Raw genomic sequence first — 72,089 nt, 5'->3', positions numbered from 1 at the left:
GAGTGAGAATGTCAATTACAGATCGCAGAGCGGAAGGTCGGTGGTTCGATCCCTGGTCCTGCAGTCCTATGTCGAAGTGACCTTGGGCAAGACACTGAACCCCGAATTGCTCCATCGGTGTGTAAACGTGTGTGAATGTTTAACTGATGAGCAGGTGGCACCTTGCATGGCAGCCACGGCCGCAGTGTATGAATGTGTGTGAATGGTGAATGGTTCCCATGTTAAAGCGCTTTGAGTTGTCGTTAAAGCTTTAGTGCGTAACTTTTTTTATATTAAAGGTGCAGTAGGTAAGCCTTATAAAACTAAATTTCTGTCATATTTGCTGAAACTGACCCTATGTTTGAGTAGAACTACATGAAGCAGGTCATTAAAAAAAAAATATCCGGCTCCTCTGGCACCACCTACACCCACCGCTCCCTGTTCAGATGCACCAATCAGGGCCAGTGGGGGGTGTCTAACTGCGTGTCAATCACTGCTCATGCACACACGCATTCATTCTCCCCTGTGGGGGGAGGGGCTTAGGAGACCGTTTTGGGCTTCAGTGGAAAGGGGGGGGAGTGGGGGAGGGAGGGAGGGAGGAGACTTAGCCAAATTAATGAACGTCCGTTACATTCACGCCATTGCCAAATGAGTTGCTACAAAGCTAATGAAGACTTTCAGCTCCACAAAACTCTCTCTGTATTTTTCAGATCACGCGCAGAAACTCAAGTGAAGATAATAACCTCTTCTGTAGAGTCCACCATGTTTTTTTAATCCTCCGTGTCCTCCTTGGCTACTAGCAACTGCGTGGAGGAGGGGTGCGTGGTCACGGAAGACTTATATCATGTGGACGAAGACAGTTTTGTTGTCATTACTTAGAATTCCTCATGGGAATAACAGAAACTATGCATATAGCAGCTATAGCTTTGAGACTAGAAAAGCGCTATATAAAAACAGTCCATTTACTTACAAACAGGAGAATGATGGCTGAGTGTTCTCTTGGCTATCACAGAGCATTAAGTCATGTCTAGCTTCACTCCGACATAACGTACACAAAAGTAGGATTGAACCTACGTAAAAATGGTGTCCACATGATTTACCCATCAGTAGTGATAAAACATTTTTATTTGGGCTGAAATGTGAATTGGCTCTGTCACGTTAAGACTTGATAAATCATGAAGTCCGCCAATTGTCGATAAAGCCTCAGAGCCCACCCTCTCAATCCCCCACTCATACAGAGTCACATTGCATATGTCTCAACACCTTTTCCTTCCTTTTCTTGTCCACAATCCCCTAATGGCTACACTCTGTTATTTCCCCTGAGGGCCAGTGAGCCGAGCGCCGCTGCGGGAACACATTAAATTCAAGAGTTGTTGACGCACGCTTAACGGAAAGCAATAACCTGTGCAGGGTCATCCCCCCCCCCCTTTCCTTTCATTTTCTGAGGTCAGACAGAATTGCCTTTCAGTGCTAGTGTGATTATGTTCCGTTTAACATGGGAATTATGAGAATTACACGTATAGGTGTAGTGCAGCATGCCTCGACAAGATTGGAAACAGCTGCACTGGGAGGGAGAAAGACACAAAGATGAGATGAGAGGGAAGGAATGAAACACCCAGAGTAACAAGATAGACATGCAGCTTTACAGTTTTAATAATATCTAGCCTTAAACGTTTTAAAGGATGTTATATATTTTTCAGGATTGCAATCATCAATCCTGTGTGGGTTACATTTCCTGACTGCAGCCATGAATTCAAGACAGTGACCACTAGCTATTTGAAATAGCGTACAAAGCCCTTAAAGCTAAAAGCCATACATGTTCAGATTTATTCTCAGAATATTTTGCCTCAAGTCTGTTGTTGGGAACCTATATTTTATACTAACAAGATGGTAACCTGCTGCCACCACCTGCTAAACACTCCTGGCATGTCAGACACTGTATTAAGGGAAATAAGCTGGATTGTTTGTGTGTTACACGCTAAAAGGCCCACCCAGGAATTTAACAATTTGCAGCCCCAATCTGTGACTTGCACTTTGTACTGAATCATCAATTACACATGGGAATGACCCGCTTGTTACCCTATTGTGAGACCCTGCCTGGAGGAAATCACTCAGTGAAAGACTGGAAGGCCAAACAGGCATCAGTGAGAGGGGGGATCCCTGGTGACATCACCCGGAAAGGCATAAGCCATGTCCCTTCTGGGCCTCAACAGGAAGCAGCTAAATTAAATGGCGGGTGAAAATGGCTGTAAAAAAAACCTCACTCCTCTCAGTCTGATTTGGACTAACTTAATTATCAGAATCAGAACAGGAGCCTCTGGCACAAGACAGTTCATTAAAGACAAGCCACCCGTTCGTTACCCCAGCAACTCCCGGGGATCGATGTGTAATGCGCTTTTTGTTTATGGAGATGGAAGGAAAAGGGGGGGAGGGCGGACGACGAACTAATTGAGCACTTCCAATTATTATCCAATCGCCTGGTGGCCTGTTTGATGGTGAGCTGGCACAGCAGCGAGATCCTATACCTGTAAGCAATTATAGGTGTATTTCTGGCTCAAAACTGTCACACGGATGTGATTGTATGTAATATTTAATAAATAGAATCTCTTCTCTTTATCTCCTCTCCTCTATAGACAGCCAATAGACTCTGATGGAAGGTATAATTGAATTTCACCATCTTCACACACACGCGCACACACACACACACACACGCTCACAAATAGCCCTCTCGGCTGTTAGCGTCCGAGTCAAAATAAACAGCACTAATATGGTGTCTCACACACACTAATTACAAGCCAATCTGTTGTGTTACTCCTGTTTTCCCTTTTAATTGCTCCTCTCTCTCTTTCTATCAATCCCTTCCTCTTCTTCCTCCTCCTCTGCCCTCCCTCCATCCCGGTCTGTCGCCCCTCACCATACTGCATTTGAAAGAATTAGCTGCGCTAAGGCAGGCCCTAATTGGCTGTCAATGTGTGCCCGAAAATGTGAATCCGCTCCCTCGATATAATCATGTTTACACACGAGCGCCGGGTGCCAGGCTGCTGGCCTTGTCTCTATCTAGCTTGTTTAGGGAGTAATTTACTGTAAAATTGGCTATGATAGTCAGTCACAGAGAGAGAGCGAGAGATGGCGAGAGAGAGAGAGAGCGAAAGAGAGAGAGAGAGAGAGAGAGAGAACTAGCTCAGCGTAAAATGGGTGTTGTTTAGACAGACTGACTTCCTCAGTGTGCAGGTTATCATAATTGTTTCTTGCTGTTGATTTGGAGGAGGGGGTCATCATCTAGTGCCAACCCAGGTGAGCCTCATTATCGCCAAATTATCTTAATCAGTTGAATAAAGCAAAACAGGTTTAACAGTGTTACGACAACTAAGAAATCACATTAAGATGGATTACAGGCCGCGCGGTTCTCGAAACAGGCCAACGGAATCATTTTGCCGGCACATTTGTTTACACACGTTTTCTTTCTGCCGCTTCAATTTATCACACTAATTGGAGGAGATAAAGCACAGTCATTTCAGAAAATAACACATCAAGATGCAACTTGAAAAAGACAAAAAAGAAGAAGAAAAAAACAGGCCCATAATTCATCTGTCGCCGCAACAGCCACACCTTATACTTCACTTCCAACAAGTGTCAAGAAGAGTATTTCAGATTAAAAGCATCTTCATTTAGAAGCGCGGTGACCGGAGGGCAACTCTCCCAGGAACACAGTCCTTATTTACCGGCCCTGTTAATTCCCATTCCCAGCACAGCGAGGACTGGGGTGGGGGGGGAGGGGGGCACTTGAGAAGTCTGCACACTGTGAAGTAGACCTGACATTTTTCTCCTCTAATTGTGTTTTCTTCTCCCTTTGCTGAATTGCAGTGTGTGTGTGAAGGTGTGTGTTTTGATTTGTTTCACTTTTAGTGTGTGTGTGTGTGTGTGTGTGTGTGTGTGTGTGTGTGTGTGTGTGTGTGTGTGTGTGTGTGTGTGTGTGTGTGTGTGTGTGTGCAGGCATACTTATTCATCTGTGTGTGTAGAGCAACAATGTGTATGTTTTTTTTGCCAATTAGGCACTCAATGACAGGACATGTGGTGAAGCAGCTAGCTGGGCTATTCATGGATCAGCAGTTATGGAAGGAAAGTACCAACTGGAAAACACACACACACACACACACACACACACACACACACACACACACACACACACTCACACACACAGAGCCACAGAGCTCCAGTAATTTGGAATGCTCCGTGTATGAAGCTGATCTTAATGGCTCAGACAGCAGGATGCTGTCTGTCAATGCATCATGTGTTGACACAGTTGTCCTCCTTCTGTGTCAAGTTCGCTTGTTCCTTGGGATTCGCACATTTCTAAAGTTTTGACAAGTGGTGTCAAACAGAGTTCTTATTTTTCATACACTGAGTGACATTTCAGGTTACAGTAAAAAAGGAATACTCCAACATTTTAGGGAATGAAATACATTTGTTTGGCATCCTACCCATAGTAGAGAGAATTGATGATCTTTTTTATCTTGGTGCGTCTGGAATGTCTTTAGCTTAGTTTAGCACCTAGCTCTGTCAAAAGGGTAAAGTTCACCCGGCCCAAAAACTCCAACAAACATAAAACTGATAATAAATTTAATAACAAACAACAATATTTACTGCCATACTTTACTGACCCTTGAGTGTCACCAACATGACCTTCAATACTAAAGCCCCATTCGCACGGGATAAGTATTATCTAGGGACCTCGTGTGAATTATAAATTACCCACCCACGTCTGATTTTCATCTGGCGCATTCGAACGGGATAAGCGAAGCCTGTGATTTTACTCGAATTTACTGACATTAAGCAACAGTAGAAACATGGGTGTGGGTAGCTCTGCTACGTGTGTTTGTGTGTGGTCAGATCTCGAAGACACACACGCTCACAATCTCAACCGGGTAGTCAGTCATCGTCCGAGCTGCGACCTCTCCTTTTTCTCTCACTTTTTTCTCCGGGTGGTGTCAAGCAGGGTCCGGTAGTGGTAAAACAAACATGATAAGCAGATACATTCCAGCAAAGGTTGCAGTCCTATGCCCTAATTTGCAATGTTAACATAAAGTAAAAATTATTTGTGTATCCCCCCCACCGTGATTCGGATTGGCTCGTTGTTGGGACCGAGGAAAGTAAGAATCAAACTGATCTTGGGCCTGTGACAAAGACAAAGAGATGGGCCTTCAGTCAACCGAAAAGCCCACAAAAGTCACACTACTACGTAAAAAAAAGTCTGAGCCACGAGGGAAAGAACATCACAATGACCGGCAAGTCTAAGAACTACAGGCTTGTAGTTGTAACACCTCCAAGAACACCTTGAATTCGTCCGCAGACTTTGAACGCCACATCCGGTGCTCTGCGGAATAAATACACAGAGCTCTGACTCCTCCCCGTCTTATCCCGGTGACTTCGGTCGCTACAGATGAAGCGCAGACGTTTGCTAAATTGCTTCATTTTCGGGACCAAAGTGGAGTTGGTGCTTTGGAAGCATTTTGGATCCTGTAAAACACACACCTCGTGTTTTCAAAACTGCAGAAGAGAAAATGTTTCTCTACCAGAAAATCAGATAACAGTGGACACCACTTTTCTTTTTCTCTCATCGAGTCAACTAGCTTCTATCCTGCTGCTTTTGGGAGGGAAAGCTTTCCTCCATGTTCCACTGACGAGCAGAACCGGACCCGGACCCGTTTTCCTGTGGAAATCTATGGACAAAAACTGAACGGACAACATACAGTAGCTTAGTGTTCTGGGCAGAGATTTAGAAAATAGTATGTTTTATTAATGAGTGAAGGCTAATGTTGCCATCCCATTGTTTTGCCATTGATGTGATTTGATTAATAATGTGCTACTGATGGGCGTTTGATTATTGATCTGATGATCTATTTCTGTGAGTCCTAGATCACAGGACATGATGATGTTGTGTTGAATACTGTAGATTATTGAACTGTGAGGCTACAATTGCTTCTCCCGCTGCAGAGAACTTAGTTACTGTTCAGCGAGAGAATAAGCTCCGTTGGTCGGTCTGGCTACAGCCTGCGAGGTGACGAGAACGCCACCCCGCGGTCCTGTGTAGACCGACGGAGCTGTGGTTATTTCCGCGAAGAATCAGCTGTTTTAGCTCACCAGAGGGTGTATAATGAACATCCCCTTGTTCAGACAAAAATCTGCCCTAACTTCGCATTAGTCCAGACCTGGGTGAACGAGATGACTGGTCATTATCGATAATCAAGACCCAAAGTGTCTTTTCTTTCTCTAAATGTGCTTCTCTCATCTTTTACACACTTTACGCACACACACACACACACACACACACACATACACACACACCTGCGCGCCATTTAGTACGGCTGGTCTTGCCAGCCGACATAGTAATGTGAGAGTGTAACACAACTTCACAACTGCGCTATATAGTGTGTTCTTTTGTCTGCAACACGTTTCAAACTAGCTAAACAGCTAGCCCCTAGCCACACGTGGTGCTGCTACAAAGCTTCATACACGTTAGCTTTAGCAGCTAGCCTTGCTAGTTTCCACAGTCACTCACAGATAAGCTAACCGGCTAGCACATAGCTTAGCTTGATTGAGCTAACAGCTAATCTTGGGCGTAGCCTAGGGTGACCAGACGTCCCGGTTTGACCAGAACAGTCACGATTTTAAGTTGCTTGTCCCGAGTCCCGACAAAAGCCTGTCGGGACGCTAAAATTTCCCGGTTTAAACCAACCACAATGAAATTGTCCCGGTTTACACCAACCACAATGAAATTGTCCCGGTTAAACAGTTAAAATGCTGACAGCTAAACGGTGTAAAAGTGTGACTGTATTGTAGAGGATTCCAACAGCGGGACGTACAACAGTCTGCCGCTAAAGTTATGAGCTAAAAGACACAAACTAGCTAGCACTTGGTCACTGCTGTTGTCGGAAAAACAACACAGACGTGAATAAAGGTTGCGTTTACTTAAAACTGGTAAAACCCGTGGTGCATTCACAGTTATTGTAAAATATCCTTTTTTCATCTGTTTTTGTCGTTTAACAGCAATTTACTGGTGAAAGAAGTTATTGTTAAAATTGATTGTTATTACACTTTTAATAAATTATTTAAATTCCCCCCCTTTTTTTGTGCTGATCCGAAAATGTATCCGATTTGTGACTCATAACCGTGATCCGATCCAACTGTGAGTTTTGTGATCTGTTGCACCCCTATACAAAACCATTCCAAATAATCAAAGTGATGTAAGGCAAAATATGTTATTGAACTGATGTCAATTCCTGATGATTCATAAGATATAAAGGAATGAAGTAATGCACAAATCATGAATTAATTCATGCATTAATTCATAATTCTTGTACCCATCCCGTAAAGTGTTACCATAACTTTAGTTCAAGCCTGTGGCAGCAGTTCCAAATCATTTGTTTAGTGCCATGCAATGAAAAATACCTTTTCACAAGTTCAGTGGGTGCATATTCCAAAAGAATACTTTAATTCTGAAAAATAAAGTTGGTCCCCCACGAAACTCTTTTAATATTATTTCTTAGATACGTAGGCTACATACCAAGAAAATTCATGAATATTAACTGAGATACCCCATTATGTTGTGAGCAGTAGGCCTACATGTGCTGTCGGCAAAATTGTGTCTAATCTGTCTGTGTCTATGTCTGACCTGGGCGTGTCCCGGTTTTTGTCCCGGTTTTAGTTCCGGGAAATCTGGTCACCCTAGCATAGCCTAGCAACCACCCGGTTTCGTCATACCCCCCCTCCTCCTCACACACACACACACACACACACACACACAGTCACATGCCTGCTACGTGTCTGTTGTTTGTTGCATTTGGTTGTAGTTTGTAAAAGGTATATGGGTTTTGATGATTGAAGAATTGTTGATTGGCCATTGATAATCTTGAAGTTAAATAAATCCTACTAGACTTTAAATAGGAGTTTTTATGATTATTTGTGTATCTATTGTAATAACAAGCTGGTTAAACAGGTCTGTGCTTGGATTCACCCTTCTTTTGTTCCTTCAGTGATACCAGATAAATGAATCAAATTAATTCAGATTTGTATTTTATTTATATTTTTATTTGGATTTCATTAGTGTTCAGAATCTCACATACACCTATTTAAATTTTTCAGATTCTATGACAAACCATAAACCAAATTCTTTTACTTATTCAAGTATACAGATTAAAAGATGAGATAAACAAAAAAGCATACACATGAAACAACAAGAATAACACCATAATAACAAAACTATAAATAAAACAGGGAGAAATCATTTTCAATAACGTAAAGAAATACAGTCAGGCCATTTATCTGAGACATAGTTGTACCACTTCTGCCAGTGTTCAAGAAATGTTTCCATTCTTCGGTTAACATGAGCTGTAATCTACTAAATTCTGTAGATTTCTGTTACAAAATCGCTCCATAAAGTAATTGTCTTTTTACTGGCCACCCAGATTTGTATTTTAAAGGGAACACCACCAATGAGACTATTTCACAGCTCAATTATTTGGCCCCTGGTTCCAGGGTGGTGCCCTATTTTACCCTATTTTGATTGTTTGTCAATTTGGTAAAGTTATGAATACACATATTCATAACTTTATTAATATTGATAAAACATCTTTGATAATTTGCCAATAATTGAATCTGTACCATGCCTATTCCCAACACTCGTAAATGTTAATGTAATGGGTTCTTCCTTGGGCCATGCTACACCCTTCCAACAAGTTTCATGAAAATCGGCCAGTAGTTTTTTTGTAGTCCTGCTGACAGACAAATAAACACAGACCCAGGTAACTAGAGTGTGTGAACTCCAATGAATGAAATACAACAATACAAGTGAAAACTGGTGTTTAGACCAAAGGAACACGATATAGGTGTAATTGCAGCCTCTGGGCATTTTACTTTTCTCAATGTCTGGGCTGGATCCAGGCACCATGAATCAGTGGCATTTTGTAACAGGGCCTACCTTCTCGGCGGGACAAACTGACAGGATAGGAGTCTGACATACTGGTCGGATGGTCACAATCACACCCGGGTGCACACCAAAAGCGACCCACACAACAAGCGTACCGAGACCTCTTTGAAGAGGTGGTGTCGGTATGCTTGTAATCGAGCTCGAACCGCCCCAACTTCTGTATGTGTACACCGCAAGTCTGAGCTAATGTCTCCTGTAGTCGGGTGTGCTTTGCAGTCTGCACTGCAGCAGAGCATCAAACTGTAGCAGCTTGCAACGTTTCTCTAACAGACATAGACTTTTTTGTGGTCAAACCAGCCGTTGCCAAAGTTGGAGAAAGACCCCGGAAGAGCAGAAGGAAGTCTCTGTGAGCAGATCAGACGTAGTAACGTTGCTCGCAAAACAATGCCTGAAAAATGATTTCAATGAAATGAGCTGGTTTGACCATGGAGATGCAAGAAATATGCACTAGTCCACAACACAGGACCTTCTTCCTGTATTTACTTTCTTGCTCCCGCCCCAGACACATCGGACCAATAAGCGATGGTCGTGACTAACGCATTTCCCTGTGTGTGTGTGTGTGTGTGTGTGTGTGTGTGTGTGTGTGTCTGTGTGTGTGTTTGATACTCACTTCTACAAGTATTTTTTTAAAAGGTAAAGACAGGTTGACCTTTGCTGATAAAATCTCCACACAATCATCAGTTATCATTTTGTAGTAAGAAGGCTGTCTTCCTTCTCTGTGTGTGTCTAAACATACAACACAAAGTGAGGAAAGGTTGCAACTCTTCCATAAATGGTAAACTGATCAAAGAGCTTAGTGGCCGTGGGATTGGTGCATCCCTTTAAATGTAGAAGAGAGAAAATGTTGGGCAAGGACATGAGAGAGGAGATGAGTAATTTATTAAAAATATATGATGAGAGGGAAACAGAGCAGATGGATAAGACATGAGTCACATGAGAGGTACGATACGAGAAAACGATGGAGTGGGTTGAATTGAATAATGATCACTACTCTTCATAGTTTGCATCTCTGGATTAAACAGAAGCACAATGTGTTGTGTACTCAGTATCTTTTCTGGTATTTATTTTGAATATGGAACAATCCATCCCATCCTGAGTGGACACTGTGTTGTAATGATCACTCTGTGAGCCCAATGCGCACAAAGGCACCTCTTCCTCCATCAATCATCTCGGTCCTCGTCTCCTGAAGCGATGCCATATGGCGTCTCTACCTCTCTTCTCTCATTCTTTCGGTTACCCCCTTTCCCCCCCCCCCCTTATTTCCTCGCTTGCTGGAACACACACATGAACACACACACACTGCCCAGCCTGCCCTCCTGCCACCGATCTTTCAGGGCCAGATCTGTGCATGAGCGAGTGCGTTGCCAGTGGGCACGACATCTCTCCTTTTTCCCTCCCTCCCTCCTATTCCCACTCCCATGTCTGCCTCTACTTCTTATTTCTCTTTCTCACCTGTCTCAGCTCTGATCTATCTGCCTTATCAGGTCTTAGATCAATACAGCAGCAACAAACAGAAGACTAAAAACAAGAAAACTACCAGTAATAATGATTTGTTTGTGCATTGTGTGTCTGTGTGGACTGCAGCCAGGGTACAAAATGATCCCCATCCACCAGTCAAATACAAAATATGCATGTGGCAGGCGCCCGGATGGCTCAGTTGGTGGAGCGGGCGCCCATATGTGTAGGTTTGCTCCTCGGCGCGGCGGGCCCGGGTTTGGCTCCGACCTGCGGCCCTTTGCTGCATGTCGTTACCCCCGCTCTCTCAGCTCCCAGTCGACGTCGTACTACACCATTGAAAGCGTCGGAATAGTAGAAATCGGGAGTAGAACAACTTATTCTGTCAGTGTCCGAATGTCCAATTCTTTATGACCTGTCATCTGAGGGCTATAGAGATATAAACATGCTGCATGGAGAAAAGTATTGCTCTGAATGCTGTCTGAACGAATAACGTCAATTCACTTGAGCTAGCGACCTCAGGCTAGCTAACTAGTTAGCGTTAGCTAAAGTCAGCTAGCATCCGGATGACCAACGGCCAAACATTTTTCCGCACCGCACTCGTTCGGACCCATTCGCATGCGGTCTGCAAATCTCCATAGGAAATGAATGACTTCCGGTCATTTCGCAGCCGTATCGGAGTTGAATTCAAGTGCCAGTGGGAAGGTGGCATAAGGTCTGGCTACACCACACATATATTCTGGGATAAGAGAGAAAAAAATGCGATTGGTTGTTTGCAATTCTTTAAACCAATTACAATGATCTTGGGCGGCACTAAGCTCTGTTCGCAGCGACAGTGCCTCTGCAAAATAGTCTCGGGAAGGAACTTGTTCTGGTGGAACATTTGCACCCCGCAAAAGAAAACGCCACATACAATATTCAATTAAGTTAACTGTTCACACAATACAGTAACCTGAGCTATTCAAATTAGCTGGATACCGTAATTTGATTTTACCAGTGTATCACCGCATGTATTTTGCCCATTGGAAATCCCCGCCAATTGGTCCCAAAAGGACCCAGTTAGAGAGTAAATGCGATGTTCTCTTTCGTATCGAGACTATCTCTCCACTGTTACATATTCCATATACAGGGATGATCCTCCTGAGGTCAGCTACGTGGATACTTCTTAAAGACACACCGGCTTGCCTGGGCACGCCCTATGCTATTTCCTATAAGTGCTGGCGTGGAATCACTGATTGTTTGATCTTCACCTGAGGAGTATTGTTACGTGCGTGCAGACAATCTGAATTGAAAAACAGAACTTGTGGGTTGCAACAGTGAATCTGCTTACCTGTTAAGTTAGGAGCCTGTCTGTGGGCAGCCTCCACGGATTGTTGTTCCCGTGTTGCAAACAAAGTAGCCTACATGACAAAAGTTTTGACTGTCTCCGGGTGCAGCAGTTGCTTGTTCTCCCGTTTGTCTCCCTTTACCGTGCCTTGTGGGGTCTCGTGCTGAGCAACGGTGGAGAGATAGTCTCTTCACTCAGAGAACCAAGGTTACAACGTAACCAAGTGATATTCTTTGTAAATCGTGTCAGTCATTCACTGAAAGAACCAAGCAGGCCTTCCTTGTTGCACGATCCAAATTCTCTTCAAAACTTGCCATTTTCAGCGTGTAGCTTGCTAGCTCGAAGTTTGTTGTTGTTTTCCGAAGAAACAGAGTTGTGAGAACTGCAACACAGAGAATGGAAAGCGAGGGACGTCATTATCCTGGAAATGTACTTCCGTTGATCCAGACTATACTGACGTAAGCGTGCTTTTGCCTTAAATTTTTTGGGATGTAAACACAGTCATTGACCATCAGTGTTTCTATGTGTGTGGAGTTAGTGATTCTCTCTCTCTCTCTCCCAGAGTTAGCCGACCAGCCCTGGCGTCTCTCCAAGCAACACACCTGCTGGATGCTACAAAACACATTAGTCCAATATGAGAGCCTCTTACTGCAGCACCTCTTCTCCTCTCCTCTACACTCCACTCTCCTCTCTCATTTCCTCTTTACTCCTCTCATCATGTAACCTCTCCTGCTGCAGTTTTTTTCTCACTTTTTTCTCTTTTCTGTTTTTTTTCACAACTGTTGTACTAATGTCCGGTCTCAGTCTCAAGGAATTTTGTCTATTATCGCTGACTTTTCTTGTGGATGTTTTTTATCGTATTGAGACTATCTCTCTATCCAGCTACATATTCCTTGTGTATGGGGAATGTCCCCACCTGACATAGAAAAATATCCAAGTACACAGATATATAAGCCACAGGTGTGGGTGATCACTCTGATTTTATGATCTCCTCCGAGCAGTCAAGACGTGTTTGTAGAAGAAACGCAAAAGAGAATTTGCGAGAATAATGCAGAGAAAAGAAAAGGATCTACTCACGAGATGGACAGAAATGTATCTGCTGCCCAGGTGCAAATGAGAGGTGGCGTTCCACTCCTCTTTGGATTGCTGTCACCTTCCTGTTAGTAGGTTATTGAGAGTGAAAAAAAGAGAAAAAAAGAAAAGGAGGCTCCGGCAGCTCACCAAAGGTGTGTTGCGTGGCGAGGCCCACTGGCGTGCTAAGGTATAGCCCAATATGCATAATATCGGAGTATCGCGTGGATGTGCCCACATTGGAGTAACTCCATGGTTGAATCTGGCGGAACCTAATATACATACAGTGTTACTATATCAACTGAGATAGATAGATAGAAGAAGGCAGCTGTGATTGGCTGCGAGAGAAACCATGCAACATTTTTTTTCTAGATCTGGGTACAAAAAAAAACAAACGCAGTGGGGATTAAATATTTAGTATCATGCCTAACTTTAGTGGATCATAACTAGGGTTGGGTACCGAAACGCGGTGCCAATAGGGCACCGGTTCCGACGTAAACAGTAGTAACTAGACCGAATAACAACGAAAATTTCGGTGCCTTATTTCGGTGCCTGACTTTACACTACACTCAACAGCAGGTAACGTTAGCCTACCTTTAGCTAGCAGCTGGATTGCTGACAGCTAACGTTAAACAGTGTAAAGTGTGACTGTATTTCAACACCGGGACGCAACAGTCTGCTCTGCAGCGCAGCAGCTGCAGACGTCGGAAAAACACAGACGGTGCGTTCACTGAAACTGGTAACCTACAGCCTCGCGGTGCATTCAAAGTTATTGTAAAATACCCTTTTCCCATCTGGTGGTTGTTTTTGTCATTCAACAGCAATTTACTGTTGAAATAAGTTATTGATTATTATAAGTTATAGTTATTACATAACTATTAAATCTTTTAATTTTGACCATATGGCCTTAGTAATAAACAATTTGCTAGCTGTGTGTTTCTGCTTCCTCTTACCCTATGCATAACTGTTTCCAACATGCTAGGTGATTGTAGCCTGATTTGGAGCCCCTGGGCCCGGTGCTCCACAGGAAATAAAAGGCCCAGCTTCCTGGACTTCGCTCTCTCTCTCTACCCTGCCGGATGTTTCGGCGATTATCCAGTAAATGAACCCTCATCCATCCAGACTACCACGACTGTGTTCCTGTGCGATCCACCTGCTGCAGTCGCCCCTGTAGTGTAACAGCAGCCGGGAACACAGAGGAGAGGTGTTTCTTTGTGCACTGATCCCCCCTGCTCTCTTATGCGGTCATCGGCAGACACAAACACAGGGCCGAGAGCTGTTAAACACAGCTGGGAGTCCTCACACACACATGAACACCGCTCACTCTGTGCAGTCTCCTCCATCTGTATATTCCTCATGTCTGCCCGGCTCTTCACGTGAGGTTTCTGCCAGCTCTTCAGTTAGAGGGGCTGGCAGCTGTTTATTGATAATGCTGCCCACAGACTACAAAACCTGAAAACCCAGCACACTGTTAAGGCGGAAAGCCAGTTCAAATAAATATTTCTAGACATAGCTTAAAGAAGAAGATGAAGAACAGCTAGAGACAGGGATCACACAGATTGTCTGTAAGGCCGGTTACACACTGGACGCGTCGCGCGAGCGTGTCAGCCGCGTGGCGTGTCCGTTAATATTTCGGCTCCCATGTTAACAGGTTAGAGCTTACACACTGCCTGCTAGAAATAGAACCGACGCCTATTTTTTACGCGAGACGTGAGCGTGTTGGAAGCGTTTCCAGGCAAAATAGAATAGGAAAATATGTTTAAATGTCATTTAGACACAAATGCATATTAATAAATGACATCTTGATGTTTGAAAGTCTCGAGGTTTTGACATCAATGTAGATATAAATGTAATAAAAAATTTCCGAGAAAAGATTTTCAAATATTGCACATGTCATACAGAACGAAATATTCTGTAACATATTTTGCAGTCAATACTGCTGACCTTGTCTTGCTTTAATCAAATCAGTAGGCTATATATAAATGGTAGGATAGTCTACAATAACAACGTAGTGTGTGTTCTGAGTGATGGTCCAACATCAGATAGGCTATATAGGCTCTTTACAGCTACACAAAGTTGTTATAAACAGACAGCCCACTTACCCATTTTTCAGAGTTTGAATCTGTCGGCGCTATGTCCCGAGATCAGCCCTCCCTGTACCTAGCAGAAGGAGCAGCGCAGCGTCAGACACACTTCTGGTGTGTAGGATACATAAAAATCCACGCAGCCGCCACGCAGCTGAGACGCAACAGAAACGCCACGCTCGCACGACGCGTCCAGTGTGTAACCGGCCTAATTGCCTGAGAGCGTGCTCTAACAGTCAAATCTTGGACTCCGTTTCACGTGTTTTCGCAGCATGGCTATCGTGGTTCCAGCAAGAGGAAAGTTCAGGCCATGCAAGCAGAGGGGATGCACTTTATTCCTCGATTAACAAACATCCCAAACCTGACGTGGTTACCGGTGACGGCAAATTCAGTTAATTAATTAACTTAGGTTCGGGAGCAGGGCCAACGCCTCAACCACACCTCAAAAAACCGACCACCCTTTTAAACCCAAACAAAAAACAAAATTCCTTTTGCCCCCCCCCCCCCCCCCCCCCCCCCCCCTTTTCCCCCCCCCCCCCCCCCCCCCCCCTCCCCCCCCCCCCCCCCCCCCCCCCCCCCCCCCCCCTCCCCCCCCCCCCCCCCCCCCCCCCCCCCCCCCCACACACAACCCAACCCCCAACCCCCCCCCCCCCCCCCCCCCCCCCCCCCCCCCCCCCCCCCCCCCCCCCCCCCCTCCCCCCCCCCCCCCCCCCCCCCCACCCCCACACCCTTCATCCCTTCATCCCCTCATCCCTCCTACCCTCATCCCTTCATCCCCTCGTCCCTCCTACCCTCATCCCTTCATCCCCTTGTCCCTTCTACCCTTATTCCTCCTACCCTCATCCCTTCTACCCTCGTCCCTCCTATGCTCATCCCTTCATCCCTTCGTCCCTTCTACCCTCATCCTTCATATCGTCATCCCTCCTACCCTCATCCTCTCATCCCCTCATCCCTTCATCCCTTCATCCCTTCATCCCTCCTGCCCTCATCCCTTCATCCCCTCGCCCCTCCTACCCTCATCCCTTCATCCCCTGATCCCTCCTACCCTCATCCCTTCCTACTCAGTCCAGTGCATTCAGCTTGGTGAAATCAGCTCGGGTGAAAGTGGAACCCCCACATTGACTCTCACTCACACTGACTCACACAGCACATCCTCCCGGACCAACCAACCAGACGACATCTCCTTTCAATCTCACCCCCCATCCAAATCTATTCCTATGCTCATAAAATTCAATATGATCAAGCATTCATTAAATCTTTAAATTACATATTGGTGTGGCGTGGTCCTTGCTAGTGAAATCTAAATTTGTGTTTTGATTTGGGTTGATATTATTTGGCTGAAACCCCCAGCTTGTAACCATTCATTCATTCCTTGGTGGCAAGCTTCAGCTCTTCTTAGTTTTAGTGCAACATTTGCAGATATATGCCAGAGTCTAATAATGAAAACTTAAATACTGTAGCCTAATCTATATGCAATGGTCTAGATTATTATGCATACATGATGATGATTCAGAATACTCACTCCAGCCCCAGTGGAAAGTAATTGGCAGGGGCATTTGGTTTTCATGGGTGGGCCCTGACAATAAAAGTCATTCTTTTTCAGACTTTTTAATGCAACAATGGATTCTTATTAAATAGTTCAATGTTATGTGGGTGTATATGTTAAAAGACTACTGTGAAATAATATGCTTATTTACTGTATACTATATAGTATAATATATATAATTTTAATTGTGTCGATTCCCCTTTAGCCCCACAAGATTAATGGTTTTTTTAATCTTGCCTCCTACATGTCTGGTCACCCTGTGTGCCCTAAAATAAAATGTTTTATTATTATTATTATTATTATTATTATTATTGCAGCTTATTATGTATAAGAATGACAAAGTATACTAGAGTTGTGTCTCACCTCACTATTAAACCTTACAATTGATACACAAACATTCAGTTACACACAGCCACATCGTTGTAACATTGTAACTAAGTACACATTTGATGTACTTGTACTTTCCTTGAGTATTTTCTTTTCCTTTCCTTCTACTTCTTCTCCACTATATCTCAGAGAAAAATGTTGTACTTCTTACTCCACTACATTAATCTGACAGCTTTACTTACTAGTTACTTTACAAATTAAGATTGTTGCACACAAAACACATGTAGTTTATAAAATCTGATGTTTTATTAGAAATTAAACTACCCAACAATATACAGGCTACAAGTCCAGCTGAAATGATTAGATGATTAATCACATAGTTGATTTTCAGAACAGTTTTGATTGTTTTCAGTTTCTAAAATGTGAGGATTTGTCTGCATTGAGTACTGTGACTTTTAATACTTTAAGTACATTTTTTCTGATGATACTTAAATAATTTTACTTAAGTGACATTTTCAATCCAGGGCATTTACTTGTAACAGAGTATTTTTACAGTGTGGTATCAGTACTTTTACTTAAGTAAAGGATCTGAATACTTCCTCCACCATTGATCGTTACAGTTGCGTGATCAGCACCATGGACAGCACTACACATCAAACAAGCCAGACAACAGCGTGTAGATTTCTCACATGTCTATTACTCGATATTGACATACACTGAAAAATATCTAATATTTTTTAAACACCTAAAAGCTGGAACATGATTCAGGAAAACAACGTACACAAAATTGATACAAATGTGCTTGTTATGTTTGCGGGTTTTGAATATGAAGCCTGATCTTCTGGTGTTACAGGCTGTGCATACAGGCCTACTTGGCTGATAACCTAGCTTTGTCTAGACATGTAGTATTGTTGAAATAATGTCCTATTATTGATGAGTTTCATATTCTGTTTACTAATTAGGAGGGCACCCATTAGTCATTTGTCGCTGTCCATTGACAGGGTGTTCTGAATTGTTGTTGCTGTCTTATATTGTGAAGGGAGAGAAGGGCCTCCTAAACATCCGTGGCCCCGGGGCCTGAGCTAACATTAAAGTTGCTGTAGGTAGGATTGTGAAGATCCAGGACTTAGCCAAAAAATTTTATCGACAACTTCTCAGTCCCTCCCCCCTTTCTGCTAAAGCCCAAACGGTCTCCTAAGCCCCTCCCCCCACAAGGGAGCGCTGTGCACAATAGAGCATGTGTGAAGAGGGGGGAAGAGGAGTAAACCTGACACGCAGTTAGACACCCCCCTGGCCCTGATTGGTGCATCTGAACAGGGCGCTGTGGATTACTACAGGCTGTGGGTGGTGCCAGAAGAACCAGAAATTGGTACATCAGTAATAAGGTTGATCCAGTGATCCAGTAATGTCACAACAGCACTTGACGTGTAGTCTTAGAGCTTTTTAGTAGGGGTGCATGATATATCGACTCAATATCGTTATCGCAATATCACATTGCGCAATATTATATCCAAAAGGGTTGCAATATTTGCAATATTTTGTTTATATTGTGGAGCGCTGCATCCCGTCCGTTGGCTTAGTTGTGTTCAATTTAGAGCCCGCTTGAAACCCTATAATGATTATCATTTCATTGGGCAGTTACCGTGCCACTTGCACATGTTAGTGTGCAAGTGGCACTTTAGCCACTTCCACTACGTGACAAACCCTATGGAGCGTACCACGTGTCGTGCATATTTCGACAGAGTCACAGTGTAAGTGAAGAAATTGGTAGAGACAACTAAATGGAACGAATCAGAGAAGCAAAAGAAAAGTGGTGTCCTGTTCCCTTTATTTATATATTTTATTCTGTCCAACCAGTAAAACATGTCCTGTTCTGTAGACATTTATTTATTCATGTTGTACCAGTCCAATATGACCGTCAGTTGAAATAAACCTTGTGTTGTAAGAAAACTTGGTTTATTTGTTATGAATCTATTTTGATGCATTTTCACGTGTTTTTAAGGCATGCTATAAAAACTGAAGTCATGGGTTATTTACCCTGTTGGTAGTGACTATCACCACACAGCAGCTTTTGACAATACAAGTCAATGGAGAGTGGGGAGTGGGGAGTTGTTTTCCTCTCTGGTGGGAGTGGCTTTCAAAGTATGCTTTTAAGAGAATCGCTCTGTCTCTATTATGTCACCCACCAGCAAGAGCGTTTATTTGTCCAGTGCAGCGCAGTGCATTCTGGAAGTTGTAGGTTTTTTACCTTTTGAGCCCTTTTTTTGCTGTTTTCTCTGGCCACGTAGCATAGACAGCCAAGTTCTATTAAAATACCCTCTTTCCAGCAGTAAATTACTTCTTTTAATGAGTACTAAGTGTTTGTGACATGCTCATATGCAGCACGTCTATCACAGAAATGAACAATTTTGTAAAATTCCAAGTATAAAACATTTTGTTGTGCGGTATGCAGCACTTAGACTTTGTGATGTTTGTCTTTATGATATATGACACAGCTTACAGACAGCCTAAACAGACAACCTTAAAGTGTACTTAAAATCATCTTAGCACCAGAGACAGCCAACACTTAGAAGCTGTGGGTCTCACAGGGTTAAAGGTGTGCTTGCACTGAAGTGTCGCTTTGGGAAACACATGTAGGAGTGCAAGAAAACACTCTGAGAAACGGGGCCCTGCCCAAAATGTAACTGCAATAGTTTTGGAATGACAGTGGATTTGTACTATACAGAGGCATGAGCTACAGTATAACAGGCTACACTGGTAATACTTGTTAGAAGGTAAAATTCCCTCATGGCTTTGGTGTAGTCGGGGAATCGTTGGTTTTAATGAAAAAAAAGACTAAATAACACCTGTGCTACCCCTGAATTGTAATTTTGTCCTAAAATTGGCTTATATACAATACAGGCCAAAAGTTTGGACACGCCTTCTCATTCAATGTGTTTCTTTATTTTCATGACTATTTACATTGTAGATTCTCACTGAAGGCATCAAAACTATGAATGAACACATATGGAATTATGTACTTAACAAAAAAGTGTGAAATAACTGAAAACATGTCTTATATTTTAGATTCTTCAAAGTAGCCACCCTTTGCTTTTTTTGATAACTCTGCAAACCCTTGGTGTTCTCTCAATGAGCTTCATGAGGTAGTCACCTGAAATGGTTTTCACTTCACAGGTGTGCTTTGTCAGGGTTAATTAGTGGAATGTTTTCCCTTATTAATAAAAAAGCAAAGGGTGGCTACTTTGAAGAATAGTAGAGAGAAAATCCCGCACACTGACCATTACGCAAGCAATAATTTATTAGAAAAATAAAATATAAAATATAAGACATGTTTTCAGTTATTTCACACTTTTTTGTTAAGTACATAATTCCATATGTGTTCATTCATAGTTTTGATGCCTTCAGTGAGAATCTACAATGTAAATAGTCATGAAAATAAAAAAGGAAACGCATTGAATGAGAAGGTGTGTCCAAACTTTTGGCCTGTACTGTATATATAAAAAAACAAATTAGAGAGACAGTGTGTTTCTCACAAATTTGGACTGATTGCACCATTCAGACACACACACTCACGCACACACGCACACACACACACGCACACACACACAGACACACACACACACACAGCTGTCTCGGTTGGGAATACACAGAGATCTAATGTGCGGCAAAAGGTTTAGTGTGGTCTTACAGTAATATCTGGCTGGATCTGATAGGTATGTGACAGATCGTGTAGGGAAGTCATTCGGGTAGGAAGTCATTCGACACGTGGCTCGGTCAGAATCAAGTATGAGAACTTTTGTCTCATTAAAAACAAACACGGAGCACTTAGAGTTTTGGGAAATTGTTGCTACATACAGCATGTGCTCCTCTCTGAACATCACCGCTGAAATGCTGTCAGTGTTCATTCCAGCCTTTACTTAGCTCTGTGTTATGTGTCTATCTGTAACTCTGTGTTCTCCTCTCTCACCTGAACTCTCCCATCGCCCTCAGCTCATAACACAAAACCAACACAGCCAGGTTCCACTTGCGACATTACAGCCACACAGTACTCAGTGAAGAGGCCAGCATGTCGCATTTGTCCGTTCTCTCTGCTCAGTGTAGTCATTTTTTCATTATTGTGAATATACAATGTCATGAAATATCCATAAATTAAATCCACTCATGACGATGCCACTGAGAGAGGGTGCACTGTGTCGCAGAATTGATTTCAGAATACTAATGTTAAAGCATTAGACATAAAGCATTAGTCTCGCTTTGCCAGACCTTCCTCCACAGCGCCGCGGAGGAGGGTCTGGCTAGTCCACACAGCATTCTGGGATGGGAGAAAAACGTACTCTGGTTTATTGGCATTTCTTTAAACCAATCACAATCGTCTTTGGCGGCGCTAATCCGTACAGAGCCACGGCGCCGCTTTCAAAAAAGTGCTTAAAGAATCGAAAAAAACTTTCATTTCTTAAACTGTTATTCTTGTATTTCATATATGTCTGTTCTATTTCAGTGGTTTGTATATTTTTAACTGTTTTCAACTGCTCTTTAGTGTTTTATGTAAAGCACTTTGAATTGCCTTGTTGCTGAAATGTGCTATACAAGTAAAGCTGCCTTGCCTTGCCTTGCACAGTCCTTCAGTATCAGTTGAGTATTTGTTAAAACTGTAATGCAGTCACATTGTCTTAAACAACACTTTTGTTTTAGCCAACAACAACAAAAATATGGCTGCAAATGTTATATTTTGTGGGAGATCAAGATCAAGGTGGGCCCCCTTACTACAGCACGTGATGACGGCGCAAGGTCCACGAGTAGGCTACCATGAATAGGACAGGATAGAATCATAGAGACACAGCATATAAGAGATGATCAGGAGTAGCCTACGCGCACCACAACAACAACAAAAACAAAAAAACACTGGTGAATGCGCACCATAACACATGAAAAAACACACGAGGGCAGTCCCTCCAGGACTTTTATTGAGATTGTTGCGGCCAAAAATGCCCGATTTCACGGGAGCTTTTGTAAAAAAAATTGCAATAAAATTATTATTGCAATGTCTTTTGTATGTTTATTGCAATGAAGTTCCAAAAAAAGTTAAAAATAATAAAAAGGAAACTTGTTTTGGGGAGAATAATAATTATTACTAATAATCAATTACTCTGGGCTGAGATTTTCTAGGAACCTTACCAAAAAGGCTCAGGATGCTGCAAAATATGAAAATGGTTTTCCTATCCTGGCCACACACATTCATACGGTTTGATAAAGTACTTATTGGACTTTAACTTATCATTGCACTTACAATAACGAGCGTAGCTGTCTTCAATTTAGGTCATCGTGTCGTCTCATCTCCGGTTTTTCCTGCATCCACCGTATGTGAATGTGTGTGTGTGTGTGTGTGTGCGCACGTCAGTTGCGGGGGAGCAGCAGCCCCGCCCGCTGCAGAGAGCCGACAGGATTGAAACAGCAGCCGCTTCAGCGACTTTAGTGATAAATTGTTACAGTGTACACTGATGTTAAAATGTATACAGGTTGGCAGGACGGTCTGAAATGTTTTGCACGGTCTTTCGCTGTACGTTTTGTTGGTAAATGTGAGATGTTTGAGTCACACACAAGTCTTGTCTTCATAACAGAAACAAGGAAATTAATTTGACCCGTTCTCACTCCCGCTTGGTCAGTGGCTGCACGTGGGACTGCTGGGATTGTCGCGAGCAATGAAAATGTGATAGGATTGGTTCGTGCCTGTAAGCAAAGCACTGCAGACCCTGCTTACCGATAGTTACGCGTCTGCTTGATTACTTCCGTTAACTTTTCATTTTCCTTCAGTACTCCGTCTGGGTTTGCGGTATATTCTTGGGTTTTCTCCGGCCAAATCAGCAAACAGAGGGAGTGGCTAAGAACGATGACGTTGAGGTCGTGCGCTAGTTTTAGTTGTGACAACGCTGCCGAATATCCAGAAGTTAAAGCCCGAGCAAGAACAATATTTGCTGAGTTGTGTGGGTGGCCATGATGTTGTGGCCCTCCTCCCCACGGGTTTCGGGAAAAGTTAGATTTTCCAGCTCGCTCCATTAGTGGTGAAGGAGTTGGCTAAGGCGAATGCTAGCACGCTAGCGATGCTAAGCTGACGTCACAACCAAACGTTAGCGATTGTTTATGGCAGATCCAGAGTGGCTCTGGGCAGATCCAATAGTTTTAAACTTCAACAGAGTACCCGCCTTCAAGGAAGTTAACACTTGTCAATGGAGAGTGCCCAGACTCTCTGTACAAATGAAATGTACCAGAGTCTGGTAGGACCAGGCTAAATAATCTATGCATCAAGACCAAATGTTTGGAAAATAAATTGTTATTTTAGGGCATCAATAGGAATAGTTTTGAGTCAATCTATTTTGTGTTTTGGGAATGAATTCAAAAACTATTCTACAACTTGGATAGAAATGGAAAAGTCAGGTTCATAGATGTTCGGAGTATTACTGTAACAACTTGCTTTGAATCTTGCTGATTTATGACTGAACGTGTTGCCACTGACAAGGAAGGCGGAGATTTTTGGGTTGTTGCTCAGCGACTAGGAACCATTATATTTCAGAGCAGATGTTTGTGTATATTGCACTACAACCGAACATACTTACAGTCACTTTTTTAAATCCTAAATATGTAACTATTTGTGTATTCAAGACATAAAATACTCAGAAAAATATATGCCTGGTATGAGTTTTTCACACACAAAAGAACACCCCAGGTAATTAGGGAAAAAAATAACTAAGAGATTTCACCATGAAACTTCCCCAGTTGATTACTGACATTAAGACAAATATCTTTTGTATTAACAGTTTTATTTGAAATTGTATGTTTGAAATACGCAAATGAAGCGTTATCTTGTTCAATATGCACTAATTTGCATACATAGAGATCTCAACATTTGATAAAGCCAGGTTCAAAAGTTTTGTTGACATATTAGAGTCAAAGGTTTTCACAGAAGGGAATATTGGATATCTCTTTTTAGTTTGTATCACAACAGCCATAGAAAATCCATTTTCGCCACGTTTTTAGGTATTAAATGTTAAATAAATCAGGCTATGAATGACGTCTGAACAAACCCCTCAGGAAAAATTTTCAGAATATAGATAGGAATGAAACTGTAAAGTGTGGTGTATGTAAGTGCTACTGAAGTGGAGATTTCTGGCTCAGAGTATGAGAAAAATGCATTTTGAGAAAACAGCCTTAAAGATATGGATCATAAAATTCCATACATTTTGCAAGACATCACAGGTGAATATGGTAAAAAAATGTAACTAACAGATAACAACATGAAACTTTCCCAGCTGATTACTTACAGTACATTAAGATATATATGTATTACAAGTTCTCTGAAATGTTATGTTTAAATATGCAAATGAGGCATTATCTAATGCCAACTCTTGGTGAATTTAGGAGAATTTTTCATGCACAAATAGATAAAGTGTAGGAAAATAAGCATCTAAATGTGTCTTGTGGATGTTTTTTTCCTAAGAGTCTGAAAGAAGACTATGCCCAAAACCTCAAAATTGAAAAATGGTTTTGCCTGTAGTGTCTACCCTTAATTAATTAAAACCTTTTTAAAATTACAGTCCATCCTCAACATGTGCACCGGAGACTTGATGTTTCCACATCCCTCTCGTACTGTATAAGCTGTATATTGGACCACGATTGGCTCCAAAACTAATTGTGATGTTACAAATCATGCTGGGAGCCTTCTTGACTTAACTGAGATTTAAAGTAGGGATGCAAAGAATCCAGATTTTGGGGTTTTGGCCAAATACCGAATCCACTGGTTAAGATTCTGTCCAATCCAAAACCGAATACTGAATCCTACTCCCATCCTCAGTCCATTAACACAGTAAACACATTAATGAAAACAACGTCCACACACACTGCCAAACAACAGTTTTTCTGCTCACGAGTTCCATTTTCACTTTCTCACAGCCTACTGCATTGAACGGTCCACTTAGTAAACACCTTCCCGTAATCAATGGCGGCGTCATTTCGTCGACCAGCATAGCGCGCCTAGTGCAAGCGTAGGGTTCAGTTCGGTGGAAAAAAGTTCTAAGGTTCGGCAGAAACCAAACCCCGTCAAAAAGCCCAATATTTCCGAAGCATCGGTGCATCCCTGATTTAAAGTGAACACAGAAAAACGTTCCCTCTTTCAGCAGATAAATGTGAATGTAAACAGCCTCCATGCAAGTAAAGTAACACTGAGCTACAGTAACAACTAAAGCTGCTTGTTTAAAGTTTGGTCAGGATTGTATTATATTTGCGATATTTGACCATTAATACTGTATGAGACTAAACAAACCCAGGTTGCTGGTGTTACACAGTCATCCTTCACCTTGACTCAGGGGCCAGTGTAAAACGTTTAGACTTTTTCCATGAAATGTGCATGTGGGAACCAAAGTCAGATTAGTCCATGGTGTAACTGTCCTCTCTACTGGCCGCAGGAGCTGTGCTACATATTTGCCATGTCAATTTGCTGACACACGTAATCCAGATGCCCCCCCCCCCCCCACATGTGTAATAGAAGCCTAAAATGTGCATTTCTGAGTGAAAATGATAAGGCAATCCAACATTTACACACACACACACACACACACACACACACACACAATAGACATGGAGACACACAATTAGCAGTGCATGATAATATCCTTATTTTTCTTTTGATGTGTTACAACTAATAGCCTACTAATACTTTGTTACAATTTATAATGTTTTCAGCCAACGTGAGTCACTATACTACGAAAGAGGATTAGGGCCACATGTGAAAAATGGATTTCTAAGTTTAAAGTCGGAGTTGTTAGATTACATTTTTAAAAGATAGAATTCAGATTTTCTTCTTTATTTTCAGAACTCAAATTGATTTTCCACACTGGCCCTAATCTTCTTCTCTACTATACATACATGATGTTTTCACTTTTCTGATATGAAACACAAGTATTGAAACATTTACCCTGGAGAATTTGTGTGTTTTTGTCTCTCTGTCGGAAAGTGCCATTTGAGTGACAAGGGGTGAGACGAAGGGCAGGGCCTTAGGGACTCGGTGTCAGATGATGTTAAAATTGTAGAGATCCAGCTATCATGGATGTGTCTGTTGTGTGTGTGTGCGTCCAGTGTCTGCGTTTGTGTGTGTGTGTGTGTGTGCGTCCAGTGTCTGGGTTTATGTGTGTGTGTGTCTCCTAAGGAATGGGTGAGTTGGGTAGAGGTCAAAGGTTATCTGTCACTGGGAGAGAACGATTAATGCTCTGTTCGGTTTTTTTTTCCATCTCAGTTTGACTTGCTCTCTATTGGTCTTTCTTGTTGACTGTCTATCTGCCCTCGTGTCCATCTGGCTGGAGTGAGATGGCAGGGTGGGAGTAGGGGGCAATGTGTGTATGGCAGCAGGAAGTGTGTGTGGGCGTGCTCTTGGCAACTGTAAATAAGTGTGAGCACATTTCCATAGAGCTGAAAATATAATGCTGCATCAGACCCAACTGTCAGCTTTCTCTTGACATTGAGAGGAGAGACAGGAGAGGGCAGACAGGGGAGGCAAGAGGAGAAACACACACACACACACACACACACACTCACTTTGTGTGCTATGCGGTGACCTACTGCAGACAATTATGTCTCCCTCGCTCCGCCACAATCAGATTACCGCTGGAGGACAAGGCCTGTGCACCTGCTGCTACGAAGGAAATGAACACACACAAACACAAATTCGCTCTCACGCACACGCACACACACACACACATTCCATCATAAACACATACCCAAACACTGTCAGGCGAATGAGTTACAGTAACAGATTTCTTTTTTTTTTCCTTTTCAAAGAAACAAATGCAATATTTTGAAGAAAACACAATTAATGTTTGTAATGGAAGTTTTCCTGTTGCAGCAGGCGAAGACTTTTCAAAGTTTAGTAAAGTGAATCAAATAAGACAGTTGAAACTAAACCAACTTTAGGTTTTTGTATTTTATTAAAAAATATATTTTTGCAAATATAGGAGCAACATGATTTCACAAAAGGCACAGCGGCCCAGTGTGGAGTCAGTTCCTCAAATGAGTGAACACTAGGCTTATATGCATCTTCAGAGTGACAGCACACATGCACTTTGCTAATTATGACGCTACAGTTTTTACATGCAATCTGATCCACACGAAGACAATCAAGAAATACAAGAGACATCTCGGAGCCATCTCACCTCCTCCTCCCTGTACGACTTTCACCCCCCAGTAACATCTTAACTGGCATGGGAAAACTAGAGATAAAATAAAACATAAAAATATAAGGAATTATGCTTAAATGTAATTTTTCCCATTACATGTTAGTGAGAAGATACTGAATGAATATGAAAAGAGCAGAGAATTTAAAACACATCTATCCTCATTCTTTATTTTTTTGGGATGAGACTTTTATTTAGCACCTTTTGAAACTATTGACATATATAAAAAGGCATACAAAAATGTTTTATAGTATAGTTCAATAGTATAAAGACTACGTGACATGTTTTTAATTTTTGGATTTTGAAATGTCACATTAGCAATCATAGAGTCATAAATTTTTGCTGCGACTTGGCAACTTGCATGACGTTAATATGATCAGTCAAAGCTTCCAGGGTGTTAGGATGATTATTTATCGAAGAATGGACCAAATCACTGGAGTTCTCCTAAAAGTTTGTTTACTTGCAGCAAGTAGAGTCAGTTTACAGCACTCCATCATAAGTACAGGAAGTGACTGAAGATTTGTTGTGTCTTTTTATAAGAATCAGGGAGTGATATTACAAAAGAGATACTGTCTTCTTATCTCTGGTCCGGCCCGGCGTCTCCTCCTCTCCTCTGCCCTCGGGGGCATTCTGTGCTTTTCACAAGGTCAGTGGCTCTCAGGATTATCTCATGAGAAACAGAAATAGTTGCACACAGACTTCATGCAAATAGTTTAACACTAAAATCAAGCAAAGACTATAGCAAACATAACTTTTCTAACACAGAGACTTATTCCACCCGACGGCACCATCAAAGAATGTCAACCCGTTCTCACTCCGAACTCCTAAAATATGGACGTTTGGACAGTGGCTGTCAGCGTCTTAAGCGACGAAAAAGGCGTCCTTCAGCGTGTTTGTATAACAGGCAGCTACACGGGGTTTAGCGAGTAGTATGTAAGCCCGAAATTCCGCGTAGGGAGGTTGGTTGGGGTGGTGGATGGGTCAAACACAGGACTTTCACCCAGGAAACTGGGGATCGTGTCCCGCATGTCACGTTTCCTAAACCCAACCGTCACTTTCTTCTTTAACTAAACCCCGTTGTTGTCCCACGTCCCGTTATTGTTTCCCTAAACCCAACCGTCCCGTTCTTCTTTTCCTAAACTCAACTCGTTCACCATGATGCTAATTCCTCAAGCCGTATTTCCTGCTTCGTCTCTGTGTCGCTCTTACACTGTTGCCCCTGGCAACCGATAGCGTAGGATCCCAAAATGGTGGGCGGGCTCAGACACCTCCCAAATCGTCACGTGACAGCAAGCAAGGAGACCGGGGCTGGTGTCCTGCTTGTCACGTTTCCTAAAGTCGCTTTCTTCTTTAACCATCCCGTTATTCCCGCGTGTCACGGAAGCCCACCCACAACCTTTTCCTAAACATAACTGCGTCAAAAGGGACGCCAATAGTCCCGACCAAGCTCGTTTAGTTAAAGCGCGTTATATGACGCAAAAGGAGACTTTTAATGTCAATAACAACGACAAAGGCACCTGACCAAGTGTCCGTATTTTTACGTGATGGGAGTGAGAACCTGTTGAGAATGTTTACGCTTGTAACCATGGTTTAATGAATGGAACTATTCATCGTCATTTGGCGGTGAAGTTGGTCTTTTTCCTTCCCAGTCAGCTGAAAGAAGGTATAGTGTGCATAGCATTGGTTAATTTGGTACAATGCTCCTGACACGTGGGTTACAGTCATATTGTCACAGGTTCAGTGAAATAAAAAAATTAAACATGATTGCTCTTATGCTTCGCCATATTCACATTTGTGCACAGAAGAGGGCTATGTGCTTCTGTGGGCCACCATCTCAGAACAAAAGAGTCAAACTAGTCAAGAGAAGGCAAAGACGTTTCCAGATCAGTCTTTTTGTCAGGACGTTGCGACTCTCCCGGATGCTGGGTTGATTTTCTTCCACTGTGACACCGTATGTAGGATAAAACAAGCAACAGTCACGCCCCAACGCTCATTTTCATTCCTGATGGGTCAGGCCATGACTGTTTTATTGTGTTGTCTGATTTATGCTTAAGTGACAGAAACAGGCCTACAATAAAAAGCATTACAATCACCACATATGAGTAACCAAATGTACTCAAAGGGATACTTTGCTGATTTAAATCCAGCTCGATGCCACGGAGGGTAAACCAAAATATTTATCTAAACACACTGCCCACACTGCCATGACACAGAGCTGGATTTAAATCAGCAAAATATCTCTTTAATGGCAAATCAATAATCGATAAAAGTAGCTACCGAAAGTGGACAAACATTCTTTACAAGGAAGGTCTAACAAATATCTTTGTTTAGTCCAGAGTAGGTAAATAAGGGATAATATTGTTCTGAGCAAGATGTATTTATTATATTGTGAATATTTTCACAACTTACTCTGTGAATTAAAAGTAATTAATAATTAATAATTGATTTATTTTGACTAGAGTTGGTGATTGTTGGAACAGAGGAAAGACTACCTAACACGGTTTTGGTGAGTTTTATTTTGTTCCTGTCCAGTTTGAAGGAAGTGTGTTTTATGATGAATTACTGAGGTAATTAATCTTGTCCTGGTTCTGTAAGGGTCGGTTGTATTTTTTTCTCAATGTGTAAAAATACTACTTTCTTGACATTTGGTGAGTTTATTTTGTTTAAGAGAGCTAAGTGAACTTGCCACTCGCGCGCAATGCATCTTGATACATATAGGCACGGCTGTCACGACTCCGCGAGCATTAGAGCTCGCTTTCTCAGTCAATGTAGCCCACAATAGGGTATTCATGTCTTCAGTGGACTACATATACCATCAGTACTGATTGGACATATAAAAGTGACAAATGTTCCTTTGAAGTCATTTATCTTGCAAAAATGTCAAATATCAAGTAAATCTTTCATGTCCTCATGGGAACATGTCCTCACCAGAAAAATGACATCATTGTTGTTTTGGTAACATCTGTGAGAATAGTTTGACATTTTAGGAAATACACTTATTCACTTTCTTGATTACAGTAATTCCACTCCCATGTGTGTCCAGTATATATATAAGTCTACAGCCTGCAGCCTGTTAGCTTAGCATAACGACTAAAAACAGGGGGAAACAGCTAGCATTTCTAGGATTAAAAAAAGGAGATCCAATGAGCTAATTAGTAAACATTAGAGGTACCGAAAGGCTTTCCAGCCTTTAAAGGAACATGCTGACTTATTGGGACTTTAGCTTATTCCCCGTATCCCCCAGAGTTAGATAAGTCCATACATACCCTTCTCATCTCTGTGCGTGTCGTAACTCTGTCTGATGCACCCACCACTAGCCTTTAGCACAGATCCTGGAGGCAACCGGCTCCATCTAGCCTACTGCTTCCAATAAGTGACAAAATAACGCCAACATTTTCCTTTCCATTTACATGTTGTGATTTGTATAGTCACAGTGTGTACAAGTAACAAGGTCAAATGAGACACAGCCATCTTCTAACTGTATACATACTGGGAACTATATTCTCAGGAGGCGAAGCACTGCTACTTCTGCTACTTGGGTGGAGTGATTATTACTACAACTCTGAGCGAACTCCAGGTGAACGCTCTGCTCCTCACCAAGGGCCTTCTCAGGTGTATATGGTTAGAAGATGGCTATACAAATCACAACATGTAAATGTTGCCGTTATTTTGTCACTTATTGGGAGCAGTAGGCTAGATGGAGCCGGTTACCTCCAGGATCTGTGCTAAGCTAGGCTAGCGATGGGGGCGTCGGACAGAGTTACAACACGCACGGAGATGAGAAGGGTATGTATGGACTTACCTAACTCTGGGGGATATGGCGAATAAGCTAAAGTCCCAATAAGTCGGCGTGTCCCTTTAAGCTAAGCTAAGGTAATTGGTTGCTGGCTGTGTAGCTTCATGTTCACGGTACCAATCTTCTCATCTACCTCCCAGGAAGGTAGAACTATTTCTACCTTAACCAAGCAAACATTAAACATAAAGGTGGCAGAAGAAAATGTATACGAGTCCTTTTAGAAGCCAATGACTATGCAAACAACCTCTTTTGTTGTTTAGTTTGGAGGACTTGCAAACTTATTTTCCTTTTTCTTAAATTAGTTTGCAGCAAAGGGCCACGCACAGGTTGGACTCAAACCTGGACCGCTGAGGTAAGGACTGAGTCTTAGTATATGGGGCGCACGCTCAACCAGCTGAGCTACCAGGGCGCCGCAACTTGCGGCCTTTTGACCAAAAACAAAAGCAAGTAAGGAAAGTAAGACGAAAAAAACGTTATTAAGAGAAAAAATGTTGTCTTATATTTATGCCAATACAGTATTTGGCAGTTGAAAGAAAAAGGAAAGAGGAAAGCTGAGGGAAAAAGAAAATGTAGAAAAGAACAAAATTCCATTGAGACTGGTCTTAGCAGAGGACAGCAAGTCAGAGAGAGGCAACAGAGAGATGTTGGAGAGACGATGTGTGAAGGAAGGAGGAAGGACAGGAAGGAGGAAGGACAGGATGGACAATCCAGCGGAGGAAAGCAAAACATAAAGAGAAGAAATGATGCAGGGGGGGAAATGGAGAAGGAAGGAGGGAGCTGGAGGATGAGGGGAGATGATGTTGATGTTTGCTTGTTATTCCAAGACTAATTTTCCCCCCGGAGCTCATTAGAGTCTGGAGAGAAACGAACCAAAAAACCTTCAAAAACCAACAGAGTGGAGAAAGAGAGAGGGATGAGCATCCAAAGAAAAATAAAACAGAAACAAATGGAAAAGGAGGAATGAGAGAGTAAGTTTAGACGGACCAGGAGTAGAGAAAGAGAGACAAAGAAGGTGCAAAGAAAAACCCAATCGATTGGATGTAGAAAGAGAAAGATATGCAGTGTAGAAGTGATAGAGTACAGTTCCACGGAGACGTGTAGAAAGGAGCCTGTAACAAGAAAGACACACATGGGGCTGTGTGTGTGTGTGTGTGTGTGTGTGTGTGTGTGTGTGTGTGTGTGCGCTTTCAGAAGTCATGCCAGCTTCAACCAAATAAACTGCCAGGCCAGGCTTAAAGTAGGTTTAAGAAAAATAAAAGTACCATTTAAATTTTATTGATTTCATCAGAGCAAATAAATAAGAAAACAGTAGATAAATTGATTTGATCGATCGATTGATATTATTATTAATAATAATAATAATAATAATAATAATAATAATAATAATAATAAATAAATAAGTCCCTTTTAACTGTAGCTTTTTTTACATAACTAGTCTCAGCTTTTTAGCCACAACTTGGTTTGACCCAAAACAAGAACAAGAAGCATGTTTTTAATCAGAAGAGCAGAACGGCAGCCTCAGATTTCCACACACAATCACTAGTAAGTTTCTCTTAGAATATTTTTTTTTTATATAACATTGAAGTACGGAAATACAGATATTATAGTCATCAACCAGATTCAGTTTTCAGTATTAGTATTATCATTATTATCATCATAATACCAGTAGAATAGAAATGGTGGCTTAGATTTCGACATATTTATATATGCATTTATATATATACTGTGTAAATTTATATATATATATATATGTGTATATATATAAACATATATATGTATACATATACAGTATATATATACATTCTATATATGTTTATATATATATACATAAGCAATAAAGTTTGTGGTTGTTAGTTGGTTTCAGTGTCCAAAGTCCGACATTGAAGAAAAGCAAGGAAGGATCCGTGCTGGGAGGCAAACGAGTACAGCAGCAGATAGAAGTACAGACATGAGGAAGGAGAGGGAGATGGACCGTTGAGGAGAAGGAAGAGAGAGAGAGAGAGAGAGAGAGAGAGATGAGTGAGGGGATAACAAACATATCAGTACAAAAAAAAAGGAAGAGATAAAAATTGTGGGTAAACAGCATAGTGTGTGTGTGTGTGGGGGGGGGATACAATGGAGGTTCATTCAAATGTTTGTGATAAAAGCACAGAAGGACCTCTGCGTGACTTGTATCAATACCCATCATAGGTCCATTTTAGTCACTAGAGAGTCCCGGTTAAGCCTATTTCCCCATGCATTGGTGTCTAACTGACTAATGTGAACATAACATCTTTGACAGTCCCGTATAGAGCGAGAACGCTCTAACCGGCAGCAGCGAACCGGACTGCAGTAGGGCTAATGTGCGTTGTCAATTTCGTCCACTAAAAGTGCTGTTTTGCCACTGACAGACTCAGATTGATCATATAATGTGACAACATTAGATAAATATTACAAAACCTTACTACAGATACACCTTTTTCAGCTCTTTGAGGAATTCTAGTACTACCATAGAATTACACTACGTACAAAACGTCCAGCGATAATGCTGAACCTTCTGTGATCGCGCACATCGCGCATATTTTCAAATGGAACTGGGTGAATTAAGGGTTTACTTCAACCAAACCAGAGTGGGTGTGGTTGGTTTGGGATCAGTGAGAGGATCGAACAAATATTGTCGTTTTTGTTTTCTGATCGAATTAGGAGTTCGGTGGGTTTGGCGATCTTTATTCTTTAAAAAAATTTTTTTTTTTAACCGCCTATGTTGGGATCCTTTCCATAATTTTGTCAGACACTTGAAATAATAGTTTAAGCATATCAGTAGCAAAACAAGCACTTTTAGTGGATGTAAATTGAAGGTGCGCAATTGCCCAATCACTTAAAATCGTACCTTGTTTCGCCGCTGCCCACTGCAGCGGTGTTGCTTAATACTGGACCAATTTCAGAGACTGTTGCTACCATCAGTCACGTACACATAAAAACATGCGAAAATAGAGTCCAGGTTGAAAAAACAAAAAAACAAAGTGACCCTTTAATACATTTTCATTAGAGTGGAAATGTAAAAAAAAGAATTCTGTAGTACTTTTGGAAAGATTGTGCTAGCTTGTAGGGTATTCTTTTAAAATCTTCTAATTTCTTGATAGAAGTCAGATAGCAACCCTGTCTCCTCCTGGCTCCTACATGTCTATACTACTCTTTTGTTTTCCTGACTACATTTCGTGCAAAAACTCAATTGCTGCCTGGATTATGTGTAGGAAACTCGACAGTTATGTACCGCACATGAGTTGTGAGGTGAAGGATTTTTTTTTTTTAAATCCAATAATTATTATAATAACTATAAAACACAGATTTACAGTGGGAACGTAAATGTAGCACCTGATTGTGGGAGCAGAGTTTTGTGTTTCCCCTATAAAAATTCTAGTTTGGCTTGGGGCTTATCCAAAATCAGTGCAATTTATATCAAGCATAAAAAAATAAATAAATAAAAAGACTACAAATATGTCCACAGTAAATGGGAGATGTGGGGAGCAGTTATTCAAGAAACATTCTTTTAAAGCTTGTGGTGATAGAGATTGATGCATGAATGAATGAATGAATGTGGAGGAAGGGTGTTGGTGGTGGTGGTGGTGGGGGTGGGGGGTGCACTTGGCCATTAGAACACTCTGGAACATATAGATGATCAATTGCGTCTTTCAGCAGATATTAAAAAAGGTTTTGGCTGTCCAAAGCTGCAGTCAAGCCACTGAATAAAACGGAGGGAGGAAAGAATGGTTGAAAGGATAGATGAAAGGAGGAAGGGAAGTGAAGAAGCTGGCCATACACTTTCATGTAATGGCTTCATCATTTCTTCTCTCATTTTTACCATTGTATAATCATCCTGTGCCATGCTCTTACATCTCTCTAACATCTCCCTCCTGCCTCTGCAGCGTCCCAAACAGAGTCCGTTGTCACAATCCCTCTTCTTTTCCACCATCTTATTCACATCCCTTTTCTTTTCCCCACGCCCCTCTTCTTCCTCCGTCTGCCTTTTCCCTCCCGTCATCATCAGAACTTCCCATCTTCCACCAGCTCCTCCTACTTTCGTTTCCACCCCCTGCTCCTCTTCTTCCTCTCCCTCTTCCTCTACACGGGGAACACCAGGAAGCCGGAGAAGGTGGAGTATTTCCATCCTCCCATGAGGTTTCCTCTCTCCAGTTTGAGGTAGGCCCGGTCTCCCTTCTCCATCTGGATCAGAACACCATTACTGGCCGCCTCGCGCGTCACGTCCTGGTCACCGGCGAACGCTGAAATCACCGGCCAGCCGTTGTGCATCAGGCTCACCTGGATGAGGCGGAAGAGAACCGACAGTTTACGGAGTGAAAAGGGGGGGAAAAATGAGACAGATGCTAAATAGTGCATAGTGTGTAAATTTCATTCACTACATAGTCCACTACAAAATACCCACAATGCACTGCTAATTTGAGTGTACATATTGTCGGTACACGATCCGTGCTGCCTGCACGATCCGTTCTGCGCATGCGCAAGATGTTCGCGCATGCGCTGTTGTACGAGGATTTACGACACTGCACGATCTGTTCCACGCTTCCGGTTGACAGCCTTCACAGGCAAGCTAACGTTAGTTTAGCTAACAGCTAATTCGGCTGACCGCTAGGTGATTGTAGCGGTCTGCCGTTAGCCTCCATAGGCAAGCTAACGTTAGTTTAGCTAACAGCTAATTCGGCTGACCGCTAGCTGAGACAGCATGTAATAACTTTAAAAGACCCTCCAAATAAAACTTGAAAATAAACGTTAACATATATAACAGCTGTTACGTCAGTTCTACTTTACTTGTACTCATTTCAAATACAATCACTCAATACTTGTCTTTATTGTTATTACTGTAAAGTCTTAATTTAGCCGTAGCCTGCTTTTCCCATTAAGTTTGACTTAACGTTAGACTGAATCTAGCTGTCAGCTAGCGGTTAGCCAAATTAGCTGTTAGCTAAACTAACGTTAGCTTCCCGGTGGAGGCTAGCGTGGAACAGATCGTGCAGTGTCGTATCCTCGGTAAAACAGTATTATCATCTGGGCATGCGCGAACATCTTGCGCATGCGCAGAACGGATCGTGCAGGCAGCACGGATCGTGTACCGACACATACGATGTACAATACATTTTACTCCTGTATCCCACAATGCAACGCAGCAGTGTTTTCCCAGAGAAGAAGAAGCAGAAGCACCCGCAAAAACCAAGGGGGTAAGCTTCGCTTCAGAACTCGAACCTCCGATGGCGCCATTTTGTTGCTACAAAGGTATCACCTCCTGTTAGCATTCCACTGACCGCCATTTTTTTTTTACGTCACTTGACTGCGAAAAACTTTACATCTGAAACGTTTAAAGACTCTATTTGTCCATTGTTTAGTTCTAAAGAAACACGACAACGTATTAAAGGCTCCATTACCTTGTACCTCTTGTTATGGCTCCGTAGCAGACGTTTTTGTAAAAAAAGGCTAACGATTGTGTCATAACCAAGTGACTTACTGTCGCACAGTAGAGGAATTACCGTATAGTACAGGAGAAGCGGGTGGCGTTTCGACTTACATTAGCTGTTTAGGTTTAATTACTAATGTTAACTAGCATGTTAGTTAGCAATAATTAGCCTGTGCTTATGTTATCTCCTTACATATACCTACACTCTCCATCTCTGTAAGATTGGGAATGATTGAGATTTGTCTTGGCACAGCTACCAGAAGACTTACAACTTTCAGACACGTTGCTCACGTCACATTTACGTTGTCTCTCTCAGTTGGAGGCTGCGCAGTAAAGCAAGAGATCACCGGAAAAGTGCTTCTAATAGCCTTCACTGGTCTCCGTCCAGAGCAACAGGGTCTATTGGTCCATTTTATATATGTCAATGGCGAAAACTGAAAAGGAAAAATGGAGCGGACTTTGGTTTCTAAACTGTGGAAATGTAACATGCAACATCAATACAACCTTTTACTATTCTCTGGAGCACTCCGTTTGTTTCAGGGACGTATTAAAAGTATTTTTTGTTGCGGTTTGTTTACATGATGCTGGGCGCGCCCGCCTCCGTCACACAAACTATCTACTGACACAACGACATTTTCAGTGGGTGTCTGAAATCTCGTTTGATCGTTCCCTATATAGTTCACTATTTAATAAACACTATACAGGGAATAGTGAGCGAGGGAATGAAGGAACGGTTTCAAACACAGTCAGACACTCTCCCACACATGCAGGGAAATGTAGGGATATTTTTAGACTTCCTAGTTGAGCTGCAGAAATTTAGAAATATGTGCAGCAATGCATGTGGTTATGATAATACAACAGAATATGTTATTTGTGTGGAGCAGCTTTGTGCTGTGCAGGCAGCACGTCATCAAGAGATATACTGTGTGCACTTTTTCTAAAACCACTTGGAGAAGATTTAACAATGACTTTGAAAGACACACACACACACATGCCGACGGCATGTAGACACGCACGCACGCACACACGCACACACACACATACACACACACACACCGTGTCTGATTCAACAAATGTTTCAATGGGGAAAAACATCTTCCTCTTACAAAGAGACGTAGCTGTCAGTGACGCGTCCCTTCCCAGGCCAGCCAACATACACACCAGACGTGTCTTTCATCACTTCTCTTTTTTTGAGCAACAGCAGAAAAACAAGCGCTCCCTGTATTTGGTTCCCTCCGTATGCTTCACTAAGAAATGGTTTACAGTAATGCTACCCCTGGCACCGATGCAGTACTAAAACAAACTAAAATTAATTTTGGAGAAATGTCACTTTATGCAGGATCACGCTTTGTAAAACGTGTGAGATTACTCGCCTTCCAGTGAGCAAACCCGCTCGCTGTACCTTAATAAGAAAAAACAACACAGGGTTCTACTGCATCTCTAGAGATTGTTGTACACTGACTGATTTAGCATAAGGAAGAGGAAAATAAGCACACCATTTGTGAGTCAGTTATGTCATCTTGCTTTGTAAACTGAGGCTCCTATTCCCTTTTAAATGTGATAAATGGTATAAGAAGGGAAAAGAGTGCCAAAAAGCTCACACTATGTGTGATGGATCACTGATCTGACCATTATGTCTGAAAGAGAATACACTAAAGCAGCTAAACATCTTCACAAGTTTCCCAAATCCCATCAGACTGTTAGACACACTATACAGAGAGGAAGGAAGATGTTTAATGACAATTGTAAAGACTATTTATAAAGGGTTGTTTGTGAGTGCTCTCTAGAACGGCACATTGCGCCCACTTCAGGCGTATTTGTTTCGCAACGTGCGCGTAAAAGCATGGTGAGGTATGTACAAACAGGTCGCACTGAGGTAAAAGCGCAGACTGCCTGTCGCGGGAACTGAAAATGGCAAATTGCGCGTTTCCATGTCATGCATATGCATTCACGGGAGGGGAAAGTGGGAGTTTCCCATAAAGAGATGGGAGGGGAAGCGTAAAGTGCGCCTAATTATGTAGAAAAAAACACCCGTGAAAGCGTGCCTCTATTTTGCGGTGAAAATTCTCCGCCTCTTAAAAGCTGGTGTGAACCTCAAAGCGGGTTTCCAAGCAAGACGAAGACATAGGCCAAGGAGACGAGCTGAAAGGATTTTTGCCACAAGGATCACACTTTTTCAGTTGAGTGAACAAAAAATCATTAATCGTTACAGATTAAGCAGCCATGCAATATTACTGGAAGAAATCAAAAATGACATTGAATCTCCGACTCAGTGTTTACATTCCATTCCAGCAGTTGTTAAACTCCTCGCTACATTACAAATGTAATATTGGCATTAGGATCATTTCAAACATAGCATAGCATCAGCAGTGGGAATATCGCAGTCTGCACTCAGCGCTGAAAGGCGCTGATTACCCGACTGCAGGTTTGGTAAATACGACATAAGCTGGAGTATCACAGTGTGCGCTTTCTGCGGGTTGGCCATGGCGCTGATAACGCTAGGTTCGTTGCTGTATGTACTATCTGGCCCTGAGTGTTTTCTGATCTGACGTGCCTTTTAGCAGGAGCAGCTGTGGCTCAGGAGGTAGAGTGGCTCGTCCTCTGATCTGATCGTCGGTGGTTCCAAAACTCTGTCCACATATGGGCAAGACACTGGGCCAGCAGTTTGCATGGTAGACTGCCGCTGTTGGCGTATTAGTGTGAATGGGTAAATGAGAGGCATATTTGTGAAGTGCTGTATAAATGCAGTCCGTTTGCCATTTACTAAGACAACGTCATTTCTCTTTGCCTTCCAAAATCGGTACAAATCACTGTTGGAAAATATTATGATGTGATAACTAGAGCTGTAACTAACGATTATTGTCAGTGTCGATTAATTTGTCCATTGTTTTCTTGATTAATCATTTAGTAGTTTGGTCTATAAAATGTTGAGCCGTGTTTCCCCATGCCCGAGATGACGTCCTCAATCATCGAGTGATATTCAGTTTACTGACACAGAGGAGTGAATAAACTTGAAAATATTCACATTTAGGAAGCTGTAATCAGAGAATTTCTACTTTTCTTTTAAAAAATTACTCAAACCAATTAATTGAATATCAAAATAGTTGGCGATTGAGTTAATAGCTGACAACTTATCTACTTATCAATGAATCTTTGCAGCTCTAGTGACAACACTCAACCCTGTCTCCTAAAAAAATGACGTTCCCATGCTGTTCAACTGCAGTGAATTCTCAATTGCTGTACGTTTTGAGGAAAACTTATGTTGTCCCAGATTAGGTTTGTTTCAACGCGTCCTCGTACCAGCGGCAGGCGCACGTTGTGAAACGGTCACGATTTCAAACGTGGTTATCGTTGTGAATTGAAACTACTTGGTTAGATTTAGGACAAGATCATGGCTTGGGTTCAAATACGTAAGTTTGGTACATAATTTAAAAATAGTCAAGGTTGACTTTTGGTTTCACACAGGAAATGAATTTTGGGTTATAGTCCTGTGTTTGTTTGATCCACTCATCCACCCCAACCTTCTTCATAGGCAGACTTTGATTATAAATGTACAGTATTTGTGATACATCAAAAACAGACATAATACAGGATAAAATATGTTTCCCTCAAAACATAATTTAAAGGTAACACCAGAAAATCTGACCATATTACACCGGTCCTTAAATCTCCACACTGGGTTCCTGTGGGTCATAGGATAGATTTTAAAATGTTGTTGTTGGTCTATAGTGCACTGAATGGTCATGGACCAAAGCACATGCTAGTATTGTTTATGTTTACAATGTGTTTTTATTGTTGTATTGTGCTATACAAATAACCTGCCTTGCCTTGCCTTTAACCTGTTCAAATCCACCTCTTTTTGCCTTTCCCAAAGGGAAAAGCTTATAACAGAAGAACTGCAAGGCCAAAATGCATGTATGAGGCTTCATTTGAAACCTTAATTATTCTAGTTTCTGAAAAGGTGCTTGATTAGCATGTGATTAAAACACAACACACTACAGCAGTTCAAAAAACATAATTTTTGAAAAAAAAAATACTTTGTGCCACACTATGCAGAACACAACACATACCTTCTACACCTTGTCAACAAGACCTCTATCAAGTTTCAGAACTCTAGTCCTGACCCAATGGGAGTTTTCAGTATTTGGTATTACGGGTGTCACTGGTGTTCCAAAACCTCTCCAAAACCTCTCCAAGTGACAACATTTTGCTAAATGCTTTTACTCACGTCTATGCTATTAGAAAAAAACATACTAAAGACTTAAAATGACTTACAAAACTTTTTACATTCATTGAAAAACTATTCCTATCATGCTATATACCGTTGGAAAGGGAATGTGATTGGCTAAAATCGCCATGATTGACGTGGTGATAGCCAATGACAGCTTTTTCTAAGATGGCTGCTCAGAGACATGACGCAGCGTATTGAGGCTCCACAACGGGAGCGCTTGCTGGACGTCGGGGGCTGTCCCGAGGTGAAAACTAAACAGAAAAAGGTGGGGATAGTTTCATTGTGTAGGCAGCAACCTGAATAAAACAAACACACCCAGCAACACGGTGCAGGGCAAGGAGAAATATATTATTTCAGACGGCACAAGATTAGCAGACAATTAGCATGGACTCTACAGGACAATATTCATAACCTGGATTAATTTTTTTGAAAAACGCTTGTTATCCTTTTGATCTGTGGAATAGAGGAATATAAATAAGCCAGGAATGGACTGGGATTGAGCGTTTAGGACAGCCTACAGGGAGGGAAGCGTCATTTTGTCCTTTTTTTCTTCTTTTTTGTTTCAATAGCATGAGCACAGATTATGAATAATGCTTTGGTGCTTAGGATTTCAGTAAAATGAACTGAATGATTGAATTGCAGAGAATTTTACCAATCAAACGATGTACAGCACATCCATATTGACAAAAGTTTTGAAATTTTGTGTTTAAATGCTTATTACGTAACATATCAGAACTCACGTAAGTTATGTAACCGCGTAATCGCCGGCGACCCGGTGGATGTTAACAGGGAATGCATTTAGTCGTATGGGAACATTATTTTTAGGAGACAGGGCTGTAACATTAAGATTTGGTTAGGTATTGGCACAAAAAAAACCTTTTTTTATGGAAAGATCATGTTTTGGGTTAAAATAAGTGCTTAGTTAAAGTCAAGGAAACATCGGCGGTTGGATAAAAATTACTACTGTACTTCGTAGAGGTTAGGGGACCTTTGCCGTCATGGTTACAATAATGTAGTCATGGTTATGTTCAGGAAAGGAGACCACAGTCTTGCTAAAGAAAAAAACTCCTGTGTTTCAGTCTGAAGATTTGTTGACAAATCCATCCACAGTGATCTCCTCTCTATGCTCTATGATAACAGAGTTCCCATCGTAGGTACCACACTAAAGGGCTTCGCCACTTCAGCTTTTGCCTGACACAGCTGATTAGGGGTGGGAATCACCAGAGGTCTCACGATACGATATCATCACGATACTTATGTCACGATACGATATTATTGCGATTTTAAACACATTGCAATATTCTGCTATTTATCGCAATTTATTACTTTTTTTCCAACTTCAAATTTTTCACAATTTCAAAATATGTCCCCAAAAGGAAATTTTGTCAACATTTGTTTTATCTATAAAAGATACATTTCTCTGTTTCTTAATCTCACTTCAATTTTGTTGCTGCAAAATGGGATTGTCAAGCAGACAAACTGACCAAATAATGTAATAATAGATCGATACTTGGCGTCTGTGTATCGATACAGTATTGCCACAGAAAATATTGCGATACTATGCTGTATCGATTTTCACCCCCACCTATTCAGCTGATGCTGTTGTTCTTCCTGAGAGGACATTGTCTCATTGTATCGGATTGCGTACATGGAGGGATGGATTGCATTAGATAGTATAGGTGTTCATAATGTTGTGTCCACCACCTGGAACATTTATGTCGTTTTTTTAAACGGCAATGACGGCAAAGCTAACAACTCCTACAACTCTCGTCTCCACTGCAAAGATGCATCCATTGCAAAACCCTGATGTTCCATACCGACGTCCATCTTAAAGATGTTACTCAGAGATCTGCCTCACAACAAAGCTTTAAAAAATCTCTGTGCAGTAGTGTGTTTTTTGCCATTTTATAAAAGACAACAACGAGCTAACTGTGATTTAAAACAGTTTAGAGGGGCAATGCTTTCAGACTTCACCCAGTGTATGTGAGCAATGCATTTGTTTCTTTACATTATTTATACAGCATGCAGGGTTTTCAAGTTCCATCATCCCACAGTGCAGCTCAGATCAGACACAACTCTTAATACATCAAAATATTTCCGTTCCCCCTGAAAGTAAGTAATAGTAAAACAGTTGCTAAGTGATGGAACACAGTCATAAACATCCCATAATTATACACTTATCCACCTCATTCAGGAGAGGGAGAGGATGTGTGTGTGTGTGTGTGTGTGTGTGTGTGTGTGTGTGTGTGTGTGTGTGTGTGTGTGTGTGTGTGTGTGTGTGTGTGTGTGTGTGTGTGTGTGTGTGTGTGCAGGAGATGGAGAGCCTGTCAGAGTCAAGAGCTCTCTTGGTCCAGCACTCCTCTTAATAGCAAACTGAACATAGCGACTTAGACTGAATGTGTGTGTGTGTGTGTGTGTGTGTGTGTGTGTGTGTGTGTGTGTGTGTGTGTGTGTGTGTGTGTGTGTGTGTGTGTGTTTTGCTCTGAACTGCCAGCCTGTGAATTTGATGAAAACACTCAGACTGTACTTAAACCATTTTTTTTAATTATCAGGGTGGAAACACAGCACAGGTCATGGCAAAATAAATGTAGTGCCTTAAAGGGACAGTTCAAAACACACAAACAAAAATACATATTGTTCCTTTTCCCCATAGTGCTATTTATCAATCTAGATGGTTTTGGTGTGAGTTGACCAAAACCATCTAAGCGCCACGGTGCCGCTGCAAAATAGTCTCGGGAAGGAACTTGTTTTGGTGGAAAGTGTACATTCAAAAGATTGGACAGATAGTCTAGCTAGCTGTCTGGATGTACCCTGCAGGGATCTGAGGAGCAGTTAACCATAGTCCTCAGAAATCCACCAGAGTTTAGAATGCCAACACAAAAAAAGCGGAAGATAACGGACATCCGGCGGAATTTCGGGCGGCACCTGAAACGTCGTCGATATAGACTATTACTGTATATACCCTACCTATTATTTGTGTGCAGTATGTTTATGTACAGTAGAGGAGCCATAAGAGAGCTTTGTTTTGGCTGCCTGACCTGAACTTGGCTCCTGCTGAACACACCTTATACTGTGGGGGAAATAACTATCATATTTGTACATGTTTATTCAACTTCCACTTTTCAGTTTGACAGTTTCTTACTCCCTCTTCTGCTCCATATTCGTCTTCCCTCTGCAGTGCGGAGCAGACTAGTCACAGCCTTTAAGACAGTGACAAAAAAAAAAACACTACTCATGGACGAGAAGAGGTCACCAAAGTCAGCAAGTTTCAGTCTGTACTTGTAGCTTCAAAGTGAATTTAAGGACTGAAGGTAGGGCTGCTTTATTATTATTATCAATACTGAAATCAAGATTATTTAACACAATTACGCATTTTTTTTAGCTTAAAAAACAGTGAACAAGTAAAAAAAAAAATCAACGGTGAAAACACCTTGAACTGGGAAATTTCTCCCCTTCATGCTCACCGAACGTGTCTTTCCCTCCGCCGTCTTTCCCTCCACCTTCTTCACTCACTTTGATTTTCTAATGCAACCAGATACCACAAACAGGACCTCGCTGACTATTGGCTGAGTGAGTTTAGCCTTTGGGAGGGGTGAAAGTGTGTGTGTCATTCAGAACACAAGACAAAAAAAAAAGAGTTTAGTTGCAAAATATAATGCACAACATAATCGTTTTTCTCGATTACATTGTTTTTGTGATCGTTCAAGAGATCAAATATTTGATCAATTGCACAGCCCTAACTGAAGGCATATCTCGACTGAACATGCTAATGTGTGGAGAATCTAATTGACAAAGCAGTTGCAGTGTAAATAAGTGGTTTAAATCAATTGGTTTATCACCAGCTCCTGCAGTATATATTGCAGGGCGGCACATTATTGACATCTTTGAGGATAACCGATAATTTCCCTGGACAATTCAGCTGAGTGCGCCAATTTTAAAGTAACTGCAATAATCCGTGAAGGCGTCTTACGGTAAAAAAAACTGCTTTATTAGGATCTATCTTGATTAAATATTTATTAGCGCCGTTTACGAGGATCTTCAATCAGTGAAGGAAACGAGAGCCAATCACTTCAACACATTCAAAACACCAGATGTGGATCTCGTCCTGCGGTGCGGCCATCATCAATAACTGACATCGCTGCAGAGAACACTCGAGAGGTGAGTGAAGGAAACAAGTGCACAATTAAAACCACCTTGGAACCTCTTTTGTGGAGGCTTTTCAGGGGCAATGTAGCAAGTGTGACAGAGATGGAGGGTGTAGTGGGTTTGTGATGTGTTTTAAATGATTTCTAGTTTGTCTATATTTCTTTACAACCTTTAGCAGTTATTACGTAACTATTAAGTAAAAAAAAAAAAATGATTCATACATACATGAGGCATCTTACTTGGCATCCACCCCTTTTCTTGCAACAAATCAAGCAGAACGACTTACAGTAAAGCAGGCCAGTCTAAAAATATCAACTACTTCCTCCCCCACCCAAAATGTCAAGCTGAGCACAATATTCCTACAATACAGATGACGGACATTAAAAAGAACAATGTATGTACAGAGAGGTGCAACCACAGCCTTCAAGTTAGCCTCATTAACCTCCAGATCATCATATCACATAGACAAAAAGAGAAGGGAGGAGAGAGGGGGAAACAGAAAGAGCACTGGCATAGATAGATAGATAGATAGATAATAGATAGATAGATAGATAGATAGATAGATAGATAGATAGATAGATAGATAGATAGATAGATAGATAGGAGGGGGGATTAAACCAGTGAGAGAAAGGCAGACAGAAGAGGGAGACAGGGAGAAGGAGGGGGAGACATGGTTCCTGTCCAGTGTGCATGTAATGCTTCCAAACTGAGACAGGGATGGCCGGAAAAAAAAAAGAAACCAGCATCCCTCACTCTGTTACGCTCGGATAAATACACAAGCACAGCACACACACAAACCATGCAGACAAAATCCACCCTCTCACCTACCCAACCATTCAGCCATGTGAAACTCACACTTACAAACCTCCCCCGTTCCCCAGACACACATATTGTCCCTCCATACACACATGACACACACTACTCACACACACAATCCCTCTTTCTTTTCGTCAACAATTTAAAGGGATATTTCACCGCTGGAAAGATGAATATGTATTTAAATTTAAGTAGTAGAAATGTGAATTTCGTTTTTGAAATTGGTGCCTTCTAGACCGAGAAAAGCCAGAAAACGTGTTTTTGGCTCATTTGGATGAAAGACAACAACTCCCAGATTGCACTTGCTTCGCTTCCCTATAAGGCCACTCCCAAGCCACGCCTACCGGTTACAGAGTGCAGTCAAGTCAAGTCAAGTGGGCTTATTGTCATTTCAACCATATACACTGTATAACGTTTCATGGTGGCGTTACATATATATATATATAAACGACATTTTATGAAAACGACATTATAAGAAAACGACATACGAGACAGGCTACATTTAGTGCACACACATAATAGACTATACATAAAGTGCAATTACTATTCACCATGAGGTGAAGGTAGAATATAAGAACTTTCTTGAGATTTGCGTGGTTGAAATCACCAGCAACAATAAATAGTCCATCCGGATGTGCACTTTGGAGCTCAGCTCACTGATAGCTCCGTAAAGTAAATGCATATAATTGCAAGGTTGCTGCTGAAAAGAGAGAGCCTGTTAGCTTAGCTTCAAGATGGCTGACACTCGACTCGCATCGGGTAGGGACAGTCCCACCCCCTATGGGTGGGTTGAAAACATGTGGAACTAGCTGGCTGTACTATGGCTGTAGTCCATAGCTTTGGGCCCAAAATGCCTCTGATGATGCTAAATGACGATTTTTGAGTCATCAGAGAGGCTTTTTTCAAGACACATAATACAGAGCTCTATATCGTCTCAGGGGGACATGAGGGAGGGAAGCACGGTTATTCGAAAATACTACCGTGTTTCTACTGATACAAAGCTTAATGCTAATCGGCGAAGTATTCCTTTAAACACGCTCCCTTGTTGTCTTGCTTACACAAGTGCCAGTCAGAACTGGAATCTGTAACATTGCTTGGCCAGTTCAAATAATGGCCTTCTGGCACTTTGACTCTGTTAAAGGTGCAGTAGTAAACTAACTTTCTGTAATATTTGCTGAAACTGACCCTATGGTCGAGTAGAACTACATGAAAAAAAAACGTTCTCTGTTCAGATGCACCAATCAGGGCCGTGGGGAGAGGGTGGGGGGGTCTAACTGCGTGTCAATCACTGCTCATGCACACGCATTCATTCTCCCTTGTTGGGGGAGGGGCTTAAGAGTTTTATGCTTTAGCAGAAAAGGGGGAGGGACTGAGAAGTTGTTGATGTTCAAATGTTTTGCCTAAGTCCTGGATCTTCGCAAGCTGTAGCACCTTTACAACATAACGGGACTGTTAACAGACAGAGCCACAGTGCTTGTGTGAATTTAGGCTTTCGGCATGTAAAAAGCATGTCAGGACTTTATGTATCATATAAAAGACAAAAGATTGTTTACTGCACTGCAGCTCTGTTAAATATGGTGCAGGGAGCACGTAGAGCAGTTCTTTAGTTTAGGCCTTGTACCAAAGTCCAGTCATTTTTTCCGCCGACAAAAGACTCCATCATCTTGTGTGTGTTTTCACTTGCATTGTGACAGCTTTCATTCATATCTAAGCGATATAGAAAATTGCTAGGATGACATTATTGTCAACATGTAAAGTTGGCAGAGCATTAACAGAAAACAGTCTGAAAGGGACACAAATCTCTCTTTCTATCGTATATTACTATATCTTTCTCTCTCACACAGGCACACGCACACGCACACACACACACACACACTCTCACACACTAGTTCAGTGTGTGATGTGTACCAGTGATGTATAGCTCTAATAAAGCTGTGACAGTGGCTTTGGAAGGATGAGACTGTGGTCACACGCACACACGCACGCACGCACGCACGCACACACACACACACACACACACACACACACACACACACACACACCTGTATGAATAAAGAACATTTGGTTGTGCCTGGGCTGTCTGCCACCCCCTCAGTCAATCACACACACACACACACACACACACACACACACACACACACACACACACACACACACACACACACACACACACACACTCTGTCAACTACACCCTTACAATTACCAGCCATAAATATAAAAGCATGATAATAGGGTTGTGCATCGTGTCAGGCCTGGATCGATCTGCATTCATTAATGCACGAGCACCAATTAACTGGCTGAGAAACGGAGAGAGAGACAGAGAATGAGATGGCAGAGATAAGATACATTAACAGAGAGAAAAAAGCGATAGAAAAAGGGGTGAAATGGCAGGAGAAGGTTGAAGGGGGAGAGAGAATACGATTGAAAGAAAAAAGAAGTTGTCTGTCGTGTCAGTGCAGCACTTAATGCCAACGAACATGATGACATCCTACTATTGCATCATCAATTCCTGTCCAGACGACTGTCTTGACATGGCAATGATAGTTTTTTTGTCCTAGTATTTTTACTTAGTATTTCTTTTTACTCTTTCTCCACTTCTTTTCTTTTTGATTCATCTCCCTTTTCTCACCTGGTAGTCACCTTAGATAATTTCCTTTGCATTCCCTACTCCGATCTCTTACATGTCACCTCTCTTTCCTGCTCTCATTCCCTCTCACTTTTTTCCTCAACCATCTCTCTCTTCACAGACATGGACGTGGAGATGAATGCGTACATATTGGTGCATCTGTCCAGGCTAGTGGAAGTTGTCTAAGGTTTGTAGCATTCAGGAGATCATACAAACACAAACCTCTAACAGGAATTATTATTAAATATATAATATAATATATATATATATATATACAGTATCTCACAAAAGTGAGTACACCCCTCACATTTTAGTAAATATTTCATTATATCTTTTAATGGGACAACACTGAAGAAATGACACTTTGCTACAATGTAAAGTATTAAGTTTACAGCTCGTATAACAGTGTAAATGTGCAGTCCCCTCAAAATAACTCAACACACAGCCATTAATGTCTAAACCGCTGGCAACAAAAGTCAGTACACCTCTATGTTAAATTCCCATAGAGGCAGGCAGATTTTTATTTTATTGTTATTTCATGGATCCAGGATACTATGCATCCTGATAAAGTTCCCTTGGCCTTTGGAATTAAAATAGCCCCACATCATCACCCTTCACCATACCTATAGATTGGCATAGGGGTGTACTGACTTTTGTTGCCAGCGGTTTAGACATTAATGGCTGTGTGTTGAGTTATTTTGAGGGGACTGCACATTTACACTGTTATACAAGCTGTAAACTTAATACTTTACATTGTAGCAAAGTGTCATTTCTTCAGTGTTGTCCCATTAAAAGATATAATGAAATATTTACTAAAATGTGAGGGGTGTACACACTTTTGTGATATACTGTATATATATATATATATATATATATATATATATATAAATTATTGTTTCTGGGGGGAAAAAAGACTCAATCAATGAATGTAAGATACATCATATAGTATAATACATATAGTATATAATAGACTATAATAGTCTTACACCATAAACACCAAAGTCAAAGTGACACAGAGGCCTTATGTGACAAAATAGTACAAAATTACTGTTTCTACTTCTAAAAACTAACCTGACTAGTCACCACCTTCTATTGATGTTTCACAATAAAGGCTTACCAACCCTTCAATGTTATATTAACAATAGTTTATTGTTGCAACATGCAGTGTTTGAGCTAGTATCAGCAGAATCTTTACTCATCATCAGTAGCTCCAAAGAACAGAATAAGAACTATACTTGAGGACAGAATCCCTGTTTTTACTGTTAAACAACAACAACAACAACAACAACAACAACAACAACAACAACAACAATGTATGTTGCAATTACAGCTATAGACTGGGACTAGGAACAGTGTAATAAAGTGACACAACCCCTGGTTGGGAATCACTGAACTATAGGGTTCCTGCTGAAACAGTGCTCTTTGATTGACAGGACTCAGCTGGCAAATGGCGATCAATAAAGCACTATTGTGCACAGAATTGTAGTGGTGCTTCTTTACACAGCTAGTCGCCTGCTGCCAACAGTTTCAATGTGGACAGTCATAATTTCTAGCAACATGCTTTGCATTTTGGGAGGAAAAAAGCTTTTCCTGCTGTAAGGCTCTCTCATTATTAGAATCCGGAACATCTGTGCTGGCCAGGAGATTTTATTTAGGTCAACTTGTGTGTGTCTATTTAGCCGTTTCTACAAGCTTTTTGAGTTTCAGATTTCTGTTCTGTGCTGAAAACCCACCTTTTGGAAACGCACAGTAGGTGCTTCCTAGAAATACAATCCAGAAACGCAATTACCACCCTGCAACTCTCAGCGGTCCATTGTTTTGTAACCATTTTTAATAAGCAGTTTTTCTCGTTTGAGATGGAATTAGTCCATAAATGGAAGACATGTTATAATGCCTGAATATCCCGAATATATTAATAGGATGTTTGTGTGCAGTATGTCTGTTGAAAGTGAGATGCTCTGTAATTACTGAGATTTTACATTACCACTGCGGTAAGAATAAAGAAAATCTAAGGGGACTGAGAATAACTATTACATAACAGCATTAGTAAGTACATAATAAAAAGTAAATTTTTATCAAGGCAGCTCCACTTAGGATCTGCCATTTATTTACATTCTATACAGTGAAAGTCATTGTTCCACAGCCTTCGTCATTCCAGACAAGTCCCATTGCAGAGAGTGCTACTGCAAACAAAAGACAGTCAAAGTCAGTGTTTCTTCAGTCTTCTAGTGTCCTTATCCTCCATCAGTGATGCAGAGATCACTGCAGCCTCTTTACCTCTGCCAGCAGAGTGTGGCAGGTTTTAATCTTTATTTTTCCCTCAATACATCCAATTTAAAGAGTTCTATTGAAAACACTGGACATCAGTCATCAAAGAAATGACATGGCATGTAACACCGCGGTCATGTAGTCTTACTGTTTAAAGCAGGGATCTTCAACAGGGAGTCAATGCAATGGGGGGCCTCCAAATTATTGTTCATTTTTTAAAGTAAAATATATATATATATGAAAAAGTCTTTACATGAATTCAACATATTATTAGCAAATATAAATCCCCACTGATGATAGGATTACAGGCCTATAGGTAGCCATCCATAGAAACAGTTAAAGGTGCTGTAGGTAGGATTGCGAAGATCCACGGCTTAGCCAAAAAATTTGAACATCGACAACTTCTCAGTTCCTCCCCCCTTTCTGCTAAAGCCCAAAATGGTCTCCTAAGCCCCTCCCCACAAGGGAGAATGAATGTGCGTGCATGAGCAGTGATTGACACGCAGTTAGACACCGCCCCTGGCCCTGATTGGTGCATCTGAACAGGGAGCTGTGGATTTTTGGAAATCGCACTACAGGCTTTCACTACGATTTTTTTTATGACCTGCTTCATGTAGTTCTACTGGAACATAGGGTCAGTCTCAGCAAATATGACAGAAAGTTAGTTTTATAAATCTTACTTACTGCACCTTTAATCCTAAAGATTCAATGTGGCACATGTATGTTTTAACATTAAAACATGATTTATAAAATCATGCCAACAATTATTAGGCTATTTTAATAGTTTAGTATTCTATGCAAAAAAAGGTACTGCATGTATAAAGGCTTTAGGCCTTGAGGGGTCCTTGGCTTGAAAAATGTTTAAGACCCCTGGTTTGAAGCATACCAGTGCCTGTACCAGTACAAACTGGTATGCTTTCCATTCAGTGCCATCCAGTGTAGCAGTATATTGGTAGGTGTATAGGCCTTTATCACGGAAGACATGTTGAAATATGGTAGAAGGGAAAAGCACAGCAGAAGGGAAAGCACAGGACTCATTCTTTTTTCCTGGTATTGTTCACAATGGCTCACTGTCACACTGCCAAGACTTACCGGCACACTTCAATGGAATAGAGCCATTGCTAATGTTATTGGTACCACCTAGAGCTTTGGCGATATGGAAAAAAATCAAATATCACGATATTTTAGACCAAATACATTGATGCCGATATCACCAATAATGTGGATACAATGACTAAGTGGGTAAAGGCAAATAATAAAACAGCTAGTAAGCCAACACACAAGGCAACAATTGTGTTTTAAACAATGTATTGATTGTATAACGATGCCGATATATTATGGATATCGATATGTTGCCCAGCCCTAGTACCACCTGTGTAAAAAAAAAGCTCTATTGTGAAAAGAAATCCTAAGGCAGGGTTGGTGATGTTGAAAAGCTAGTAAGATTTAAAAGTAGCATCTCTTTGGGGCTCCGTCTAACCCCCACTCAATCCCCCCACCCCCCTGCCCTCGAGGCTCTGCCCACACACAGACGTGCACGAGCACCGTACCTCATGTCTCATTCACTGTTTAAAACAAACATGACTAATGTTAACAATGTGGCACATTAAGGTCCGGCTCGTACGAAGGATTGGTGGCCAGTGTACCAGTGATTGGTGGGCATTTTTACAGGATTACAGCAGCTACAGAATACGGATCTTTTCCACTACTTTTTCAGAGCCCATAAGTTATTTATTGCTGTCAGGGTGTAAAGACCATTTCAAACAATAATTTTAAAACGTGTTTATTGGAAATAGTTACCAACCCTGCCTTTAACTGAAAGGAAAGACTATTTTACATTCACCTAGTGTAATTTTTTCATGTGTAACTAGGGGTGAGGGAAAAAATCGATACAGAATAGTATCACGATATTTTCCGTGGCAATACTGTATCGATACACAGACGCCAAGTATCGATCTTTTATTATATACTGTATGTGTTGGTCAGTCTGTCTGCTTGACAATCCCATTTTGCAGCAATAACACTGAAGTGAGATGAACAAACAGAGAAATGTATCTTTTTAGATAAAACAGATGTTTACAAAGTTCAATTGAAATTTGAAATTTGGAAACATTTGAAGTTGGAAAAAAGGTCATAAATTGCAATATGTTTAAAATCGCAATAATATCGTATCGTGACACAAGTATCGTGATAATATTGTATCGTGAGGCCTCTGGTGATGCCCAACCCTATGTGTTGCTATAAAGACATTAAGAGCATCCATAAACAATCAATGTATTGGAATTTTATTTTATTATGAGCTTTTGAAATTGAGTCCACTGTGAATTTGCTGTTTTCTCAGCCTTTTTCATAGCTTATTGTTCACTCAAATCGGTACTTGGATAGATTTGAATAGATTACATACACACAACGTACTATCGCGAGAAAGTTTAGGAAAAGAACATTGGGAAAGGCTTTAGTAACACAGAAACATGAAAAAAATGACAAAACCACAACGGTGACCAACGTCACCTGCTTAGGAAAACAATAAACGGTTGGGTTTAGGAAAGAAACAAAGGGGACGGCTTAAAAAAAAACATTTACAAAAAAAAACCGCTGAAAAACGAGCACACGCGTGGGTGAAAGTCCTGTGTTTTACCCATCCGCGGACTTACGTCCCTTCACACTACTCGCTACGGCAAAAATTCACACGTAATGTAGGTCAATGCCACCCGAACGGCATTGAAAAACACGCTAAAAAGCGATTATGCATCTTGATGACACGCCAAAATGGCATACGAATTTATATATACGGCACTTTATGAGATCAGTCTGGTCTGTGAGAGTCCTCTGTGGACAACCCGACAATTTTTTTTTTTTAATAGTATTTGGACTACAGCCCTTTTTATGAGAAAGTGCTGTGGAAAGCGATTGCCTCTGGAGGACAAAGTTATATAGAACCTTTGCTTTGATCCTGTGTAAACACAGCATTAGATGTAGTCATTTCGAAAAGTTTCAAGAAGTCTGTGAGTAATTAGAATAAAAAGGCAGGCAGGGAAGGCAACCAGAGCTAAGGTCAGAAGTTTACTCAACTAATAACATTATGGACCAGGGCACAACAACAGCTTACAATATAACTCATCAGTATTGCCTCAGGGAACAACATCATTAGTTTGAGGAAACCACCGGACAAAGCGTTCACCCATCATACTTAGTCTTTAAAACACGCAACTGCCTGATCAGCTGTCAAATGTCAAAACTCACCAGAAGAGGAAATGTATTAAGATAAGTTATATGAGAACTTCAACAAGATTAGATGGCCCTTAATAGCATTTACATCGAACACACCAAAAAAACCTAGAGCAGTTCATTATTTGAGACAAATACAAAAAGACAGTGCTTCATACTTACTCTGTTTCAACTGAGAAGAAAATGAATCAAATAAAAAAATGAATCATTATAAAATAATGTTCCGCATAATATTGTCTTTGTTACATCACTGGTTTATAACTTGTAAAAGAAAAAATCGCTGGAATTCACAAACTGCCCTCTGCAGCGTTGACACAGTCTGTAGACACACGCACACACGCACACACACACACACACACACACACACTGCACTCCAGCTATTCTAACTGACAGACTGTGGCTTTAATTTGCATAGGTAGTCTTAAACAACCAGGCACTAAACATAGCATTTTCTTTTTACATACATTGATCATGTGTGTGCCTCTTGCTGTGTGGCTTTTGTTTCAGTAGTTGACTGGAAACACGGAGAGATTTTTTCCATTATTGATACCTTTGTGTTGACCCATTGACTTACTTTAACACTGGCAGTTGTACTGTCTGCACTTGTCTGTGCTTGAGCACTGGGGAACCGTCACGGCCCTCCTTAGAAATTCAATACAATAATATTTTAAAAGTCATCAGTTGTAATTTGACTGTGTCTCTGTACTGTACTTGTACTGTCATCTAAGCTCCGTCCAACTCCTTTATCAGAACCAACCACTCTGACCATATGAAATGATAAATGGACTGCAGTTATAGTATATCATAGGGATGTCACGATAACAAAAATCTAGTATTCGGGACCGATTTTCTTTAAGTTTCAACTTTCTGTTATGGGGTGGAGTGTAGCGTGATTTACAAAAACGAAAACGTCAGTCTTCTGGATACCACAGCCCGTTGCTCTGAAGCCTGGCATCACCACACAGCGAGCGTACGGTACCGTCTTTCATGAGTTCACCTGGAACTACCAGACAGCAAGCATGTTTACAGTAGTTACGTCTGTTTCTCTCTGCCGTTGTTGTTTTTCACAAAGAACCAGGCTGGTTAAAGTCAACTGATTTTATATAGGTCCGTTAAAACAAGCGCTATCAGAGCACACGTTAGGTTGTGATAGACAACGGCAGAGAGAAATAGGCTCACTTGCGGTTTGGGAGTTCCAGGTGAAGTCGTGAAAGCCGCCGCCGTAGATGTACGGTAAAGCCAGAAGCTGAATACGGTCAAGCCGTACAGGGAGATGAGGGGCTATTCCCTGTTTTTCCGTTCTTCTTCAGCATTTAGCGGCAGTCTAGAACATTTTTAACGTTAGGCGTATATACTGCTATATACTAACCTGGTACCTACGGTACTGTGGAAAAAAGAATTTTGGTACTGAGTTGGTATCGAAGTACCGGTTCTCGTGACAGCCCTAGTATATCACTACCATTCTATTTGAATAACAAGACCTGACAATGAATAATGAACGATGAACAGCTGGGTAGGTATGGCAATTCTGGGCCAACTGGATGAGGTCAAACTGTCTTTATGAACATCTGCCACTGTTGAAATGTCCGGTACGTTGACCTCTTGGCCAGATCACTATCGTTGCAGTGTGGTGCTATTTTGAGCCTTGTTAGTGGTATAAAATAGTGATTTATTTGAATGCCTAGCGTTAAGCTAATCAGCTTGTTTCAAGCTACATACACATTTGATTACCATGAAAACATATCCCAGAGAAAGGTTGACTCGGTACACATGTGTTATTAACCCTTAGGTTCATTTTGCGCCGGAATTGTCCTTTAACAGCCTGTCCAATACTGGTGCAAATACTTTTACCAGCAGCCGTTCACATGGTTTTATCACATTTCGCCAGTATGGCAAATACAGAAAATCTGTGATTGCAAAAAACTGTTCCTTTCATACAGTATTTCCCCTTATGTCTGACGAACCTGACTGGCACCAGAAGTAGGGCTGCATGATGTTTTGCTTCATCGTCTACATCGCCATGTGCGCTTGTGCGATAGTCACATCACAGGAAGTGCGATGTTAACACTACAACTTTTCTGCTGCTTGATAGAAAAGTAAACTTTAACCTTTCTCCTTTGACATGATTGTTACCGGCCGACCCTTCCCGTTTCAGACAGGTGGCCATGTGGGCAACGTGTGTCTGTGATGTAACGTTAGTCCGACGGGGTTTTGTTATGGGAAGTGATTAATATCATTGATATTAATCAATGATATGAATACTGGATTGATAGTATTATATGAAAACAATGGTGCCATGTGAGTCAACCAGTGTATTTAACTACCTAATTTCCCTCTGCAAAATCACTTCAGAAGAGTAGTCACATCGCTCTCTTGCTTTTGTGTTTGTGAAGCATAAAAGTTCAAGAAAAGATGGTTCACATAAAAAAAGTTACTTTTTCATTTTTATTTTCTAGGTAGATGCACTCCCCTACAAAATCACCCCAGTAGTCGAGAATAATTTATTATTTCCAAAATGGAGCTTTTTTTGTCATCTTGTAAAAATTACAGTATTTTTTTATATCGCAAAATATATCGCAGGAAAAATATATAAACAATGTCATTTTTTTTCCAATATTGTGGTAGCCCTAACCAGAAGTCACCTTATGACCATAGTACTGTCAGGCAACACAAAATATAGCTCATTGAACTGAGCATAACTGTTGTCAAGAGGTTGAGGTACCACAAATACTAAGTGATAAACACTGACTTGTGGAACAAAGCTTAGATTAACGTTGGAATTGCTTATTAAATGAGGGCCAATCAGAACTGAAGGGACAATCTGATGAAAGACTACTAAAACAGGATTTTCTCCGGATATTGCAGGATGATAAGATCTCTCCATCAAAACTGCTGATGTTCAGTCCAGCTGTCTTACCAACACAGCTAGTGATGCAGCACACAGATATGGACAGGAGTGATTTGTGTGACAGACCAACTGAAAGACTTATCTATGCGCTTTAACACTAAATGCACAACCCTCAAGGCGCATGCCTGTTTATACATTGTTAGACTTTCTGAAAGCCTGATGTCAGCACCAGGTTTTTACTACTACTCATTATGAAAGCTGACTCAAATGAGGTTTCCACTAACTTTTACAAGCAATACAATAGTCACCTGAGACACTTCAGGAAGACTTATTGCATTGTCTTCCTAAAGTGTCTAGGGTGTAACTTTTAGCAAGTATTTTATGTTGAATTATTGATCTAAGCCGCGTGATTAAGTTAAACGTTACGTTAGGTCAAAAGAGCAGTTGGCAAGAAATGTAAATGTAGGCTTTTTGTTCCAATGACTCACTTTTGTTGGGTCTTTGTAATAATCTTGTTCAATTATAAGACAATACATATTCAAAGAATACTTTCTCTCACAACTCCTCTCTTTTACGCTTTCTATAATGTTCTGCCAAACTGAATGAGACTGAGCGCAGGCTGGTTGGATAAATATGAAAGCAAGCATCTGCGGACTCTTACTGTGCGTTTGTGTGTGTGTGTGTGTGTGTGTGTGTGTGTGTGTGTGTGTGTGTGTGTGTGTGTGTGTGTGTGTGTGTGTGTGTGCGCAGACAATGACATACATTGTAAAAATAGAAGAGAGGCTTCATCTCTGTTAGAAGTAAACCACACAATACGGTGTACAGACACAAAACTGCTTCTCCACTAGATGATTTATGCATGAACGTACATATAAATTACATTCAATTCACCTACACCATTGGGAGAAACATATTTTGACAAATATATTCAGTATATTTCTTTCTTTGTCTTTGCATCCATCTCTGCTTAAAACCCTGACTTGATATACTTCACTAAGGAAGAACACACATTTGTCTATTCAGCTCCTTCAACGTCTGACAATAGATGATTTTAATGGACCAGCCACACCACCGTATCTACCCCCTAATAAATCCATTAAAATGTCATGGTAGACAAAGGAACCAATAAGAACTGACAGGTAAGTTTTTATATTTGACCTTTTGGAATAGGCTACTTTTTAAAAAGTAACCCAAAGGAATCATTCATTCTTGGATTCCTATTGGTGGTGGTTGACCATCAATGAATACCACTTCATTGAGAAAGGCACATAAAGCACATTTGCAAAGGTTGAATTGGTAATGTCACACTGATGTAGGGCTGGGCAATATAAATCAAATATCACAGTATTTTTGGGAAAAATACCTCAATATCAATATGAGGTTAATATTATAGAGTTGACTTTTGGTGCTTTCACAAAATATTTACACTAACATTTTTTATAAATAATCATCAGTAAAGTGAATATCATGACTAAAGGCAAATAATAGACCAGCTACACTTTCAGAAAGGTACATCACTTTAATGTAATGCAGCCATTAAAACCAGGAAAAGACTAAACTTATGTCATATTAGGATATTATGATATCCAAAAACTAAGAAGGTATCTAGTCTCATATCACAATATAGATATAATATCGATATACTGCCCAGCGCCACACTGATGTACCTCTGGAGATGCTGTGGAGTATTACTTTTATCAAGTTTCAATGAGGAAATGAGTCGTCATGCTAGGGATGCACGATATATCGCCAATCACATCAGTATCGGCCGATGTTAGTCATTTTTTATACAGCGGCCAATGTCAACAACCTATGATTATTATATATATTATATAGTGTGTGAATTTTCATTTTTTTGGGCCATGTGGAGTTTGTGATGCACTGACACAGCACAGGATTTACATGCTCAAGTAAAGAATCAGCAATGTCCGCGGTCTGGACGAAAAAAGGAAAACACGCAAGTGCAGTGTGTCGGTCTGGGCCAAAATGTTCATATCGGTGCATCCCTACTTCATGCTTAAAGTGTCTTCTCACATGCATCCTCTTGGCCAACATAACTACCCTCAGTTTTCCTTTGCTAACAAGGCCCTGATACAGTGCTAATATGGATCAAAAAATTATAATTTCTTAAATACTATTTTTGCGCATTTTCAGCTTATACTGGATAGCATTGAAGAGACAGACAGGAAACAAGGAGAGAGGGAGGGGGTTCAACATCCAACACAGGTCCCCAGTCAGATAAGTGACAACTTTGAGCTGCTGGTGGCACCAGACGAAAAGTCAAGCAATCAACAAAGTCAGTAGGCTTCATGCTCTGGAGTAGGGCTGAGGATCGAAATCACAATTTGAAAGAATGCAATTAGCTAATCGTGAAGACCGCGATTAATCGAACGTGCAATATTTAGTTGGATGTTTGGTTTGCCATTTTTTTATTCCTCTTTTCATTATCATATTTACTGTTAGTTCATAAGATAAATGCTGGAATAATTTACATATCACAGATTCAATGTGCCGTGCTTATTAAAAGAAAAACTGGCAATTCAAATCCATGTTCTAATCCTTGAATAAGACTATAGGGTAACACTTTACTTGAAGGTATCTGCATAACAGTGACATGACACTGTCATGAACACATGACACTGTTATGACACAGTCATGACACATGAACCCTAACCTAACCATAACTTGTCATGACAAAAACCGAATGACACTTACTAAAAGAAGTGTTATGTCATAAACGTTTAGAGTTACTACACGCACGGAGATGAGAAGGGTATGTATGGACTTATCTTACTCTGGGGCATACAGTGAATAAGCTAAAGTCCCAATAATCACCGTGTTCCTTTAAACACACACATGTCAATTTTTACTTATCTTTTACGAGGATTTTATGTTGATAAGGCGGCTAACCCTTACTGCACCTATTATGACGACTATTATGAAATGTTGTACAACGGGTAGTGTGCAATTTTGTTAGCTAGTGGCGCTCTCTGCATGCAACATGAGCATGTCCATGCAGAGTGATGCAACAGTCTGTGTCTGTGTACTTGTATGTATGTATGTCTGCACTATGTTGTGTTGAATTCTTTATACAGCAGATACTATTTGTTTCTCCAAGACAAATTTCCTTCGGGACAATACAAATCTTATCTCATCTTATCTTATCTTAACATTTAATCCACCCAGTAAGACTGACAGGCCAATACTGCCATCCCTGAAGCCATGTCACTAACACAGCTGAAAATGACTGTACCTTCGCACCGAAGTATTATCTATGCTGTATTCATCCTTAAAACAAGCTCACACACAAGCAGCTAAAATACAAAATTACAATTAATTCAGCTAAAATACAGTGTCTGTGTGTGAGGCCTTACAACACCCAGACTATACTGTCTCTATATATTACAAACCAACATCATTATCCAGTCTTTTTCCTCCCGCTTTCTCCTTTCACCATTTTCAAAGGCAAGAGAACACAGGAACAGATAAGGTGTTTATTTATGTGGCTTTGACTTGCCTCTCATTTCCCCGCATCTCCACTGTGTAAGAGGAACACTGTCTGAGCCAGTAGCGGAGGACTGGTGTATTTTTACACCAGTCCTATTTTTTCTCTCATAGCACAATTAATGCTGCTCATTCTATTCACAAGTTTTCATGTGCAACACATCACCACACTGCTGGCCACTCACTTCCCTCAAACACTCAGCTGTGGTACATAGTGTGGTGACACATCCTAGTATTTCTTACATTCTCACTTTGTGCAATTTCTGAGGCGCAGTTGGTCTTAATCACCTATGAGTAATATTGAGGTGGCCACAGATAATGCCTAAAGACTAAAAGACATGAATGATTGGGGATGTTGTGTTTTTGTCACTAAATCAGTCAATTATGTGTCACTTTATTACACTGATCCTAGTCCCAGTCTATAGAATTTTAAACTCAGGTGGATTTATGAGGACTATGGTTAACTGCTCCTCAGATCTCTGCAGGGTAAATCCAGACAGCTAGCTAGACTGTCTCTCCAATCTGAGTTTTGAACTTTTGAACGTACACATGTTCCACCAAAACAAGTTCCTTTCTGAGGCTATTTTGCGCTTAGTGCTGCCCAAGATGATTGTGATTGGTTTAAAGAAATGCCAATAAACCAGAGCACATTTCTCTCCCATCCCAGAATGCTGTGTGGACTAGCCAGACCTTCCTCCGCAGCGCTGTAGAGGAAGGTCTGGCAATGCGAGATTAAGTCAACTGTAACACCTGAACACTACATGTTGCACTTAAGAGCGTGTGAAAACTAGTTAGCAAGCGAGCCGAGACATTTAGCTAAAAGTAATGAATAACTAGTTAAAAGTAATGTTTTAACAGTTTGAATGATTAGCTAAAAGTAATGGAGAAATGGTTAAAATAGCTACAAGCCAAAAGTAATGGATAAACATTCAGCTTCACTCCAAGTAGTAGTAGCCTAATAGGCTAGTAGTAGTGTGATTGCTGACCAAATCAACCTTATTATTGACAGTTCGATTGTATGAATTATTATTAATTAAAAATATCGAATAAATTGAATATTGTTATACATAAGGAATATACATTGGGAATTGATGAAGACAGGGCTGTGGGGGAACCACTGCTCTAGACCAAAAACTCTGATATTTCCCTGTCTGTTTGGCACATCATATGTTACTTTTAACGCAGTACTAACAATTTAACAAATCTTACTGATACAATTTTGATATAGGGCCCTATCTTGCACCCGACGCAAGTGTCTTTGCTATTTTAAGACCGTCCAGCGCCCACGTCGTTTAAATAGCAAATGCACCTGCGCCCATCGGTGCGCCCTGTGCTGGTCTTACAGGGAGGTGTGTTCAGGTGCATTCTTGGCGTATTGCTATCTTATCTAAAAACCTGGTCTAAAGTCAATTGCGCAGCATTTCATTGTTATTTTAACAGCGCATTAGTAAAATGCGCCTAGGCTTATGCACAGAGCGTGCAAACTATGCTTGTTACAATGACTTACAAAGATTCATAACAGCTACAAGTGTATGCACTATACAGGATTTACCCTATTATGCATTGTTTATAGACTATTTGTGGGTGACTGTTTGCTGTTTGACCTATCATTTCCAAGTATAATAGGGTAAATCCTGTATAGTGCATACACTTGTAGCTGTTATGAATCTTTGTAAGTCATTGTAAGTCGCAAGCACACCTGGCGCACGGACCCTTTTTTCCGCCGTCAAACTAGCAAAAGTGGATTTTGACACGTCCTAAACGCACCTGCGCCATGCGCTTCACGCCGTGCGCTTAGATCGTTAAAATAGGGCCCATAGGCTTAAAGGGCAACATAAAGAGTATATATTACCACACCATTTTATTAATGTAATTATGTGTGTTCCCTGCTGCATAGAGGTTTGACATGTTTGCATTTAGCCAGTGTTAAGCAGGCTGTAGTGGACAGCTGCATGGGGAATCCAACTATAAGAAATAGACTGTTCGATGATATTTAATGATGTCTGGAAGGGATGTGGCTTCTGCTGAGGTTCATCTCATGTATCAATCTTCAAAAAGTCTGTGTTTTCAAAACAGAATTCACCAACACTTTAATGAAGTGGCGATTATACGGCGTAAGCACTTTGTGACCGCACCATTTTACAGAGAGCGGCTTCATATGACACACAACATTCATTATAGCTAATAAAAAAAAGAGTATATAATTATGTAGCTAGTCACTTGTATTTCTAGATCTTTCAGTTGTTCGTATGCTGTAAAACAATATGTAACCAAAACAATGATCTGCCCTCCATTTAGTAATATTTTAGTATGTATATTTTTGCCGTCATAATGATGACTGTTTACAAGCAAAACTCTTTAGGCAGCTGTAAACAGTCTAGGATAGATATCTACCATTATTAAACGCAAAATATAGCTTCTAAAATGAACTTCATTGTAACGAGTTTAATCAGTAGATTATTAGTTAACAACAACTCTGATGCTTAACACACATTTATACACACTATTTCAGCATGGAATAATTGTAGTAAATTGACATTATATTAGACCATTTTAGTATTACTAACAATCTTCTTCCCTTAGTATGCACAACAATTTACAGGGGGAGTATCTGAATGAACTGCACAGCATTTGAAATCGGAGCATGTTTGCTTTTCCCCAGAGTGAAATATCTCATTACAACAATGGTGACCGGTGACCCAAGTTAGAGGATAAAAATGTGTGTATTGCAAACCAAAGCACAAACTGGTACTAAAAGAGTTGAAAGGATTCCACTCTGTTGCCAACAGGTGCAGCCGCTCTGGGTCTAAATGTGAAATAAGTTCTCATAACCCGTAGAGCAGTACATAAAAGGTAAAATCTCCTATCAGCGGTGTGCTATCAACAGCTTGAAGCGGCGCCTCTAGGTTTTCTTCTCTCAATGGGAAAATGATAGTCACAGAAAGGCCTAACACACACACACACACACACACACACACACACACACACAAGGCATTTTAGATGTGTAGCACCTTTCACCACTACAGAGCTGCTGTGACCCAAGGCTTCATGAATGTCATTTATGAATGCCAAGGTGTTCAAAGTACTGCTGTAAAACAATCACTTATTCACACTGCAAAACCACAGTAAACTGCAATAAATATCTTTTTTTCTCCATTCCCTTTTCATCTCCTGGCCTAATATTTTTTTTTTCTTTAAATTATCTTTTCTGACATTTAGATCAACTGCTCTGTGGAAGGCCATTTAAAAAAAAAAAAAAACAATACTAATATCAACATAACAGCATCGGCGATTGGGGGGGGGCAATAATCAGTAAGATCACAAAGGTCACAATGTGAAATATCACGTTCATTATTATTTTCACTTTTTTTCATTTTAAAACAAAGTGTATATCCAAATACAATACACATTTTCTGTAGGCTCAGTCTGCCACTTTAAAAAAAATTGCTAATTCTATGGTATCATAAATGTGGATAGTCATCATAGAAACATTAATTGGTCATGTGACAAGGGCTGGGAAAACAGGCAGAACAGGCAGCCAAGTGACAGAACTTTGATCCACTGGAAATTGCCAGATTGACAGCACTCTAGCCCAATGGATTGGGGGGGGGCAATCATATTTAAGGAGCGGCCAGTGCCACCCTGCGCCCCCCTTCTAGCCCCCCCCCCTGCATAACAGTGATTAGTAATAATAAAACTGCTGGCTTATGTTTTGATTCTGTTTAAGTTGCCACACATCTCTTTAACAGGATGCACATTAACCCCTGTCTAATACATGAATGTAATAAACAGTATATAATTGTCTAGAAAAAAACACTGAAAAACAAAAGCCACCCATCTATTTAGAGAGCACCTCACATTGAGTGTTGATATCCTACCAGCGTCTCATCTGTTTGTCTTTCTGATCTGTGAGCTCTCTGTTCCAAGCTCCAGGTACAACATGTTCACCGAGGGATGTAGAATGAACCTGTTTCAATTTTATTGCAAATAGAGAGTAGTGTCACATGTAGGAAATGTAAACATCTGCACCCAAAATTAAACCCTGTAACAAAAGGAAGTGTTTGGTATGTATATTGTATGTGATTTAAGAAGAAGAAAAATAATGCAAGTAAGCTATCCATCAGTGGAAGTATTAGGCAGAGCTGAAAATGAGTCTGATGGAGTTCCCTTTAGATCAGAGAATATACTGTATTTCATTTGCAATATGTAATTGCTAGGCAAAGAGAGAGATAGGTTTGTAGCTGCTTTTTCACACCCACATCACTTTTCACACCCCTCACAGATAGATAGACAGATCTGTGCACAGAAAAGGACTGATGAGAGATGGAGCTAACTGTTTTTCCTTCCCTTTGTACAGCTACCCAGCATCCACTGATCAATAGTTACTCATGATGTCTGGCTCTCTTGCTATCTCTCTCTTTGCCCTGCCTGAACCGTCTCACTCTTTCCTTCCCGTCCATCCTTTGTTCTTCTCTGACGTGTCCCTCTTCTCTCTCCTTTTCCCTTATTCCTCCTGTCTCTCCCTCCAATCCTCCCACCTTTTCAGCCCTCCATGTAAACTCTTTATTTCTCTTGCCCGTTTTCTATTCACTTTCTTTGTATTCTCCTCCATCTCACTTCCTTCCCCTCTGTCCCTCGTTCCATCTTTTCTTCTCCCGTGTCACTGTTTTACATTCACTCTCATCCTTTCCTCTCTATCCCACCCCTTACATCCCTACCGCTCTCCTTTCCCTGCTGTCTCTCATCTCTTGCATGCACCACAGTAGCTGCCTCTAAGGCAATCAAACAGTGGGAGTTTTCAGCACAGCAGATGCGCTGGATGGATGGATGGGAGGATGAGTGGAAGAGGTTGAGGGTGAGCAGCACACAGGCTGGATGCTTGGAGGAGAGAGGACAACCTACACCTGTTTCATGCCAGAAACGTGACACAACACAGAACAAGCCTATAGTTTCTAAAACCCTTTTGAAATATTATGTAAAAGAGTTTAGGGCTTGAGAGGATTTAAACTAAAGTGCTGTTCTCGAGCTTAAATAGTCTGGTTGTAAAAGTCAGTTTATCAAAATGACAGTTTCACAATATATCATAGCTTTGCTGTAGTTTCATATTGAGAACACAGCAAATTGGCTCAGATAACAGTACTAATGTGGCAGGCATTATCACCATTGTGTTCTGCATGGTATGACAGACTTAATTACCTCAGTGCCATGTTAGCCAGCCACGGTCTATTTGCATTCAGTCACACAAAGATGACTGGGAGTACGCGCCGAGCTTGACATAGCTTTTCCCCCCTCGCATACCGCCCGCCCGCCCTCCTTGTTGTTGCTGTTGTGGTTACTGCAGCTGCCGTGCTAATTAATTCAAGACTCCAATAATAAAGCGTAAGTAGCAAAAACATAATGCCAAAGCCCCAGGGAGCCAAAAGCATAATTACACAACAGTTTAATTTGCAAGAGATACATTGTAATTAACGCTGTGTGGCTTGTAAAGTAATCACGTGCATGTTAAATGCTGGAAATGGGCTCAAGTACTTTATCACTTGACACATCAAAAGAAAATGGAGACTGCGTCTAAGGCATCGTGAGCACGAGCTGTTAAGAGGACGAAAGGAGAGTTGTGATGGGGCATACTGCAGGCAGTGTGTGAAAACCGTATTATTATTTCTACATAAAACCCACGTGAGAGGGAGAAAATTAAAATGTCTGTCTCTGTTTGCTCTGTTCAAAATGTACTTAATGTTTTTAATCTTTTGAATAATCAAAAATCTCAGTCAGCCTGCTGCCTCTTTTCCATAAGAAGAAACTGAGAGGGAAACGGCGCTGTCCATGGTGCTGAAAGTGAAGCCGCTGGAGCAAACGGCTCACCACAGCACTCCGTCCTCCTGCTGGCTACACGCGCTAGATTCGACTCTGTCCTCTCTGCATGTATTGATTATTTATGATTTGGCCGATGGGTGGCGGGCGACTAGCTTTCATCTGTTAACGCCCGCCTCCATCGTTGTCTCCCTGGAAAGGCATCTCAAACGTGTACAAAATGACTTCCAGTGCGGCTGATATTCACGTTTTGTGAGTGAAAAACAGCATATTAGGGGGTGCGTGGTGTGGTCCACGCACACAGACACACGCAGAGACAAACATGACAAACACACAATAAGGCGCTACCTGTATAGTTTGGCGGTTGTAGACTTTCACTACGTGAAAGTTAAAACTGTAAATCCCTTTGCGCGGCGCGACGAAATTACTTCTCTCCTCATCAAAGTTCTTCCCAATGTTTACTAGAACCTAAAAGAAAGATAAAGAAAGAAAGAAAGAAAGAAAGGACAAAATTCCATTGATAAAATTCCAGCTTATGTCTTTCATAGCATTTGCACACAGTGCTGGATCATAGAGGTGCATAAATAATTTATTACAAGGACATCCTGACAAACAGCTTTCACAACCAAAGGCATAGCCCGCATCTTAAGAAAGCAGAAAATCTCAAATGTTTTCATTTAACAAACAAAAATATATTATTCACTTTGTATTGACCTGTCTTAATTTACTTGGAGAGAATTAAACCTATTTAGCCCACATTTTACATTTTCTTTCAGGAATATTTTCTAGGATGGCCTATTAAAATTAATATCTCACTTATTCTTTGATAGGGGACTCTAAAGGGTCCCTCTGGCCCCGGAACACATATTCAGATTCACTGATGTACTGGAATAACTCTGCTTTTATCTAGGCTTTTCCCCCTGTCAGAACTTCCAAACTTCATGGGAAATGCAAGGGAACTCAATCAATCTTTTAAATGTAATTTTTAATTATACATTTCTGCGGCCAAATGTCTGGTTTTATGGGTGGAGGCGGACTACGGCGTGTAATTGAACGGCAGTTTGAGAGAGAATTAACCTTTAACGGCAGGCGGGTAGGACCTCGCCCTCGCGACCTGCCGTTACTAAATTATTTGGCGAGATGTCAGTTGCCATATCCCATATTGTCCCATATTGTCAGCTCAGAAAGTTGAAATATTCAACTTTCCTACCAGGATTTACTTTCCCAAACAGTTTGGCCATGTATTGCCTATAAAAAAAGGCTCAAATCCTCTCCACTTTTAGTTATCTGGAATGGAGCTGCCCGCAGCAGTCCACGACGGTCCATTACCAGATGGTGCACGGGATACAGCTGCGCGATTAGGCTATATCCAGCCACTGTAGCCTATTAATTGATTCCTGGTTTTATGAAGTTCTTAATATATATATATATATTTTTTTTTTTACACCTCCGGGACAAAGTTCAGCCCTCATTGCACATAGCCTTTTTTTTGGTCTTCGGGAAGTCATTTATGGCCAATGGCGCAGGAAAAAAAAGGCCAATTTTTCTTTTTTTCTTCTGGTGTTTCTTTAAACCAAATCTGTGACATTTGACTCCTCCATCTATTGGTAGCTCAAGTTGTCTTCTCTAGGTTATTTGACAACTGCCACACCAGACAATACGCACGCCCACACACACACCTTCTGAAACTTCACGTTCCACCGATGTAACATAATTCCTTCGTCAGGTAGGCTAGTAATTATTTGACGTTAAACTGACAAGACTGAAAACAATCTTAAACTTACTTTGCTTCATTTATTTTTTGTTGTTGTTGTTGCCTGGCCTATAGAATCGAATAGAACAGAATAGATATAGCCTATTTATTTCTCCTACCCGGTCGAAGTAGATGACCATGGTCCGGTTGCTCATCTCGGACGGTTCGTGGTTGGTGTTCCGGACCGCGGAGAACGCCACTTTGGCGCTGCCCGAGCGCACCGAGATGCCGAGCGCCGTGCCTGTGGGGTCCGCGGCCGGGTTGGAGTCGCACACCACTAGGCACTTCCCCTCCAGGACGATTGGTTCCGTCTCGTTCTGAGCGCGGGCCGGGCTCGCCGCGAGCCACACGGCACTCAGCAGGCAAAACGCCAACATACCGGACAAGAACGGTGAACTTCTTCGGGTGCTATTCACAACCTTGTGAAGCCGCGGGTCTATTTCCCCTCTTTTTAAAAAAAAGTAAGGTAGGAAGAGTTTCCCCGTGTCCCCCAGATGAACTAGACGCCACTCCGTTTTCTTGGATTTAATTAGCCCTCTGCAAACAGTTTATCCCTCGCAGTCTCTTTGAGGGGAAACCAGACGGATTCTTTTTAGGCTTCTCTCTTTTTTTTTTTTTTGAAAAGCAGTTCGTTGGCCCCGTTATCTCCGCTCGAGTCGCCAGTGTTCACCTGCTCCCTTTCCCTCTTTTTCTTCACTTCTCGGCAGGTTTTTTCTGTCACTTGGAAACACAAGAAGCGGGAGTCGCGCGCGGTGCGGAGGGGCCCTGGACGAGTGACGAGGCAGTAGAACTCATAGCGCGCGGGGGGTTGGGGGGTGTGGGGGGGGAGCTCCGTCTGCTCTCTCTCGCGCGCGCTTGAATTATTGATATGTGAGATATGAGAGTTTCGAACACAAAAGGCTCGAGAGGAAGGGACGCGGCGCGCGAGCGCAAGATGCTCCCGCCCTGGTCCTATACTCCTTTTTTTTTTTGTTGCTCTTTACAGACCCCTCCCCCTGGTAACTGAGACCCATCATCGGATTAGCGCGTGCGCGTCTTCGATATTTTCCAATCACTGCGTGCCGACCGCCCCCCTCCCCGCCCCACCACTTTATCAAGCACCTCTCTCTCTCTCTCTCTCTCTCTCTCTCTCTCTCTCTCTCTCTCTCTCTCTCTCTCTCTCTCTCCTTCTTTCTCTCCCCTTCTTTCTAACTCTCGCTTGCTCTCTCCTTTCCTTGTTTTCCCTCCCCTTGTCTACACATAATTATTCTATCTATCTATCTATCTATCTATCTATCTATCTATCTATCTCTATAGCCATAGTCTATATTATTTCTGTCAAAAGTCAATCTTTCTACACCTTCACACATGTTCTCTTTCCCCCCTCTCTCTCTGTCTCTCCCTCCTTTCTCTCCCCTTCTTTCTCTCTCTCGCTTGCTCTCTCATTTCCTTGTTTTCCCTCCCCTTGTCTACACATATTCTATCTATCTTTCTATTTATCTATCTAGCTATCTATCTCTATAGCCATAGTCTATATTATTTCTGTCAAAAGTCAATCTTTCTACACCTTCACACTCTCTTTCCCCCCCTCTCTCTCCTCTCTCTCTCTCTCTGTCTCTCCCTCCTTCTTTCTCTCCCCTTCTTTCTTTCTCTCGCTTGCTCTCTCATTTCCTTGTTTTCCCTCCCCTTGTCTACACATATTCTATCTATCTTTCTATTTATCTATCTAGCTATCTATCTCTATAGCCATAGTCTATATTATTTCTGTCAAAAGTCAATCTTTCTACACCTTCACACATGTTCTCTTCCCCCGCTCTCTCTCTCTCTCTCTCTCTCTCTCTCTCTCTCTCCCCCCCTCTCTCCTCTGGTATCTTACAGGTAAACCAAGCAGCAGCAGTCTTTATGAACGAGGATCTATATCAGATACGCACAAGTCCACAATCAAGACGTGTTCCGCTCGTCAACGTCATCATCACCGCTATCATCATTATCGTCATGATTTAAGTAAAAATGCTGCCTGAGAACTGACTTGTTACTGTAAACTGCTTTGGAACCAGCAAGGGGAGATGAAACCTCTCCAGGGTGTGCGAATACCTCCTGAAGCAATGTCGATTTTAAATGTTTGCAGGGGGAGCTGACACAATTAAGAATGATTTAAGAAATACCCCAATATCATAAAAAAAATGGTGAATGGTAAATGGTGGCAGCCGTAAAAAGATACCACAGGGAGGTGCAGCAATGCAGAAAGTGTGCCAAATGAGCCCTACTGGGAGCCAAACCGTCAGAGACACACGCAAACATGACAGGTCTTTTTAAAGGAGTATTCCAATGAATCAGTATTTTACTATAATAATGGTCAAATTTGATGCAGCAGAGGCGGCGAAGTATCCTGTCTTTTGGTCCCTTGGGTCGAGCTGCAGAAACACTGTACCCCTTACTTCCCATAATGCATTTCAACCGCATCTTCATTAGCTTTAACAGCCATGTCTTTCGAAACCTCCACACGGACTTTCAGTTGCAAATTTGTAGTAAATCAAAGCCCGAAACATGTAACTTGAGTTATTTTCTCGGTCTTAAAAAGGTTCCCGGTAGAGCCACAATAAATGTTATGTAACTGTTTTTCTTTTAGGCTCTGTAGTACTCTCCGTTAATGTTATGGACCAAATCAAACCACCAGCAATAGCACTGCTTTGCACACTGGTTTAAAAGATAATTTTTTGGGGGCATTTTTAGGCCTTTATTGACAGGACAGCTGAAGAAATGAAAGGGGAGAGAGCAAGGGGGAACGACATGCAGCAAAGGGCCGCAGGCCGGAGTCGAACCTGGGGCCCGCTGCGCGGAGGAGTAAACCTCTATATACAGGCGCCCGCACTACCAACTCTGCTAAAGCTCGGGAACTTTTGTCCATATAAGAAGGGGGAGAAGGGGGAAAAAGGGGAAGAGGACGAAGGCTTTATTAATACCTTGGGAGAGGAGGCCATTGTCGAGAATCTAGTGGCGCCAGATGCTGCGCTGCCTCCTGACCAGCTGACCTCTTCTCCATCTCTAGTTGGTTCCCACCCGCCCACTGCCCACTGTGGATTGCCGTGCTGTTGGTAGCTAGCTCGCTAGTTGCTGAGCTGTCAAAACGTCAACAAATGACGTACGTTAGCACGAGGATCTGGAAAGATTGGCCGCCTGCAGTGATTGGACGTTTGAGGGAAAGACTGACCCTTTACTGTAATTGGATGACAAAACCTAGGCCTGGACATTTGATTGGGATGCAATTTCTAAACTCGCAACGTGGTTGGCCCTTGAAAGATAGACCTAGGGCTGTCATTGGTTCGGCAGTACAGACTTTCCATGCACACTGGTTTTAGATGAAGGGACATTTTGTTTACAGGCAGTGGTGTAGTCTACGTGATACGCATGTATGCACAGTATACCCACTAAGAAATCTCCAGGATTTCCACGTAACCACTTAAAAATGTCCAATGATATACAGTACACAACAACATAGTTTTGTGACAGAACTTTTGTTATTCAAATTTGTATTCACAAATACGGGGTCGAGTAATGTGACAGAAAACTGAACTAACGCTGCAGAACATGCAGAGAGACTTTTCTCATCTTTCCTTCGACGCGCTCCTCGCTGAGCGCAGTGCGTAGCGGGTGCATAACGACCGGGCCCAAAAATGCTCCGCCTGCACTGACGCCAGTAACCGCACATTTAACATATATATAAATAGGCTATTTTATTTTGTCCTCGTTGCTTTGGAGTCAACTTTTGTGATCCAGGCTTAGGTCTCTGTAGGTCCCTTACTGCTTTATATTCCATTATAGTTTTGATATATTTTGAATGTCATCTGTGTTTTCCTTCTCATAGGATAAATAAAGGTATTCCCACCATAAATTGGTGCATAAAAGTGTATCAGAATGCAGGAAATGAAGTCAAAATAACCCTGGGGGAGGACACCCATACTTCTACTCCCTTCTTTACATTTTCAGTCAGTCCTTTTTGCCCTTTCTTTTTGTCTTTAACTCATCCCTCCATTTCTTCTCCTTGCTGCTGTCCCCGCCATCTCTCTTTACAGGATCTTTCTCTCATGGTTTCTTTCTCCTTACCTTCTACTGTCTCTTCTCTCCCTGTCTTTGTCTTCTCCCCTCTATCCCTCCCTCCCTCCCTCCCTCCCTCCCTCCCCTCTGTCATTCCTGGAGTTTTCCTCTCTGTCTCTCTGTTGCTGTGTCTCTCTCCCAGGGGTTTCCTTCAGCCTCTAATACAAGTGGACGGTGAATGACAGGCCAAAAGGACTTCTCTCAGATGCAGGATGCAGGGGACGAGCCACATCTACTTACTGTCTCTCTCTCTCTCTCTCTCTGTCTCTCTCTCTCTCTCTCTCTCTCTCTCTCTCTCTCTCTCTCTGTGTCAAACATTTAAATACATATGTCACCACACATTCAAATCCCCATTTCCTCTCTCCTTCTCATGACCACATTGCTCTTTTGCCGACCACAGTTTGTGTGTGTGTGTGTGTCTGTGTGTGTGTGTGTGTGTGTGTGTGTGTGTGTGTGTGTGTGTGTGTGTGTGTGTGTGTGTGTGCGCGCGCGTGTGTGCGTGTGTGTGTGTGCTAGCTGTCTGAGGTTGTCACAGGCACACAGGGGGAAC

At 41.5% G+C, this 72,089-nt stretch overlaps 1 protein-coding gene across 1 annotated transcript; it reads right to left on the bottom strand.

The window, feature by feature from the left end:
- Positions 1-34,398: 34,398 nt before the first annotated feature.
- On the bottom strand, positions 34,399-68,391 carry cbln1 (cerebellin 1 precursor). Its single transcript, XM_039807509.1, has 3 exons — positions 67,585-68,391; positions 66,061-66,180; positions 34,399-35,087 (listed from the first exon to the last, which is right to left on the bottom strand). Exons 1-3 carry the CDS (start codon positions 67,840-67,842, stop codon positions 34,890-34,892), a joined length of 576 nt encoding a protein of 191 aa, XP_039663443.1. The 5' UTR covers positions 67,843-68,391; the 3' UTR covers positions 34,399-34,889.
- Between the last annotated feature and the right edge of the window lie 3,698 nt (positions 68,392-72,089).

Source organism: Perca fluviatilis, chromosome 8 (assembly GCF_010015445.1).
Source record: "Perca fluviatilis chromosome 8, GENO_Pfluv_1.0, whole genome shotgun sequence".
NCBI classification, from domain to species: domain Eukaryota; kingdom Metazoa; phylum Chordata; class Actinopteri; order Perciformes; family Percidae; genus Perca; species Perca fluviatilis.
The sequence above is the reverse complement of the archived record's forward strand: the minus strand, read 5'-3'. Positions and strand labels throughout refer to the sequence as shown.

Coding starts and splice junctions, on each gene's coding strand:
- cbln1 (XM_039807509.1), bottom strand. CDS start 67,842: ATGTTGGCGTTTTGCCTGCTGAGTGCCGTGTGGCTCGCGGCGAGCCCG. Junction 66,181..67,584: donor TGGTCATCTACTTCGACCGG/GTAGGAGAAATA, acceptor TCTTTCTTTTAG/GTTCTAGTAAACATTGGGAA. Junction 35,088..66,060: donor ACAACCGCCAAACTATACAG/GTAGCGCCTTAT, acceptor CGCCTCATCCAG/GTGAGCCTGATGCACAACGG.